Source organism: Oryza glaberrima, chromosome 3 (assembly GCF_000147395.1).
Source record: "Oryza glaberrima chromosome 3, OglaRS2, whole genome shotgun sequence".
Classification (NCBI taxonomy): Eukaryota; Viridiplantae; Streptophyta; class Magnoliopsida; order Poales; family Poaceae; genus Oryza; species Oryza glaberrima.
Genome location: NC_068328.1, coordinates 28926842 through 28996425, shown reverse-complemented (window position 1 = coordinate 28996425; position 69584 = coordinate 28926842). Strand labels below are relative to the sequence as shown.

The 69584-nt window shown below is 43.8% G+C and overlaps 8 protein-coding genes across 12 annotated transcripts; 2 read left to right on the top strand and 6 right to left on the bottom strand.

Annotated features, from left to right (window-relative positions):
- Positions 1-16233: 16233 nt before the first annotated feature.
- On the bottom strand, positions 16234-21006 carry LOC127765157 (COMPASS-like H3K4 histone methylase component WDR5A). Of its 3 annotated transcripts, none has more exons than XM_052289998.1 (3): positions 20270-21006; positions 17471-17828; positions 16234-16841 (listed from the first exon to the last, which is right to left on the bottom strand). In XM_052289998.1, exons 1-2 carry the CDS (start codon positions 20933-20935, stop codon positions 17520-17522), a joined length of 975 nt encoding a protein of 324 aa, XP_052145958.1. In that variant the 5' UTR covers positions 20936-21006; the 3' UTR covers positions 16234-16841; positions 17471-17519. The 3 variants fall into 3 exon arrangements, with proteins under 3 accessions (XP_052145958.1, XP_052145959.1, XP_052145957.1); XM_052289999.1 differs by having other exon boundaries at positions 16259-16841; positions 17520-17828; XM_052289997.1 differs by lacking the exon at positions 16234-16841 and having other exon boundaries at positions 17303-17828; positions 20270-21005.
- Positions 21007-22024: 1018 nt separating this feature from the next.
- LOC127769028 (lariat debranching enzyme) lies at positions 22025-26760 on the bottom strand. The gene is made up of 10 exons (XM_052294722.1): positions 26576-26760; positions 26336-26452; positions 25727-25884; positions 25042-25163; positions 24680-24873; positions 23792-23974; positions 23571-23689; positions 23319-23458; positions 22903-22983; positions 22025-22554 (listed from the first exon to the last, which is right to left on the bottom strand). The coding sequence occupies exons 1-10, from the start codon at positions 26579-26581 to the stop codon at positions 22451-22453; spliced, it is 1224 nt and encodes a 407-aa protein (XP_052150682.1). The 5' UTR covers positions 26582-26760; the 3' UTR covers positions 22025-22450.
- A 425-nt stretch (positions 26761-27185) lies between these two features.
- Positions 27186-27966, bottom strand: LOC127769030 (uncharacterized). The gene has a single exon (XM_052294723.1). The coding sequence runs from the start codon at positions 27719-27721 to the stop codon at positions 27371-27373; it is 351 nt and encodes a 116-aa protein (XP_052150683.1). The 5' UTR covers positions 27722-27966; the 3' UTR covers positions 27186-27370.
- Positions 27967-29518: 1552 nt separating this feature from the next.
- On the bottom strand, positions 29519-39474 carry LOC127766007 (FIP1[V]-like protein). Its single transcript, XM_052290996.1, has 9 exons — positions 38618-39474; positions 36888-37114; positions 36275-36404; positions 36113-36181; positions 35886-36029; positions 33850-33951; positions 33452-33717; positions 31438-33082; positions 29519-30399 (listed from the first exon to the last, which is right to left on the bottom strand). Exons 1-9 carry the CDS (start codon positions 39365-39367, stop codon positions 29830-29832), a joined length of 3903 nt encoding a protein of 1300 aa, XP_052146956.1. The 5' UTR covers positions 39368-39474; the 3' UTR covers positions 29519-29829.
- A 6679-nt stretch (positions 39475-46153) lies between these two features.
- Positions 46154-47668, bottom strand: LOC127768512 (uncharacterized). The gene is made up of 2 exons (XM_052294108.1): positions 46549-47668; positions 46154-46399 (listed from the first exon to the last, which is right to left on the bottom strand). The coding sequence occupies exons 1-2, from the start codon at positions 47509-47511 to the stop codon at positions 46385-46387; spliced, it is 978 nt and encodes a 325-aa protein (XP_052150068.1). The 5' UTR covers positions 47512-47668; the 3' UTR covers positions 46154-46384.
- A 1046-nt stretch (positions 47669-48714) lies between these two features.
- LOC127767812 (uncharacterized) lies at positions 48715-49757 on the top strand. Its single transcript, XM_052293261.1, has one exon. The coding sequence runs from the start codon at positions 48715-48717 to the stop codon at positions 49738-49740; it is 1026 nt and encodes a 341-aa protein (XP_052149221.1). The 3' UTR covers positions 49741-49757.
- Positions 49758-49835: 78 nt separating this feature from the next.
- LOC127767813 (uncharacterized) lies at positions 49836-51948 on the bottom strand. 3 transcript variants are annotated; one of them, XM_052293264.1, is made up of 9 exons: positions 51686-51853; positions 51506-51577; positions 51316-51390; positions 51102-51185; positions 50940-51009; positions 50752-50843; positions 50562-50603; positions 50364-50444; positions 49979-50214 (listed from the first exon to the last, which is right to left on the bottom strand). In XM_052293264.1, the coding sequence occupies exons 1-9, from the start codon at positions 51734-51736 to the stop codon at positions 50134-50136; spliced, it is 648 nt and encodes a 215-aa protein (XP_052149224.1). In that variant the 5' UTR covers positions 51737-51853; the 3' UTR covers positions 49979-50133. The 3 variants fall into 3 exon arrangements, with proteins under 3 accessions (XP_052149223.1, XP_052149222.1, XP_052149224.1); XM_052293263.1 differs by adding an exon at positions 51894-51948 and having other exon boundaries at positions 49836-50444; positions 50752-51009; positions 51686-51785; XM_052293262.1 differs by having other exon boundaries at positions 49836-50444; positions 50752-51009; positions 51686-51869.
- A 2395-nt stretch (positions 51949-54343) lies between these two features.
- On the top strand, positions 54344-56401 carry LOC127768325 (uncharacterized). The gene is made up of 2 exons (XM_052293879.1): positions 54344-54657; positions 56296-56401. Exons 1-2 carry the CDS (start codon positions 54412-54414, stop codon positions 56380-56382), a joined length of 333 nt encoding a protein of 110 aa, XP_052149839.1. The 5' UTR covers positions 54344-54411; the 3' UTR covers positions 56383-56401.
- The last annotated feature ends 13183 nt before the right edge of the window (positions 56402-69584 follow it).

Sequence of the window (69584 nt, the reverse complement as noted above, 5' to 3'; positions counted from 1 at the left end):
GTGTCCCTAAGAAAATAGTGTCTGATCGAGGTAGTCAGTTTACTTCACAGTTTTGGAAGAAGCTTCAAGAAGAGATGGGTTCTAAGCTGAACTTTAGCACTGCTTATCATCCGCAGACAGACGGACAAACCGAAAGGCTAAATCAGATTTTGGAGGACATGTTGAGAGCTTGTGCTTTAGACTTCGGTGGAAGTTGGGATAAGAATTTACCTTATGCGGAATTCTCGTATAACAACAGTTATCAAGCTAGTCTTCAGATGGCTCCTTACGAAGCGCTGTATGGTCGGAAGTGCCGCACTCCGCTTTTGTGGGATCAAACGGGAGAACGTCAGGTTTTTGGGACTGATATTCTAAGGGAAGCAGAAGAAAAGGTAAAAATCATTCAAGAAAGATTGCGTGTGGCCCAGTCCCGTCATAAGAGTTATGCCGACAGTCGTCGTAGAGATCTAAGTTTTGATGAAGGAGATTATGTGTACCTTCGTGTCACGCCTCTTCGAGGAGTTCATCGCTTCCACACTAAAGGAAAATTGGCACCGCGTTTCGTGGGACCTTACAAGATTGTCAGTAGAAGAGGAGAGGTCGCTTATCAGTTGGAGTTACCTCAATCTCTAACAGGAGTCCATAATGTGTTCCATGTGTCGCAATTGAAAAAGTGTTTAAGGGTACCAACTGAAGAAGCTAATCTTGAACAGATAGAAGTCCAAGAGGATCTGACCTATATTGAGAAACCGATCCGTATCTTGGAAACAGATGAGAGAAGAACCAGGAATCGAGTGATCCGTTTTTGTAAAGTTCAATGGAGTAATCACTCAGAAGAAGAATCAACTTGGGAACGAGAAGATGAATTGAAGTCAGCTCATCCGCATCTGTTTGCCAGTTCTTCCGAATCTCGAGGACGAGATTCTGTTTAAGGGGGGTAGGTTTGTCACACCCTAAAAATTTCAAATATATAAATTGTTGTTTAATTGGAATTATTAGAATTGATTTTAAAAGCCCAGAAGAGAAGATCTAATTTTAAATAATAAATTCCAATATAAAATGGGGCTAGATAAAATTTTATTAAATACTTTGCTTAATTCTATAATTCCTAGATTTTTCTGGGATTTATTTGAGCTAAGGAAGTATTTTTAATAAATGGAATTGCATTTCATGAATAATTTAAATGGAAAAAGGTTTTTAAAAGTCTCTTTTGGCTTTGGGCCGAAAGTCGGCCCAAAACCCTCTCTCTCTCTCCCCGGCCCAAGTTGGCCCAGTCTGCAGCGCCGCTCGCGCGCGCGTCCGCTCGCTGACAGGTGGGGCCCACCTGTCAGACTCGTCGTCTTCCTCGCGCCGCCGCCGCCCGAAACCCTAGCGCCGCGCCGCCGCCGTCTCTTTCCAAATCCGGCCGATCCTTTCCGTTTCCGGTGAAATCAATAGAGGGGAAATGATCTTCTCGATCTCCTCTACCTTTTCCCTTTTGGAACTTCGGCTAAAATCGTTTGGAAAGCGGAGGATTCGATCTCGAATCGGATCGGTCTCTCTCCTCCGAACCCTAGACTTTCCTTCTCGTCGCCGGCCGCCGTGGGCCTTCGCCGCCGTGTTCTTGCCCCTATAAAAGGATCCCCGGTGTCTCCGCTACCCGTCGCCACCCTCGCCTTCGCCTCTCGTCGTCCGTAGAGCCCTAGCGCCGTGAGTCCTCGCGCCGCCGTCGTCGCCGCCGCTCCAGCCGTGCGCCGCCGTCGCTCCAGTCGTCGCCGTCGCTCGGGAAGGCCGCCGTCGTGGTCGCCGTCGCGTCGCCGTCCTCGTCCGCCCCTCCGTCGTCGCTGTCGACCGCCGGAACTCCGTCGCCGTCGTCAAGCCGAAGGTTGCCGCCGTTTCTTCCTCATCGCCGACGTCGTCCGGTCATCGTCCGCCGTCGCTTTGGTCGCCGGTGAGTTCGCCGTGCCGTCCGCTACCCGTAGGTGCTCTCCGTTCGCGCCGCCGCGCCGTCGTTCGCCGGCGAGCTCACGCGGTTCGGTCGCCGCCGGAGATGACGTCATCGCCGACGTCATCGATGCCGTCCGCCGTGGTCCGGCCGTGGACCGGTCGATCTCGGCCGTTCGTTTTGGATGGATCGATCTCGGCCGTCCGTTCCCGTGAACCGTCGCCGTGCACCCGGTCCACCGCAAACCCTAGCCGCTGACGCAATAAATCCTCTTTTCCTTTTCAAAAATAATTCATTATTGCGTCATAATTCAATTAAAATCCATATAAGTGTTTTAATCCGATTTAATCTTTAAAAATTCATAACTAATTCATCTTAGCTCGGATTTAGTTGGTTCAAGTCTCTAAATTTTTCTAAAATTGAGATCTACATGTTAAAAATATCCACATGTACTGTTCATACTTGTTTATGTGCTGTTTTGGTGTTTTGCTCCTTTCTGTTTAGATTCCGACGTTTCCGGAGAGTCCGTTTTCGCAGGAGAAGAATTTGAAGAGTTCCAAGGCCAGCAAGGCAAGTCACACAGATCCCAAACAACCCCTTTGAGCATGTTGATCCCGTTTAAAGCTATTGTTTCTATTCAACTATTGCATTTATTTTCGAATGTCATTGGGTGGAATTAACCTATTGTTTGTTATAGCCCTTTTGTTCTTGATTACTTTATTCCTTGATACCTTGGGTTCTTATAAATTGACTAGTTGAGCTTTATATTGGTTCAGCTAGATATTAGATGTGATTGCTTAGCCATGCTTAGAAACTTTAGCACACTATTGGGATAACTTATGACTCACTATTATTTAATGATGGATTAATGATAACTCATGATGGTTAATCATGATTGGTTAATTAATTAATTTGCCAACTAAAACCTGTTAATGGTGGGTTGTGAGCACATGGTTTTGATGGTCGTGCTCATGACAATTAAGGACCGGTTCACGAGTTTCGGTTGTGAAACATTAACCGTGCCAACCACAAGCCAGCGTGGGCAACGGCTTTACCTTTTGTATAGCATAGTTCATTGCGGGGCACCAGACTGAGAAGTGGCGGAGATAAGCCCACGGGGGTCGCTGGGGAGTCCATGCCTTGTTTATAAGGGGGTGATTATGATCCAGGAACGGTGCACTGTGGTGGATTGTGTTGTGCGAGGGGTACTGTCACAGCTCCTTTCTGAGGTACCGTGGTGGTATCAAGGCGCATGGTGACATGTCGTGGGGCTGTGTCTTGTGGGTACAGTGGTACACCTCTGGTCAGAGTAAAACTATTCGAATAGCCGTGCCCGCGGTTATGGGCGGGTCAAGCAATGTCTTTCGTGATTAGTCTCATACCTCTCATCATAATAAAAGATACTATGACTGGTAATAATTTGATTAGCTCCTGGTTTGGAATGGAATATTCCTGGTTTGGAGATAGAACTGTGCAGCCGGGATTGGTTGTTCAGAATGGTTGGGCCTATGCAACAGGGTATGTTGTATAGCGTTGGATTAATATGGTTTAATTATTACTCAACTGTTTTACTAAATTCTGAAATGTTTATTAAATGCTGTTTATGCAAATGAAACCCTATTATGCCATCCTTTGTTATCCTGTGCACTTGCATATTTGCTGCGTGGCTTGCTGAGTATGTCATATACTCACCTTGCAATCATTCATCAGAGGAGGAGTTCTACAGTGATGCTGATGGTGTGGAGGATTAGGTGTAGCCCTGGTCAAGCTGCCTGTGGAGTGGAATCGTCTGCGCTGTTTATCTTATTTTCCGCTGCTTAGATCTTTATTGATTGAGAGGGACTATCTACCTCTGTAATGACATTTTATTCGCTTATTAATTAGAGTAATAACTGTACTCTATTATCAATTTGTTATTGTGTGCCTCGGCTGATTCCTGGACGAGGGTTCGCGCACATGTAAGCGTTTGGAATTTTGGATAGAAATTCCGGGCGTGACAATATCCCTCCTTCTCCGGGTTTCGAGCCGAGCCCGATGAGCCAGAGGATGAAGAGATTGAGGATCCTTTTGCCGGGTTGCCTTCCGACTTCGACTTCTTTGGATATGGCCATGGCTATGGCTATCCTCCTCCACCTCCTCCCGAGGATCCTCCTCAGGCGCCCTTCGCTTGAGTCGTCAGCTCATCGTCCTCTCTTTTTGGTGTCTTGATGCCAAAGGGGGAGACTATCTATCATGGCTTTAGGTTATCTATCTTGTCCTTAGAGTCGAGCACAGTTGGTTGTTATCTGTATGAGACTTTTGTGTTTTTTTATGTTAAGTTTAAAGCTTTATAAGTCTTTTGTTTAATTATGAATGCTTGTGATGTAATGGATCTTTTTATCTTTTAATGTGGTGCAATGCCTTATCCTCTTTATATGGTGCTTGTGATAAGATGTAATTATTCCTTTGCATGCGATGTGTTGGATGTAATGAGCATATGTGATATATTTTTCTCTTGTGAGCTTCAATGTGGATGCAATAATTTAGGGGGAGCTCTCCACTTGCTTTTATGCACACTCTTAGGGGGAGCTTCCACTAAAACTTTGTACCAAAAACCTTAAATTATATTCATTCTCTCTTGTGTTCTAATCGTATTGTCATCAATCACCAAAAAGGGGAGATTGAAAGTGCATCTAGGCCCCTAATGATTTTAGTGATTAATTACAATGCGATTAGAGAGGACTAACATTTTTATTTAAGCAAATGTGAATGTTGTTATGTCCTCAATGAGTTAGCGCAATGCATATCCCGCCGAATACGTTGATGTGATGTGATGCAGCAAATGAGCAAATGGTATTTTGTACGTTTTTGTTTCCTTGAGTTAATAGGAAAGCCGCACTATTAAGAGGGATGATGCATTGACATACGATGAGTGATCAAAGTGCTCAAAATCTATTTTTTAAAAAGGGTTTCTCCTCAGTTTGGTGTGTTCTGGATTTTTTCGGAGTTTTCCGAAACTCATTTTCGGACTTTCCGAAAACACAGAACCAGATTTTCGCTTCTGGAAATTTTCGGACTTTCCGAAAATGACTGCGAAGGCAAAAGTGGTTCTGTATATTTTTGGACTTGTCCGAAACTGATTTTCGGATTTTCCAAAAATCATTAGTAGAGTCAATTTCGCTTCTGTATATTTTCGGAATTGTCCGAAAGTTATTTTCGGACTTTTCCGAGAAATCCAGAACGATGTTGTTGGTACTGGAAATTTTCGGACTTGTCCGAAAAGTTTTCGAAATGTCTAAAAAATCCTTCGTTGACTTTGCTGTTGGTGCTGAGCTGGAATTTTCGGACATGTCCGAAAATCTTTCGGAATATCCGAAAATCTCAATTATTGTGCATAACGGGTAGAATCTGGGCTATGGCTATAAATAGCCCCCTCCCCTCACTTGTGAGGGCTGCTGGTTCCATTCCAATCATTTGTGCCCTTGGCTTGCTCTCTCTCTCTCTAGCACTTTTGAACCTTGCTTTCTTGTTTCCCCTCTCACCCGTGTTCGATTCGGATTTGGTGTGTGTGTGAGAGTTGTGGATTCGAATTTGTGTGAGTGCTTATTGTTGACTTCGTGAAGATTTGTGAGCACTTGCATCATCTCCGGGAGTTCTTTGCTTCATTTGTTACTCTTGGAGGTTGAGGACTCCTAGGCGGCTAGGTGTCACTCCCGAGCTACCGATCTACTTGTGGTTGGCCGGGAGAAGTTTGTGAAGGTCGTATCTCACCTCTAAAAGGGAAGAGATACCCTTAGTGGAAGGAGGAGGGTTAGGTAAGACCCGGCTCTTAGTGAGCTCCTCAACGGAGAGTAGAATCCCCTCAAGGATTCGAACTTCAACCTCGTGAGCTTCATCTTTTGTGACTTTACTTCCTCCCTCTCCACTAGCTTTGCTTGTTTGAGCCACTACAGGTCTAGTTGCTGTTGTGCTAGCATATTCTTGTTGTAGGCAACTAGATCTAGGACTTACTTTGCTGTTTGTGCTGACTCCGAAAATTTTCGAATATATCCAAAAATTTCGGAAATATCCAAAAATTACTGCTTCCGCTTTTAATTGAATTTTTGAATTAGCCTATTCACCCCCCCCCCCCCTCTAGGCCTAATTGACACTTTCAGTGTGTATATACTCCCTACGTTTCATACTACAAGTCGGTTGATTTTTTTTCTTAGTCAAACTTCTTTAAGCTTGACAAATTTATAAAAAAAAATATAGCAATATATAAAATATAAAATTGGTTTCACTAAATTTAGCATTGCATATATTTTGATAATATGTTTATTTTGTGTTAAAAACACTACCATATTTTTATATAAACTTGGCAAGCTTAATGAAATTTGACTAAGAAAAAAATCAAATGACTTATAATATAAAACGGGGAGTATATAAAAGGACGTGTCTATAATGAGACCGTTCTTTGTATGGTCATAACCAGCTTCCTCAATCTCATATCTAGTTACTACTAGTATACTTAAAAGTGTATGTATTTTTTCTTCTTATGGAATTTTCTCTTAGATTACTCATCCGATTTAAGATCCGATTACACCATTATGTTCATAACAATTAAACTTTATAACAAGATCTCACATGACTATATTTTTATGAAAAAATACAAATTAATTTTATAATATATCTAAATAACTTTTAGATTTCATTAAATTACTTCTTAATCATAAAAGTAATTTAATTAAGCCTGAAAGTAATTTAGCTATATTCAAAAGTAACTTGCTACGGCATTAAAAGAAATCTATACATTCATGTTGTGAGTTGTTTATTTTATAATCATTTTTAGTCAATGACATAATTTGTGCTGATTAAATTTAATTTCTATATAGAGTCATGTTTTTACCTTCATAACGGATTTACTTTTAATGCCGTGATAAAGTTACTCTCTTTTTGTTTTAAGTTACTTCTATAATATATGTAAATTACTTTTAGGCTTTATTGAATTTACTTTATGGGTTTAAGAAGTAATTTAGTGAAATCTAAAAGTAATTTAGATATATTATAGAAGTAATTTATAATTTTTCATCAAAATATAATCATGTGAGATCTTGTTATAAAGATTCAATTCTCACAAACACAACGGTGTAATTGGATCGTAGATCGGATGATTAGTTTAAGAAAAAAAATTAAGCCGGCGTAACGTAGAGCATCACATGGCTTCCGATCTGGATTCCTCTGGATGATGCCACGTGCGTGAATTGCCAGGCCATGTGTGGTTTAGACGGACGCATCAACGCTTATGGAATCGGACGGCCGATGAATGTGCCGCGCGATAGAGCGAAACAGAGAACACGTGCGAATTAGATTTTGCCTATATATATAAAATAAGAAAAACGCAGGATTCAAATTGGTATGCACTAGCGAGAACTTGTCGTCTTTACCATCCAGCTTACCGTGGATCTCTGCTCTTGCATTGCAAGTGGCAGTGTGGCTGGAGCTGACACGGCCCGTGACGATGACTCGATGAGTAGTAGTAGCAGTAGTGCTGAGTGCTCCCATGCATGGATTTAGCTTATCCCAACAAGATCGGAGGGAGCCAGGGAGGTTTACTGTATACTACTCCCTCTGTCCCAGATTTTGAGTTTTTGTTTGCAACGTTTGACTACTCGTCTTATTTAATTTTTTTTTTGTAAATATAAAAAATAAAAAGTTGTGCTTAAAATACTGTGGATAATAAAGTAAGTCACAAATAAAATAAATAATAATTTTAAAAAAATTTAAATAAGACGAGTAGTCAAACGTTACAAGAAAAACTCAAAATCCCTTATAAGACGGAGGGAGTAGCATGCACACACTCTCACTTGTTCATTCGCTGACACAGACAACCTAGATAAGCTTTCCCATCACGGCATCACCATACATGAACACGATGTGTGTAGATGGGTACTACTCCCAGTCCAGGGGGGAAGGATCCATGGCAGTATAGGGCCATCAGGCCACGTGTTAAACGTCGCCATTGTACGGACTGTTGTTCATAGTAAAACATGATGTAAGTAAGACCATCTTTATTACAAGCAAGCCAGATGATGTATACCGTCTAACTACTATAACATAACAGTACCGGTAAAACCTTTTTCCTTACCATTCCACGGGATATGTTTCGAAACAATATGATATCAAATGGGTATTAAACTTGGTATCCTCTCGGTATTAGCTGATACCTATTGGTATTAAAGCTAGTACTCATCGGCACCAACTGATAGCTAACGGTATCAGGTCTCATCGCCTACATCTGCTTCGGCGGCCACTTTCTGTTTGACTCGATCGTCACCGCACTCCTTTGTATCCAGGGGTCACTGGTAGAATTGACAACCAGGGGTCTATGTGGACAAACCTTATGGTGCTAAGCCTTCACAATCCGATGGAAGAGGCTAAGCTTGTAGAGAAAGCATCGGCTCATGTTTATCGGTGAGGTAAACTAGTGGCTATGTTCAGTGTACCTAATATCACATGAGGTAGAGGTGGTAGAGGTCCGATCCAAGGAGGCGGTTGGCACGAACGTGTTCCAGCTGGTTATGCAAACCAGCACTGGTGGTGGTTGGTCGCTCGCCATGATCGTCGTGGTGACGCTCGATTAGATGGTATTGTTGGGACATAAGTATAGTCATGTTAGGGAAGGGGAAGGGTGGCAAGGGTGTTGCCCTTGTGGAGGAGGCTGACACCAACATGACTATGATCTGAAGGGAGCACCAAGGATATCCACAGCCGCGATGGCAACAAATAGGAAGAGGTCCATGCAACAACATAGAACCAAAACACTCCTTTTAAAAACACATGGGCTTTATATTATTTGCATATAAGTCAATTTTATTTTTGCAAGATTTCTAGAATTTCCAGGTTACATAAGTGCTATAATCTAACCGAATAACATATGTTAAAACATAGCAATTATCTTGTTAGTGTGTCAATCGATAGATTCATGATGATGGCGGATCCACATCCCGTAACCCTGGACGATTGTCTGGGCTCATTGGCGGATGATAAGCTAAAATCCTACTCCCTCTGGTTTTATATTAATTGACGTTTTGGACAAGGTTGATGTTAAACTTTTATAAGACCATCGATAACTTTAAAAATATTTAGTTTAAAGAAACTAGAAAAACATATATATATTTGTCTTTTAAAACATTATAATAAAAGTAAAGATGTATTTATTTATCTATTATATTATTAAAGGAATAGAAAAAGGAGCCTCCACGTTCGCTCTCATGGTCTAGAAATTCTCACATTAATCGGAGCAAAAGAAAAGGCAGAGTCTATATGGAAATACGATTTAAAAATAGCTGAAATTAGGAATTAAAAAATAAGAAATATTAGAAGAGGAGACTAGAGTCCATATAGAAATACAATTTAGAAATAACTTAAATTCGAAATTAAAAAATAAGGAATATTAGAAGAGGTGACTAGAGTCCATATAGAAATACAATTAAGAAATAACTGAAATTCGGAATTAAAAATAAGAAATATTAGAAGTAGAGTATAGAGTTTATATAGAAATACAATTAGGAAATAATAGAAATTAGGAATTAAAAATAAGGAATATTAGAAGTAGAGTATAGAGTCCATATAGAAATACAATTAAGAAAAAAAAATAGAAATTCGAAATTAAAAAATAAGGAATATTAGAAGTAGAGTATAGAGTCCATGTAGAAATTCAAAACTAAATAAAATTCGGAATAAACATAATAAAATTAAAAGTAGAGTTTAGAGTCCGTATAAAAATACAATTTACAAATAACTAAAATTCAAAATTAAGAAAAACATGGGAAGAAGAGTTTAAATTCAATATAGGAATACAATTTAACAATTTAGAAATAACTGAAATTTGATATTAAAAATTAAAGAATATTGAAAGATGAGTTTAGAGTCCACATAGAAATACAATTAGAAATAATAAAAATTCAAAATTAAAAAAATAAATATTAAAAGACAAGTCTAGAGTCCATATAGGAATATATGTAATTTACAAATAACTAAAATTTAATATTAAAAATAATTAATAACTAACACGTATATAAAATATAATATGAATATTAAACATTAGTAGTTCAAAATTTAAAATTATGTTGTCATTGTAATATATTTTAATAATATAATGAGAAAACATATATGCTATTATGTGAGAGAAAATATTGATGCTAGCCGTGTAATTTACGCGGGCCACCATGCTAGTTATATATATTATAATAGAAAAATAAGGTCAAAGGTATATCTTGCAGAGCGTGTCATTGTCCAAAACGTCAGTTAAAATAAAACCGGAGGGAGTATATAATTAGAAAAAACTGAAATAGAATATTTATAGAAAATATTATCTCTAATTAAATTCTCGACGTTAACATCAGCAATTCAATGCAGCTAAGATGAAGAAAACGATCGGGACCCTGCTGGCGCTGCGTGAGTTACGTACGTCGTTGACTGGGGCGAGCCCAGACGGGAGGATCGTGTCGTGCAGCGCATCGGCCGCTGCGACGGGTTATCTCATCGCATCAGGTAACCACAATAGTTATCTATAGCCTCTCTACAAATGATTCATGTCAGCATATTTTTCTACTTAGAAGAGATTAAATGAAGAGAGAGAGTAAAGTTATCTACTAACCTAGAGATAGTCTATAGAAAAAAATAAGGCAATAGATTAGAGAGCTATAGATATCCATGTAGACATACTATTGAAGTGGTTTACTATTAATTTAGTCTATTACTGAGATGTACATATTTTATAGATAGTACCTTATTTTATCATTACGGGTGCTCTCAGTGACCTGATCGATTGATCGAGCAATTAATTGGTGATCTCGTCGCAGGCAGATGCAGTGACGACTGTACTGCATGCTTGGAGGAGTAAATTAAACTGTTTGGGTTGGACCCGGCTTTATTGCTATCTGTTCTTTGGCTAGAAAACTTGGCAAATAGTCTGAACGAATAGCAAAAATCCGTTTCATTGCTCATGATAATTAATGTGAAAGTTCTTTCTTCTTGCGATTATAAGAGCAAGTTTCGACTACTAACTCTAATTCATCTATAGCCAATCTAATAGCACAATAGTTACATACTACACTATTAATACCTGGTCCCACCTGTCATACACACACTGCGTCTTGGTGTCCGTGCTATAGCTAGCTACAAATATATAGCCCGCTGCTCTTCTCTCTCCTTATTTATCTCTTTAAAATATGTTTACAGCTGACTTATAGCTTGCTATTGTACCTGCTCTAAAAAAGACGTGCACGTCCACACACCACAAGAGTGCTGCCTGGATTTCTTTCATTCTTTGCACCGAGAAAATTGACATATTATGTTATAGCCGGAAATAGGTTTCGCTAGAATACCATCTTATAATTGAGATTCACGAAAACGCCACTCTTAAGTGAGAGCAATATACTAGAATGTCTTTTCTCCTATAGGTGATTTTTTTTTGCATGTTTTACATAGTGAATGGACGTAAATACCCTTGATTAGATGAAGTAGGATGGGGAGAGCGACCAGGAGATGACGCGCTGCCGTGCCCCCTCCCTGCTTCCTCCTTGGCAATGTGAGCAAGGAGTCTGTCCAACCTATCGGCTTCGATGCCAGTGCAGGTTAGGGAAGATGGCCCGGTGGCTCATGACGACGAGTGTGCCGGCCAGTCAGCCGATATGGCATCCTGAATCCGATATTGGTTAATTGTCTGTTGATGTCTTTCTCGTAACGGAAGTACTATCGGGAATGAAAAGAAATACTCTCTCCGTTCTAAAATAAAAGTCAACCTAGACACGGATGGGACACTTTATAATACAACTTAGTCCAGATTTGTTGTACTATGAAGTGTCCCATCCTTGCCTAGGTTTTTTTTTGGGACGGAGGGAGTAGCTGAGAGCAGGAACCATCTGCGGACGGTATAACGGCCGATGATATCATGCAAGCCTACTGGCCAAGCAACGGAACTGTATCTGTGGATTCCCCGGCTCCGGTCTCTCCTTCCTCCTACACACCATTGGCGTGTCGCCAACAACCGACTCCATGTATGCATGCTACTTGGAATTCTTTGCCATTGTCAAGGGCTTCTTTTCCTAGCGCAGCTAGGATAAGAGCCACCACGTCATCAACCGTTAGCCACCTACTTTGTGCATGGAATGCGATCCCAAGCAAGCACAAGAAAAATGGGAGATGGACGGCACAATGAAGGATAAAGATGAGGTGCTGTCTAGGCCGACGGTGGTGGCAGCTGTAGAGCGACTGGTCAGATATGAAGAGATGGGATCCATATAGGTATTTTGGTCAGCTCAGCAAGAAAAATTGCAAAGTTCATTAAGTTGAGAAGAAATAGCATTCTACCGTGTTGTTCCTATTTGAGAGTAGCATTTTATATAATCCTAATTGAGGATGGCATTTTGGCGAGAACCCTGTTTCTAACAATGGCATAATGTCAATTTTCTCCTTTACGAAACTGAAAGAATTAATGTTAATATAAGAATATTTTTGGTTTGCGAATTACGGGTTGTCATGAGCACATTTCTCAAGCCCATATGATTTCTCAGAAAACTTTTTACAGCAGCATTACTTAGAAAACCTTTTCAAATATAAATTCTCAACTTTCTAATATTTAAGTTATTCATTTGTGTCCACAAATAATGGTTATACATAAAGTCAGTTTCGTGCTCGTGCTCATCCATTAGCAGGAAACCATTGTTACAGGCAGTAAGAAGCTCGTACTCTGAATATTTTAAGGCCTTAATTAAGCTTTGCTATACCGTGGATGGAGATAGACTAGTCTTGCACAGCGTCTTGAGTACGATTAGATTAATTGTGAGAGCTCCTTCAGAACTAGACACATTTAAATACTACACGAAACATGATGTTAAGTTCATATCATAAATCTCTCTCGATGATTCGCGGTAGGACCTGTATCACAATTTTACCCTGCAACCATGTAGTTGAGATTCACAGTCCGTCCATCATATGCAATTCAAACGAGTGAGTATTTGAGAGGAGTCGAAAGAAGAAAAGGTAGAAAACTGATAATATACGTATAACATATAATTAATTGAAGTATCATTTATTTAAAGACGAAGGAAGTGCTTGTTTAGCACAGCTCCAGCTCTAGTTTCAGCTTCAGCTTCACCTCTCCTGTAGCTAGAGCTCAGCCAAACAATTTCAGCTCTACCTAAAATGAGAGCGGAACTGGGTTGAGCTCTCTTACAAAATAAACTAGAGACGTCTAACTTTACTCCAGATATAACTACTGAATCTAAAGTTAAATTTAGAAGTTAGAGCTCTACCACCCAAGCCGAATTAGTCAGCCGAGGGACCTGTACTGTCTCAGTCCGTTACTGCTAACGCTGTGCCCTGTGATGGGTACGCTCATGAAAACCGGGGAACAGGGCGCATGACCACGACAGGATGGGTCACTGTAGCTGCTGCTGGCTTGGTTGGCAATTTGGCATCCTCAGTCAAGGGCAGCCCACGAACAATCAATGTGATACAGAACGTCACACGGGGCCTACGAGATGTAATATGCGAGTGATGTAGGAGTAGTACTGCGTGGATCGTGATGGGTTAGATGCAGATGCCCGGGTTGTTTACTTTCGGCCCCATCGTTTCGCTTATTTATGAAATAAGCCAAATGAGATAATTCTAAACGAAAAATAATTTTGTGAATAAAACTTTTATATATGTATTCTTAGCATATAAAAGAAAATGCTGAAAAATAAACTTCGATGAAAAAATAACCTAAAATCAGTTTTAAATTTAAGGTTGAAAATTTAAATTTTGACTAATAAGCATAAGCGTAAAGATGAGATCCTTTGTTCCTCGTTGCACAGTGCAAACCCATACATATTTGCGATCCGTGCTCACGAATCAATTGGATCCATGCCATTAAAATTATACTGATTTTCAAATGAAAATCATTACTATTCATATATTTGTAACAAAACCACTGTTGTTTGTTTATAATCTAAGTGGCACCACTAACATAAGTATTTCTTATGTGTTACGAAAAATTGCACTCATCTTCTATCTATCTCTTCTTTCATCCTCTCTCCTTTCTCTTGGCCTCGTCCTCATTCCTCTCTAGCTCGAATCCCACCGCCAGCGATGCCTCCATGTTGATCCCCGACTGGGTCAACCCATTTAGGATATTTAACTTTTTGCCACTTTTAAGATGTGGCAATTAATTATTTGCCATTCGTTGTCTATGACACGTGGGTTCTCATGTATCTATATATGTGGGTACAGTGATAAATTCTTTATCACCACTCGTAAGAGTGGCAAATAATTAATTATTCCTCCACAAGACTGTTCTCGAGCTACGGCTTCTATCAATTTTTAATTTAAGAAAAAAAAAACTCTACCTCGTCTTTTCGACCGATAATAGACCCTAAAATTATTTTCCGTTGCTGTGGCCACGTATAAAATTGGCTTGTAAGCGAAACTGTAGTAATGCCTTTCATCAAGCATGCCCAAAATTACTGTGAGTTAAAATCAACACGGCAATTTACGCTAGTTGAGTGACATCAGTATCACTAATACATTACTGAAATTATGAAATAGATATGGCCGGTCCAGTTGGAGCCTACTTGGAGGATGTCAATAGGTCTCATGCAGCTAAAGGGGAAAAAGAACACTGCATTTCACATCTGATAGCTCGCCACTAGAGGATATTATAAATTTATAATGCCCCTGATTACAATATTATAATGCTAGATGATGCCGTGCAGTGTGCATTAGTGGACTATAACCTGAGCTTCACGCATCGGCCTATCGGCTAGGACATCAAAGATCAAACTGTTCTGAAACAGCAAATTGACAATGGAGAGCTGTGCAGATTCCAAAGTGAGAAGGCCAACTATGCTGTTCATTTCATGATCAAATGTCATGAGGCCTTGTATACCTTTCCTCTGAAACAGATCCAGATGACCGTGTGTTGTTGTCTGTTCAGGCTTCTTCAGAGGCAAATAGAAACAGTGGTAGTATATCTCATGAATATGCCCCTCAATGCAACTATGCAAGTGCCCAAGTTGCAAGCTAGGACAGCAAGTGAAGCATCAGAGATGCTTTAAGCAACTTACTACTGTACTTGCATTGGAACTGTCCTTTTTGAGATCATTAAAAAAAGTACTTATGTACTGCCAGTTGATTCCCATGCATATGGCCAAGAGCTTATTGGGAAAAGAAAAATGAATTTTGCCGAAACCTTGGGAGATCCTTCATAATTTTGTATTGACCCCTCATTGTATGAGAATTTGCGAAAAGAAATCGTTTAATGCAAATTTTTGGAGAAACATATCAGTATAATAGCTAAAGTATTCTAGTGTTTTTTTTAATCGCTATTGAAGACATGTTTTCTTCTATTTACCAACAAAAACTATACTAGATCTCTAAATCAATGAAATATTCAAGCTGGATTCTTCTTTAAAAAAACCTGCGAGATGTGGCAGATCAAATAAACTGGGAAACACAGATAAATAAATAAATAAATAAACATCCAATGGATGCGCACGAGTCCATAACATTGTGGCACATGGTGATAGATAACTAGTAATCGGTATTTTTAAGTAACAAAGGGTTGGCAGTGCTGATTACTCCATTAGTTTTGTATGTAGCACATGCATGGTTAGCTAAGAAATGCCAATCGCCGTTGCTTGCATGAACAAAAAGTATGCTTAAAAGACATGGAAAGCAATTAGCACCACCAATAAGCACCACGACAAACCCAAGAATGCCTCAGCAATATATGGCTGGATCCCTGATCTACAAGAATGGCACGTCAACAATAATCACATGCGGACAGCAGCATAAAAACACAGCAGCACGAAGGACCCATGATTAGACCTCCTACAAGGCAATGTTATAGAAACTAATGCCAAACAATAAAGGATTGACCTAACAAAGTTGGCCAGAGAGAGACCTCGATGTATAATGAATGTTGATCGAGGGTATAAGGATGTCAATAATTCAGTATAGCAGTAGTCCCATATCGTGTTTTTCTTGTACTCAGGTTGCTACTTACTCCCTCCGTTTCAGATTGTAAGACTTTCTAGCATTGCTCATATTCATTTAGAAGTTAATGAATCTAGACACATATATATGCCTAGATTCATTAACATCTATATAAATGTGGGCAATGCTAGAAAGTCTTACATTATGAAACGGAGGAAGTACTACACATATATTGAACTGAAACCAGGAGAGGTGAGTATTCAGAGCAAACAATCTCAACTTTACTGGAGACCAGTTCTATGACCATGCTCAACAACGTTTTCCACGTTGTTGTTTACTCGGGAGATCACCAGATAACACATGCAGGGCAGAGTCACGAGTGACCAAAGGAAATAGCTCAAAAAAAGAGAGAAGGAAATAGAATAGGGACCAAATGAAAGATGGCAATGCAAAGGCAGGATGAAAGTGATTTGAAGGTGACCAATAGCTTTCCAGCGTGTAAGTCTAGATGCAAAGCAGAAAATATTTTTTGAAGGGGCAGAAAGGACAGCTTTTGCTAGAGGGAGATGGACAGATCACATCTTATCTAGTTATCTGAAAGGCCCCATGCCTCCCTTACCCCCTATGGACCATTACCCAGTTGCTGTCAATAATAAGGCCAATCCATGCTTCAATGTCTCAAAAAATAATGGAGACGAGTCGTTCATTCCTAGGTGCCCAATGAAATGGCACAGAAAAGAAAGCAGCACTGTTGGTGTTCAGGAACAACCATACACAGCTTATCTGAATTCATGACACTGCTAATCCGCAAGCTGGCAAAGGAAGACACGGCAAGACAGTTTACTGAGTTAGTAATAGGAAGGCAGCATATTTTTATGTCCTTTTTACTACCATTATATGAAGTGGACGAAGTGCTGCTTTGTCTGAGGGCTACGTGATGTACTGATGTCTGAGCATGGTAAGATGGCAAGATCAATGTAGAAGGAAGTCCTTCAACCTGCCAGGAAAAATGAGGAAAAACCTGATTATTCACCAAACAAGTAGCCAAAGGCAGGATAATAATGTAAATTCATATATTTAGAAAACATTATGCATCTGTTTAACAGAAAGTGCTCAGGTATGCCCAATCCCAGATTCCCAGCAGATGGCCCATTGTTCTTTTAGTTCTTTTAGGGAATAGCTGCTCCATTATTCAGAGAGATGGTTCAGCCCAATTCCCAATGCTAGTCAAACAACTGTAAATCTTACGGTGCATGCTAGTCAACATGCAGGCCAAATAGAATGGTAGCATCATATATCATATGTAAGCCCAACTAAGGCTACTCAAAGTGCAAAGCAAAGCCCAAGTATCCAACAGGCAACAGCCCCAAAACATATACTCCTATGAACAATTGATTTTGCATTTTCATAGGCATAGTAACTTCACATAGAGGCAAATAACCTACAAAAGGGAGCAGATCAAGTTTAAGAATTCTTTATGTCCAGGCTTTGTTACAACCATCCCAATTCATTTAAGAGTTCACCAGAACACAACCCACGAAGCCAGGAGAAAAGCTGATAAAGCAGCATCCAATTACATTCCCCACCACACCAATCTATAATTAGTCTGGAAGCTAAGTAGCTTACCAACCATCATCAGTCAGGTTACATGACAGTCGAGACAATAAGAACTCACTTAGACTTCCATCTGATCTTCCTCCTTTTGGACCCATACTTTCACTGTCTTATCGCCGTCAAGTCCTCCCGATGCAATCATGTTTTCATTGGGGTGGCATGACACTGCAATGACTGTGTCAGTATGACCTTCCAATTTCTGCAAAATCTTTCTTGACTGAAGATCCCATATGTAGACACACTTGTCCTCCGAGCCACTGACAATATACTTGCCATTGGTGATTGAAAATGCTGCTGGAATGCAGTATTTTGTGTTCACATGGCCAGTATATGTCTTAAGAAATTTCCCAGCTGAGAAATTCCAGAGCCTCTGCATAAATAAACATTATGTGAGAACTGCTCTTGTGACACAAAGTACACGTAAGTAGGCTGTAGACACCTGAACATACACCAAAAATTCAATACTGATGTCAAGTAAAAAAACCTCCAACAGGCAGCAGCTTTAAAGTATCAGTGCACTACATAAATCCATTCAGTTGTACAGAAAATGGTTTGGTGAGGTTGGGATTGTTGTCACAGAATCACTACATAATATTCAGTTGTACACAAAGGACTCTGCTGAGTTAGGTAGCGCATAGGATATAATTGTACACAGCCAAGGCCCAAGAGCAATGTGCTTTGCTAAATGGCACTACAATTTAACCTCTTAAAACAATGTGGAGATATTATTTTTAGGATCTGCTGGGTGTAGTACCCTTGCTGATAGGCCAACTCCAATTTCTTGAGAAATGGTACCAAGAATTGTCTCCAGCATTGATGGAGGTTGATAGGATTGCTGGAAGGACCTAATATACTGTAAAGCATTTAACAAATTAAAACACCAAGTGGACCAAGCGGGGAACTAAAGACATAGATAATTGGATATGTTCAGTATGATAACTGATAAATTGCTCCAACCATGATCAAACACTGGGACTTGATCTTCAAGGGAGGCTCCCAAATAAATAAGCACCAGAAAAAAATTAACTACATGAAATATTTTCTTTTATTATGCAGGAAGATGTTGAACATCGTATTTAAGAAACAACCATGTTTCAGTATAGATACACAGTGGTACATAAGAATAACAATAATTCCAATTCACCGTAACTGTAAGATGGCTAATATTATCAAAGTACCTGTATAAGTGTCAAATTTGAGAATGTACCAAGCAAGCATTTATACTTGTCTTTTACAATATTGCAGCACAGAACAAAATATTGATTAGATAAAATAATCACAATTTGTCTATTGCATACTGAAGCATTCTGGCCATCCTAACGTCATGGTAAGAGCTCAATACCCAATCTCTACGTCATCCATCATGAGGAAACCCATATAGTTATTGTACACACTTATAATTCAATATATAAAAAATACCCCTCCTGAGCTTTATGATCCCTCAAGTTAACTAAATATTTTCATTTGGCCTCTTATTAATTGCTTGTTTCAAACACAGAAAAACTTTAATAAGCTACTCATTAATGCCCCAGTTCTCACCTTACTCTGAAAACAACCAGCGAAACTATATTCCTAAAGATAAACCCATCTAGCGCTTCCTTAACCAGCACAAAATTGTTTAGTTGCGAAAGCAAGTGGATTTCTAGGTTTCCAGGTTCACTAGCACTACCTCAAGATTGCACACAACACTAACAACATTGCAGTTTGAAAAACTACTGAAAAGTCATATTTTCTCTAACGACACACTAGTCTACTAAAGCATAGCAAGTATAGTAACTATATAGAGATAACATGCATCTACACAACTGCAAGATCATGTGTGCATGTTGTGGCAGTGAGGCTGTTAAATACTTAAATCTATTGAGTTAATCCTTCTGTCTCCTTCTTGAGAGATGCCCTTGTAGCATTACAAGTTCACAAGGACATTTCATTTCCATATGACCAACTTTTTCCAAGAGCTAGGATGTAGGGATTCAACATGGCAACATGGTCTCAAGTTCAGATAACCTCGGTGGTACCTAAGGGATCCCAAAAAGCATCATATATTTCCTAGGCTAGACATAGCATAAAGGGGTTTAAATGTTGGGCATCAATGTGACTGATATTAGCAGAAAGCATAAGTGGTTCGACAGAAAGGCATTGATAAGATCAGAAGTATCATCTTGAACCCCACCAAGTCAGCACCGACAAAGGTACACCCAGTGTAAATAGTGAACGATGATTCATATAAATACACCTAAGGTCTTCAATTACAGCACACTCACTTTGAAAATTCGCCAATTGCACACCGCTATCAACCCCAGAGTTCCAACATGTGAACACATTGTCCCTGTAATTGCTAATTAAGCTTGGGCCACCTTGCAAATGGATATAATCTTAATTTCCGAAAATTAAAATTTAAGCATACTCCATAAGCCTTGCAACAGAAAAGGAGATTAAGATGAGAATTACCATCTTCACCTCCAACAATACAGACATGACACCAACAAGGGTAGCTGACATAACTAGTAAACACAGATCCTATAATTACCCCCATAATGCCTTCATTGGCAGCATCCTCACTGGACAACCTGGCAACACTAAGCCCTTAGTTTCCAGTCAATCTACTCTGGCACCATGTACCGCACTGGCTGCGATCTACGACGAAATAATTGCTCTAGCATTGCAATCCTAGGACAGCTAATAGTTTTAAGTTTCGCATTCTAACGAAGCACATAATAAATACATTCACAAAATCACATACTAGCAAATACAAATTTCCACATATGCTGCATTGCTGCAAGTTGAGGGAGAAGTTTTGAAGAAACTCACCAGCTTGCTATCAAGAGTGGCGGCAAGCACGAACTTCCCATTGGGCGAGAACTTGGCGAAGGAGACCGGCGGGCTCTCGTCGTCGATGAGGGTCTTGATGCAGTGGCCGGTGGCGGAGTCCCAAATGCGGCAGAGGCCGTCGTAGCTCCCGGAGACGATCATGGCGCCGTCGCGGTTGAAGTCGACGGAGGTGACGGGCTCGGAGTGCGCAGGGAGCACGCGGAGGCACCTCCCGGACCTGACCTCCCAGACGCGGACGGTCTCGTCGAAGGAGCCCGAGGCGAGCATGTTGCCGTGGGGGCTGAAGGCGAGGCAGAAGGCGTAGTTGGTGTGGCCGGAGAGCGTCTTCATGAGGCGGGGCTCGCCGCCGCCGCCGCCGCCGCCGCCGTCGCCGAGGTCCCAGATGCGGACGGTGCGGTCGTCGGAGGCGGAGGCGATGAGGCGGCCGTCGGGGGAGAAGGCGAGGTCGGAGACGCCCTCGCCGTGGCCCGCGAGCTCGGCGACGGGGCTGGCGAGGTCGGAGGTGCTCCAGACGCGGAGGAGCTTGTCGGCGGAGGCCGACGCGAGGAGGCGGCCGTCGGGGGAGAACTTGACGGCGGACACGGCGCGGCGGTGGCCCGCCAGCGTCGCGCGCAGGGCGTACCCCGGGTTGTCCTCCGCCGCCATTGCCCCGCGCCGCGCCAACCGGAGACGGGGAAGGGAACAAGGGTTTGGGGTTTTGGAAATTTCTTGGGAAAGAAAAAAAATCCCTCGTCTCCGTCTCCCTCTCCTCTCCTCTCCTCCGTGACGGCGCTGTGGTGGTGTAGTGGGCCAAGTCGATGGGCCATGCATTTACTAATTACAGTTGGGCTTTTGACTGTCCGACATAAGTCATATACAATCCTGGATGTGTGTTCAGGTTGTTCATAGGATTGTTTTTTTTTTTTTTTTACGGAGGTAGTATCTTCTCGAGAACAAGGGAATTTTTTCCCCCAACTCCTACTACAAAGCTGAATTTCTGAAATACTGCTCCCTTCGTAGTTCGTACCAAAATGTATAGCAACATAGGATGTTCAAATTCATGGTTTTAAGATGGATAGGATGAGATAGGTTGCTATACATTAGCTCCGTTCCAAAATAAACGCAGCCATGAGTTTTCGTGTTCAATTTTGATCATCAGTCTTATTTAATTTTTTTTATGATTAGTATTTTTATTGTTATTAGATTATAAAACATGAATAACACTTTATGCATGACTTGTGTTTTTTACTTTTTTTAAAAAAAAATGAAATATGACGGACGATTAAAATTGGACACAGAAACTTATAACTGTGTTTATTTTAGGATGGGGGGAGTATTTTGGAATGAGGTAGCATAATATTTATATATAATTTATGCAACTCTGTAAGGCCTCAGCATGTGTGGTGGTTGTTGATGTGAGGTGTGTTATGTACTTGTGTTGTCAGTGCAAAAACATAAGGGACCCCATGGATAGCAACACGAATGATTCTTTGAAGCTAAACTGTGATGGGGCATTTTCACAAGCAAAAGCGGGTGGATTGGGCATAGCTAGGTATTGGGAGAGTTTCCCAGGAGACATTGTACAAGTAGGCAGAGGATGTCTCCGGCATGTTTCTAGTGCCTTTCAGGCTGAACCCATAACGTGCGAGTATGGAGTTGAGGCGGCGGTACAGCTAGGTATTGGCCTATTGGGAGAGTTTACCTGGAAACTGACGCGCAATGGTAAAACAAGCAGTGATTTCTACCAATTATGATCTCTCCAATTGTGGCGGCTTGGCACTTGGAACTGAAACAGTTGTTGGAGACAAAATTTGTCAGTTTTTCAGGTTAGCCATATGCCTAGAGAATGTAACAGAGTAGCTCATGTGTTAGCTCAGCTTGGATCTGTTTGCTCAGTTCAGTCTGAACCAGTACTGGTTGATATTCCAGTTTGTACCCGTCGTTTCGTTGCCGAAGATACCTCGGATCATGAATAATGAGTTTTCTGGTTCAAAAAAAAAAGGATTCATCACCTAGCCTGCAAATCAAGTTAATACACACAATGAAAGATCATTCGTCTACACATCCCATTCAATTCTTCTACACGTAAGCAGCGTAAATTGTACTGTCTACAGGTCAGTTTCCCTAGCTCGTTCCGTTCCCTACAGAGCTAATGCCATGTACTTTCAGGCTTTCAGTTCTTCAGTCATCATCGTCCGCCGGATCATCTTCATCGTCAGGGAGCTCTATGTCGTCACTATCAAGTGCTTGTCCTGTCTGGGAGCTTGACTCATTTCTACTAACCCCTGTCAACAAAAGGTTGAATGCTCAGGAACTACCACTAAGCATATATATGAGAAAGATTTGGGTGGTATATATCATATTTTTCGCTAAGTATAACCAATGTATAATCAATAACAGAACAATTATGTTTGAGTAAGGATAAGTCAGAGTATCGATTGTCTGCTTAAAGAAATATTCATAATTCATATAAAAACATAACTAGCTTAAACCCTGCTGAACCAACCATTGTACATACACCATAGCCAAAGTTTTGCCAGTTCTAGGCTCCACGCTTACCAAATCCAGAGTTGTATATAAGCAGAAATGATAGTCAAGTATAACCATAAGCATTTATTAGAAAAATTACATACCATAAGAATTTGATGAGTCCAGAAGATACAGGAGATTTAGAAGCTGCAGAAAAGACTCAGTTTGTGGATTCCTACAATGAACTGTGTAACACAGGAGAACAGCTTAAAACACATTCAGAAGATCGACAAGAAATGTGAATCCAAGTTGGGTCAGGTTTAAGTAAAACATGTTTTCCTTGCAAAAAAAAAAAAAGAAAGTAAAAACCCTTTTTTTAAGAGTAATCAGATAGACTGCTAGCAAATGGTTGGAATTGTTGTTCTAGTAGTTTACAACGTTCTCTACAAAAGCAACTGAATGAATGAAATGAACTGCAATGTAACACAAAACTAATGGAGTAATGCTCAATTTGACCTACAAACTCCTTTTGAGAGAAGTGGCATATTTCTGAAGTTAGAATGTGAATATCAAAGCTCACCTGTTATGGAGGGATTGGATGCTTGACAAGAAGGATCATAAGATGCAGCAGTCTGGACAAAATCAATAGGTTTAGCCCCTCTGGCATTTAACTTGTTCCTAACCCATTGCAAGTCATCTTGAGTGTCAACCTGTTCATCCCTGTAAAACAAGACAATTGAAAAACTCTGGATTTATTTTTTTAAAAAAAATATTTTCAGAACTCTGTTTGCATGCTAACGAGCAAAGACGTTATACGCAGTTAAGCACTGACAGCATTGTAAATGGCATCCGAGTTAAGGGGAAAACATTGTTGAATTTCCGTGTTATTGCAAGCCATTCTTCATCATACTGGATCTCATGTGGTCCTGGACCGGATGGAATGTCTATTACCTAAAATGGATTGGCAAGCCCTCAGAAACAAATGTGTACAGCAAAATGCAAAATTTAATTACAAGGATAAGAAATAATCCTGAATCAGGTAATAAAGGGCACCTGGAGAAAGCCCCGCCGAGGAAGACATTTATCAAGTGCAAGAAACTTAGTTGTAGGCCCACCTTCTCCATGTTGGATAACAGCTGGAAACTTACAATGAAGATGAGCTGAAAACCAGTATGGCGGTTTTAGTTTATTCAGTAGTCTTGCTGCTGGTTCGCTGCCTAGTGTTCTCTTGTTGACCTGAAATAATAAATAAAATCACTAATAGACTGATGCACATACAATCCTGAAAGTTATGTGCTAAGGAAGCATAAAACTTATGTTGTGTAAAAAGTGGGGTTAAACATGCATGGAGTATAATAAGCCAACAGCCTCACAATAATAGTCAGGCTACCGCTAAACATGTCAGCATACAATGAGGATTGACTTTCCCCATAGGGATGTTTTTATAGGCCCAGGGGAAAAGCGAACATGAAGATTGGACTCAGGACTCAGGAGCAGATCTCTGGCTAGAATGAGAGCAAGGTGGAAGTCAGTCGGAGAGCAGAGTGAAAGTCAGAGACAGAAAGCAGAAGTTGTAGTCAGTGTCAGAACAGGAGGTGGCTTGGAATAGAATCAACAAATGTAATCTCATTGCACCATGCCTATTAAGAAGTGTCTTGAAACTGTGGAACCATTATTTGAATGAACAGTGGACCAAGTTGATCTGACCAGCCTATGAAATCATTGTTTTTTTTTTCCAATTGATCTATGAAGCCATTGTTAATATCATTAGTTTAATTTGAAAATACAATACGCAGTATTGTAGCTCAAAAAGATTACTCTCTTGAAGCGTTTTCATACGGTTGGTGCTGGTGACCATTGTCATAGTTATATCTTAGCTATGGAAAAATACTGTTTCCATGTCTAGAGTCTTTAAAAATGTTGTGTAACCGATGGTATTACCTCTTCTTCAAAGAATCTTTTCTCCCGAATAAGCTTCTGCCAGTTTCCGTACTCAGTAATGCCCAGAGGCCAATCATGTGACATGAATATATCTAGAGGCTCCTTCACATGCATTAACTTGAGAACATCATAATGCCTTACATGGTACACTGACCTTATAGTGTTTTCATTGTATGGGGGCCTCTCATAGTGTCCTGCATAAGAAGCAATAAGTTTAAAATACTCTATTCAGAGTTTATTGGTGTTTACTTTTGCAGTTTAGGACGTTTTTTCATTAGGCTTCCACTTTTTAAACAATATGTTCTAGATATAAAAGTTGAAAAATATTACAAGGTATCCCAAGAAAATATGAATAAACTTGCCTAAGTGATAATGTTGTTGCTTATATATTCCTGATAGTCCACCAACTCGAATGTTTCCAAACTTAACAACACCAGCGAACCCCAAAAAGTAGATGTTGGGTGCTGCCCATCCTCCATAATACCTATTAGATGTTTGACCACAAAAAAAGTAGCAAAGTTACATTTTTAAAATTAGCAACAATGATACTCCCTCTATTTATAAATGTATGACGATGTTGACTTTTGGACATGAAATTTGACCATTCATCTTATTAAAAGTCAACAATGTCATATATTTAAGATGGAGGTGGCACATCAATAGTATGAACAATGACAGTCAAATATATTGTGTAACTCAATAAAGGCAATAACGAGGATACTTTATCCCCTTCATATATATATTTCTAAACAAAACAGTGATTTCATCATCCAAAAGAAAGTTTTAATTTCAAAACAATTTCATTCAACAATGAACTTCATGCCATTCCTAGCGATCATTGGACATGAATAATCCCAATTAGAAATTTAAAACCAAAATATAAAATACACTATGGAAAAGCGTACAATACACACCGACCAATTTCTTCAATGCCAGTTATAATTATGTGTCATCAAGTGGATGCGAATGTACACTAGGGCCAGAGCAAAGAGAAACCACATTTTTGTATTGCAAGAGGTCCATCAAGCATATATGAAGAAGACTCACAGTTCCCACAAATAATTGGATGCTTCGTGGTTTCCACCTATGAAGATTGTTGGGTATGGGGCAACAGCTTGTCCCGAGTAGTACTTCCAAAATGATTTCATTTCACGAAACCTTGGTTTGACATTAAGACACTGTAAATCATTCTCGTTCCTAACAGCCTGCATCAAAAGGTGAGGTATGTTAACATGTAGCAGAGTACTGCCGAACATTGGTAGAGCGTGATCAGAAAATGAGCGGGGATTAGCTAATAGCCATTCTGGTACTTATTCATAGTAAATATTGGAAACACAAGTGCTTCATCTTACAGACTTGGTTTAGCTTATCTTCATATGCATTGGAGTAGCCGAGTAGCAGTATGAATATCGACATTTTATTTGATTACAAGAGAATTAACACTACTTCGCCACTCCTATCAGTCGAAGTAAACCACCAACTAAACAAACAACTACTACTCCCAAATTCCAACCAGCTGCGGGGACACCAAATGCTATTTTCAACATACACACGAGACCGCTGAACCTTTTTCCCGCATGAATCGCATCAATTCCGCAAAACCTCCCAATTAAGGAAAAGAACCGCAGCAAAACGTAGAGCGCACGGCCTGCTCACCTGGAAGTCGCCGCAGCAGAGGAGGAGGTCGATCTTGACGCCCTCGGCCTTCTCGAGCTCGCGCAGCGTGTCGTAGACCTTGTCCAGCTCCCCGTGCATGCACCCCTCCACCGCGATCTGCAACAGGTCACCCACCGAGGCATTACGTCGAGCACATGGTCGGCAAGGCCAGAGAGAAGCCCACCCTCCCAACCAAAACGGCAAAAGGACAGAGGAGAAGAGGCGCCCCCCTTGACTCACCTTCATGGTGATGACCGCGCGAGCTGGCGGCGGCGCAGGCGGCGAGCGGCGGGAGCAGCCGACGAGAGGCTGAGCGACTCGAAGCTCCGGGGAGGAGAAGGGCACGGCCGCGCCGTCGCGGAGAATCTTGGGAATCGACGAGACGGACCAGGCCGAGGACCTTGCGGCTTGCGGTTTGCGGTTCCCTCGTACTATGGGCCGCAGTTTTAGTAAGGTCTCGTATTCGTGGGCCTACATTCCGGCCCGTACAGTGTATAGGGTGGGATTTTAGTTAAATTTTGGCCCATACTAATGAGCCCTAATTTGGGGCCTGAATGCTTTGTGGGCTAAGCACTGCTCTTTCAGTGACAAGAAGCCCATTAGCCGCTATTTGCCTGAATGTATTCGCCTCTCTCTCTCTCTGTGTTTTTTTTTGGCGAGGGACGAGTTCGTTAGCTCGAGCGATTCTTAAGCCAGAGGATTGGACAGGAGGAGCCAACACCAAGGCTGTAAAATCGTCGACGAACTCATGTACAAGCGTCTCTTGTGGATTACAGTTTACAGATCCAAGCACTTGTGAAGAACAAGATAGCACATGAACGAAAAAAAAAAGAAGAGGAATGAGAAGAAGAAAAGGAAATCGATTATACATCCATGTACAAGCTAACATGCAGATGCAGGAACAGAGCGGCAATATCATAGCAAACAAAAGAAAAAAGAAAAAAAAAGGTGCATGTGCTTGGCACTAGCAGCAGTAGCACTACCTATGTACATGTGGGATAATATGCAATTATCGCAAAGAGCTAATTTAGATGTTCAAGAAGACCAGCAGCTGAGCCGGACCGCCTCCTCGAACCTACGCTCCAGCGACGCCGCCTCCTCCGGCTCACCCTCGCCGGCGACGCCATCTCCACCGCCACCGCCACGCCTGGTCACCTCCTTCGCCGCGGCGGCCTGCGGCGTCGGCGTCGGCGCCGCCTCCCTCCGCCGTGCCAGGAGGGACAGCGCGCTTCTCAGGCTGACCCGGACGCGACCGCCGGCCGCGCCGCCATTACTCCCCTCCTCCTCCGCCTCCTTCCTCCGGCTGGCCGGCGCCGCCTCCGCCGCAGAGGCGGGCCTGTGCAGCTGGTGGTAGCTCAGGAACAGCATCGATGCGGTCGGGGCCATCGCTCTCTCTCGCTTCGGATCCTCGGGGCCGTGCGGCGGCAGAATCGCAGGTGGTTTTCGGTGCTGTTGGTTTGGTTTGTTGCGGACGAACGGCGAGCGAGACGACGCTGGCTAGGCGCGCGCGGCGGTATTTATTTATGCAGCCGAGGCGAGGAGGCGCCGAATCCGTGACAAAATAGCGAACGGATTACGGTGGGTGCGGGCTGTTTTGGGGGAAAACCAGTGGGCTATCTGCAAATATTGGGCGTGGTTGGTGTCACTGACTCACTACTCGCTGTTACTTCAAGTGCAGTCATAAGTTCGCGTTTTACTTTAATCGTCTATCTTATTTAAAAAAATTTAAAAAAAAATTTAAAAACATAAGACACGTATAAAATATTATTCATGTTTATCATCTCATAATAACAAAAATACGAATTATAAAAAAATTTTAAATAAGATGGATGACTAAAGTTGGATAAAAAACTCATGGTTACACTTAAAATGAGACGGACAGAGTACTCACTACTTGCAATTTTGCGAATCCGTGGGAAGGGGGCCCAGTAGACTGGGTGAGCCGGCGCAACGTTTTCGGCTCTTCCTGGAGGCTGCCGAATCGCTGGTTTTCTTTTTCCCATAGTATTCTTTGCGAATTTTTCGCCTGTGAGATTGGGGGTGCAAGTAACTGTGTAAGCAAGTTGAAAAAACAAAGGATGCTGCGTGAGCCGTTTTCCAAGGTGGATAAGGTTTGTACAGTTGTAAACGGGGGCCAGTGCCGTTCTTACGGCGGCACGTGCCACCACACGCCCGGCAGAATGCCTGAGCGCGCCTGACGTACGTGTAATTCGGTCCTAAATTTAACTTGTGGTGCGTGCGTGAGAGGGCCCCCGCACACGGGGAGGAGCGCGCCGCGCTCGTGGGAGGTCAGCTCCGGCGTGTGCCGAGCCCGCGCGCGCATGAGGACCGCGCGGATGAGGCGGAATCCCGTGGCCGGATGCGGCCGAAACCACGACGGTGACCGTCGCAGTGGCGATTGGCCCCGTTGCGCTTGCACGCAGTTGCGCGAAAGCGTCCGCGGGAGCAAAGGATTGGTTGCGCTCGCTATCGCCTGAAACCCCGAACAGAAATGACAGAACCGAGGCTTATCACAGGGATCTTGTTTGGTTTCTATTGGCCTATACTAATTTGGCAAACTTAAGCTTGGCCATCCTCCTGTAATTATGTACTAGTGGTGTGTTAATTTTGCAATCTTCAGCTTAAGTTTATGCTTATGCAAGTAGTACTCGACAAAGAAGCATTCATTTCCGCATAGAACATGGGTCTAATTCATAAACGAATTTGGATGATCGAAGTCAAATCAATCTGGGTTATCGTCATAAGCAAAATTCCACTAGACAAGCAACCCTACTGTCCACTACCTAAGATGTATACATTATTGATCCGTCCAAATGTTCAGTATACCATGCAGCTCTACACTAGCTCTCTTGCAGTCTTGCTGCATACTATGAACTAACTTTATGCACGTCAACGTAGGTTCATCAAAATGTACAAGAACATACTATGGCACACAGTAGGTAGTCATCCCAGGTCGTAAAGATCTACCTCGCAGTCAGATGCCATGCTTCCATGCACAAGAAGCGGTAACTTGGTATAGCTTCTGCAACATCAGATGGCAACAGGAATCATACAATAATCAAGTGCCTCCAGATCACCAGCAGTTCATCATAAGAAAAAGATTGCTTGCATGGGGCACCCCTGCTTCTTCAAATGCAGCTCCTGGAACCCACGAAATTGTTGTCGAAGCACCAGTCCTACCAAGTCAGGGAACTCCAATCAGCTGCTTTCCATAAAAGGCTTGGAGCCATCTGATTTTGGTGGCACACTGGCACCGGCGCCACATTTGGACCACCGGAATCATTAGGGGAAATGAATGGGTAAAAAAAGTACAGTATCCAGTTCCCCAACCAAAAATCAAACATTTCTGTAAGTTAACACATACATGTATAAATTAAACAGCAAAATCATACATGGATTCCACTTCCAGTTGTAACAGAACAAACATGGTGTGAAGTGTGCAATCCGTCATGATATTCCGCAGGTAATTCCTTCGAGTGACCGTCAGCTCAAAGCTAGCTCCCAGTCCCAGTCCACCTCCTCTTGCGGGCTGGCCGCTCTGGCTTGACTTCCAAATCAGCAGAAGCAGATTCGATTTGCGGAGGTTGCACTTCAGTATCCACCTTTTTGCTTTGCGGTGCATCCTTCTCACCAGGCATGGGAAGTTTGAAACGCTCACTTCGTCTCTTGAGCCTCTCAACAGTGTCTAGATGTCGATCACGCTCTTCGGCGTTCTTCTCAGATGTTTGGCCATTATCGCCACCGCTCTTGAGTTCTGAATTGCCAGCTGCAGCTGCTTCAGATTTACCTAACTCATCAGCAGTAGGAGCTTGAACATCTGATTTGATGGAAGAAAATGTTGGTGCATTTTCATTATCGATACTACTATAGTCTATCTCTTTGTGGCTCGTCCACCGCTCCAACTTAGAGCGACCCCTTCTTGAATCCTCATGGTTTTCATCATCTGACATGGGATCTTCTTCCGCTTGTTTCACAAATGATTCACGTTGTGGATTCTGGCCCTTTTTGGAGGACACAGTATGATCCCTACTATTTTCTTGCTCGCTCACTCCTTTCACATCGACCTATACAGCATTATATTTGCATTTGTATCGAGTGAGTGACTAATCCAAGGAGTTCTAGAAATAGCTGAAACATAAGCCCACATGCAGCAAGGTGATTTCCCAAAATGCTTTGCCATATTTTCTCATTGCAAGGCGTAGGCAATATGTCATACAGATTTTACTTTATTTTGTGTTCCCTTTTAGAAAACATTGCCATGCACCATGCTGGCGTTCAACCAGTAATATAAAGCTAAAGCAGACCAAAAATATAACCAGGCTCAACTTGCCATAATGCCATATGCACTAATGAGAAAACATAGGTACCCACTACTCAGATATAAGAAATCTAACACAGTTTGCAAAATAAGATAAAAGTACTCTGCAAAACAATTAGGAGACAGATTTAGTAACTTGCTTGGATAAGCTCATAACATATTCTTTTGTTGGAAAATGTTGTGTACTTCTGTGCTCCCTTTGCAAAAAAGTGCACTGAAATGTGCATTGAAAATATCTAAAACTGTCCCATGCTAACAAGATAGTATCCTACAGATTTCAACCGAAATGTCAGGACACACAAATAAGTGATTACCAAAGTGTAGACATGCACTGTTCATATGAATTCCTTGTTTTTTCCATCCCGTGTATCAGATTTTGAGTTGAAATTTTGCATGGTGATGCATGCAATCATGTTTACAGACTTAGTTGAAATTTTTTGTAAACATCTGAGTGCACTTATGTGCGAAGGGAGCACAGGTTCTCGTATGAACATATCACTAAAGATGTGATCATGTAACTGTTATCTTGGAAGAACCAGGATAGGCGGTATAGAAGGAAAAACCCTAATCAATAAGCATCCAAGCTTGACACACTATCAAAAACTTGTAGTATGTTGCACTCGATCATTTGTAACAACAGTAGGTAAAATATCTGCACAGCTCAAAACCAAAGGCTGCAGCAATCAATTTAAAACTATGGCATTCTAGTTTTCTGGTATCTAATCAATTGAACCTCTAATGCATGTATACCTTCCTGAAGTTATAGTCAGCAAGGATTTCATACCTTCCCACCACGATGACTTTCATGGTCTTCACGTCTCCTCTTGCTCGATTTGGGAAGATCATGTTCATTAATATCAGAACTTCTGCCCTTTCTTGTGCTTTCCCGGTATCTATCTCTACTCGCTTGGCGAGCACCAGAATTGCTCGATAGACGGTTACCGTCATGAGTATTATTTGGTTTTTCTTGCCTGGTGTTCCTCTCACTGTTATTTGGATTTTCATCACGTGGATGTACATCAGAACGGCCTCTATTTTGCATGTTATTTTCTTCTGCTCCTTGATCTCTCCTCAAAGGGTCGTTTTGTCTGCTGCGCTCTTGCGCTTCTTTGCTTAATCCGGCAGATCTTGATTCATCCTGTTTCCTACCGCTAGTGACTAATTTATCATCCAAAATCCGTCCACCCCGACCAGATCCCCTTCCTTCATCTCTCTGAAGGGTCACAGTGTTGTCATGCTTAGGCCTGTGCCTGTCCTCTCTTTCTCTCTGTCGCCAGTTATCCTCTTTATGCTTTGTATGATAACGATCATCAGCCTTCTCCCTCATCCTAGCATTGTCATCTCTTCTTTTCTGATCAATTCCATCATCCCGCTCTCTCTTCCTTCTGTTTGGGTCATCCCTTCCTCTATAACCATGCTGTCCATGAACTATGTCTTCATTCTCAGGTTTCATTCTCCTCATGTTCTCTTCATCCTTCTTTCTCTTCATATGAGAATCATCTATATTTTCACGACGATTCAGAACAACATCACCACGCTCTCTTGGTCTAGAGCCCCTCCAGTCACCATCATCCAACCGCTTCCTTGCATGAGGATCTTCAATCCTATCATTCCGATCAACAGGTGGCCTCATCTTATTTCTATTCCTTGCACCAACTTCAGCATTGTGTTCGAGCCTCACATCTTCCTCTTTTGCTCGTCTGTTGTGAACACTTTCTTCTCTCCTCTGCCAAATTTCTGTATCTCTTACCCTATCATAACTTCTGCCACGCATGTCCCTGTCTCTGTTTGCATAAGGGTGGTGGGTATCATCCCTACTCCTGGAGGCCAAATGTGATCTTTCCACATCTGGTTTGATGTCTCGAAGGTACTCATCCTTCCGACGAGAATTGCGGTCTTCTCCATCATGATGCCTTCTTGCATCATTTATTCGCCTGGACCGCCTATCTTGCAGAACTTCTTCACCAGATTCAAGACGTTTTTGATTATCTTTGCTGCTACCAGACCTCCCTCTACTATTATCACTATTCCGTGTCCTCAATTCATCCTGATCGCTGCTATTGTGTCCAGTGGGCTGCTCTGCCCTAGAAATTAGTTTCTGTTTTTTACCAGAATGAGACAAGTTATCACCATCAGTTGTAGTTGTCTCACTAACCGTGTGAGGATCTGAGATAACATCATCACCATCCACTTCAGCACTATCAACCAAAGCAAGACTGCCATCATTACCATCAAAGTGATCTGCACTCAGTTTATCTGCAGCTTCATCAGCAGCAGCAGGTGACCCTTCAGGACCATCCTTGGATTCTGAGCCCTCATCAGGGTTTTTCTCTCTCTGAGAATCATTGTTTCTCTTTAATGATGTTGTTTGGCGGGGTAATATTTCATTGGAACTTTCAACTTCTCGGGCAGAGCTTCCTTTCGATGACCTTCAAAGAACCAATTTGGAAGCAGCATTACAAATATAGCTTTAACAAAAAACGAAGGATTTGAATGAAGTAATGAAAAACATTCAAGAAAAATGAAGTGCAAGTGAAGTAGACTGAATCAGAAAAAATATGAAAAATTGGTAGTGGATAGGTGTAGAAAAATGAACAGAATTCCCCAAGATGGAAAAGAAACTGATGTGATGCTGCAATATCTTCACATTTATAGCAACATGGGACCATTACATCATGGGAGGACAATCAACAAGTCCGATATGGCATAAATAGGATCATGCAAACAAAGACTAAATAAACTTAGTTCATGTTAATAAGTTATCTAGTATATCTAAAGGTCTGCAGATATTGGCATACCTTACTCCACGAGGAGAACCCCTTGTTCTGTAGCTGGGAGAGGAGCGGCCATTGACATCTGTAGCATTATCACCTTCAGATGAAACAGGCAACCGTTTCTTATGTTCTTCCTTCCCCAGAGCAGAAGAACTATTCATCTCAGATGTGTATGGTCTTCCTTCCTCAGCCCCATGGGTCCTTTTATCACCTCGTTGAGAATCCTTCTCAGTTTGGTCCACTGTACTATCATCAACTAGTGGATCATCTGATTGTCCCTGACACACAATCTGAAATGGAAAGCAAGGTACTCGTTAGAACTGAAAAGGCACAAAATACTACTCGACTGACAGGCAACAAAAGGCAGAGTTGATCCATATGAGCAGAAACTTGAACACAGGTCGAATCAAAAAAATACTTACCTCTATAACAGAGTCTGATTCACGCATTCGAGGTAAGCGGGTATCAATAGATGGAAGGCGTTCTCCATAGCCAGTTTCAACCTGTATAGGCCTCCCTGTCATCTGACAAGAGAACTCTAACATCAGTATAGAATCTATACAGATGAGCATGGGAAAATAAGGAAAGCTGGCCCTGCGTGTGTTGTAATTGTCCACATGAAACTTGCATGTCTCATAACAGACTGCTAGAGTCATCTTGCACTAAAATTAGATAGTACTTCCAATGACTTCAACTTGCACATAGTCAGAGTCCCCATAGGCGATCTGAACCTCCACCATGTGCCCTCAAGGCAAGGTCAGTGTCACGCCCCGACCCTAACACCCAGACCTAGCTGCCTAGGGGTTGAGATCACCCTGCACCTAGTCAAGGCATGGTCAATCCACAGCTCAATAGGTGGACTCAGACCACATCCTACGAGGGACCAGGTGGTAGGTGAACACATGCCAAGACAAAGTCTAGGCCCACTCATCAGCAACAACAACAACAACAACAACAACAAATCTATAGCTACCTGGTTACTAATTAGCATTATAGTCAGTATACAAGACCAAGAAGCTTAAATACCCCCCAATCCCAAGGGGAGCTTGTTTCTACCGAATGACATCGAATAATCCTGATCCAACACTCTTAGCAATTGGTGATTTGGTGAACCCTACAGGACAGCCTCACACCTAAGGGCAGAGAAAATTAACGATTTGCTACTCGATTTGTTGGGCATTGGTAAAATGACACTGTCTAGATTGCCATTGTTCAAATACCACCCATTTCATTGCCACCTCTATAAAATGACATTTATTAGGGTTTTAGCCATTCATAATTTCTCAGGTTAATCCCTCTCCCTTTATCTGCCATCACTCCAGGAGCAGGAGTTTGCTCGCCACCAAGGGGGAGAAGCCTGCTGGTCAGCCACGTGTGCCAGGGCTCGGCACACCACCTCGCCTGAGTTCCACCCTCGGCCATCTGCAGTGGCGCACTGCGCACCACAGAAGCAGGCGGTGCCGGAGGGCTTACGAGTGAGCGCAGGCAGTGGCGCCAGCACAGCAATGGTCACGCAGCTTCTCCTTCTCTTCTTCCTCTTACAGGTGGAGCTCGGGGTAGATGGGGAGAAGGGGGTACTTAGGGGGTAGGGGTGCGCTAAGCCCCAACGGCTGCAAAGGTTCTGTCTATGCTAACAGGCCACGACAGAGAGGATGGGTCAATCGACCAATGATCTAATCGATATGTGGGAAGGGGTCAGGGGATTTTGGTCTTTTCCTGTGCCAAATTAGTGGAAGATAGGAGAAAAGAAATTAAAATTTGGCTCAAACCCTCCAAAGTTGCAAATTAACAAGGAGGCAATATAGAGGGTGGCCTTTTATCAAAGCTCAACAAATTGAGTGGCATATCATCAATTTTCTCCCTAGGGGCAGCCCTCCTGACCCAAGTCAAGGCCTCAAGGGGCACACTAACAGGTGTTGGCTACTAGCATTAGATGCCCAAACATATATAAATCTTTGTAGCTCCCTCTTTTCATAGACACCAACCCTTTAACTTCGATGCGTACCCCTATTTATTGATTGAATCCATGTGGCTACCAAACTAGCATGACCATGATTGCAAATTTTCCAATATCTCGTGCTACTTGTTGTCGAGATTTAGTTATACAACAGTACTAAAAATTAGAGGATGTCAATACCAAATCCATACAAAGAGTGGACAACAGCTTTGACCTATATGGAATTTGAAAGTTTAGCGTGATTGAACCAATGCTCCAAGTGGTGGTCAAAAAGGGAATAACTTAAACCTATAGATTGGATAACTATCAATCTCACACAGCTATTGAAAAGAAGCACATGATTGAGTGTGTGGAACATCCTTTCATAATGTACACGTGCACTGATGTGTGAGTGCTGACATTTGCAAAATCATGGCATGGGGTGCGCACTGTGCACGAGCAAGAAAAAACATGAAAAGCAAGAACCAGCTACATAGATGTCAAAGAGAGTGGGTTTAGTACCACAGGTGGACGCATGCTTGTAGGAACTCTTCCTTGGGTATTGAAGTCCGTGTGCCCATTATCAGTTTTATTACGACTATCAGCAGAAATGTCATGATGACCAGTAGCAGCAGCTAGCTCCGGCGGCAGATCTGGATCATAGTCCTGAATGGAAACCAGTTAAAGATAGTTCATCAAAAGAATAAATAGCACAGAATTGATATTTTCGAAGTGGGACTATTGGAAACCTGTTCTGATCGCCCGCTCTCATACACGCGTATTCTAGATTGCATTGTGGACTCCAATCGTAGTTGATCCTAGTGATAAATCATGCCAATTGTTTACAAATGAAAAACAGAATAACACTAATAGTCTAATACATGCCAACAAATGATAAAATATGCACTCACCAGCTGCTTGCAGTAGTCTTTCCACTTCTCGTCATCAAGCCCAAAATTAAAGAAGTCTGAAATATCAGCACCAGGGTATTTCCATGGCTTCTCCTCGAATGTTGTATCAACGTCAATATCAAATATAGTCCTGAGTTAAGCAAATTGTCCTTATGAGTAGAAAACAATTAGATATGAAATAGAATTTATTGTACAGATGTATTGATAGATCAGAAGGAATATCCCATCCCAACCTTTCTGCGTCGTTGAGGATTTTCCAAAATACATACTAACAAATTGCCAGAGAACATTACAATAATACTAACATCTATCTGATTTGCTTTATAGAATGCTTGTATATAATGATTCTCAATAAAAGGTAAAGCTGTATATCACTGTTTCTTTCTCCTCGTAGTTTTAAGTAAAGCTCAGGATACTCAGTAACCTAAGGGTTCGTATTTGAGTGAATATTAGTGATTTCAGGCAGCAGGTCAATAAGCCCTTTACAATAAGAGAGATGTATTGACAATAAGATAGACAGTCATTCACAACAGCAACAGAATTCCTGATAAGGGAGAACGAACCATTCAACATACATGACTATCATTATTAACATGTCTACCAGTTAGCTTACTTGTGCGGAGGAAGCGTGAAATCTAGTCCACCAAAACCACGACCTGAACCTCCCCATGGGGGCATTCCATAGCCAAAACCTTTATTCATGCCCCTACCAGCACCAGGTCTCCAGTCACCTCTTCCTCGACCAGCAAAAGGTCCCGGTGGTCCAGGAGGGCGGAACTGACCAGTAGCAGTAGGAGCCCCACCTAATGGAGCCCCTAGTGTAGCACCAGGGCGCACATACTGCACGAGGAAGACAAGAAATAATAGAAACATTAGAAAAAGACTTAACAACTAAATAAAAATAAATCAATAATGGTGAGCAATCCTTGATGTCGCGGACAACTTTTCAAGCAGTAAAATCTTCCATTTAACAACAGGAAAACCACAAGAACATATGATAAATTATAAACACAACCTAAACATGTAATCAATTTAGACTTCCATGAGGTTCATTGCTGCAAGCTTTGGACATAATTTACAAAAAATCCACATGCAAAAAGAATTATTTTAGCCCATATGATAGATTGCTTTAAGCAGTTAACCACAAGATAAATGGCACATGTAGTGCAGAGATTTGTACTACTTTGGTTCTAACAAATCTCACATGCAAACACTGTGGAAACTCAAATCTTCCTAAAGTTCAAACAAACTAATATTAATTATTTCTTAGACAACCGAAAACTAGTATATGATCCAAATGCCCAAATCATTATAATGTAGTCATATCGCTCAGCAGGGAGCCAGGGAGTGATATAAATTCAGGCTGATTCATATTAGAAGAAAAATCCCTAGTGATAGCATGTCCTAACACATTAGCAACCAGCACAATAGCTACAAATGTGCATGAATCACACTCCCATCATACAGTTATATGATCATACATAGCCTAACCACTGAAAATGATCAGAAATTATAAGAAGCCTGGTATGGGATTGCTGAAATAGCCAATTATCCCACCAAATATCATATTTGTGTTGGTAGAAAGGGAAGGAAAACACGCCCATTTGTGATTGATCGTTACTTTGCCCCCCAAGACTTCTACTGTCATGTTTAATATAGACAAACTTAACTTGGACTATAGAAACCTACAGCCGAGGTGATTATGATCCGAGTGTGCATGGCCAAGGTTTATCCTAACCCTGTGTATGTAAAGAACAGACAGACTGAAGCTTAGATTTGATGCTATTTGAGCTAAATTATATCAACTATTATGTCCCTGTATCTCTTATTTGCAACAGTAATATTGGTAATTCAAACAGTTGCAGTCTTTCCCACTATCCCCTAGCTTGAAATGACGACACTGTTATTAACATCAATTGGCTTCATCCATGCCATATCTGCGTCTGAAATGAAGTTACTGACTTGGAACTTCACAACCAATCATCATCGCAACCATCTTGACAGCAACTCCCCCTACTTGACAGAGAACTATAACTCCAGCATGGAGATGGCACATTAAGAAGTCTAGAATCTTTGAACTAGCTATATGGAAGCATTGAATAGTAGATGCAAAAATCATTGTATTTCTCCTTTTCTTCCTTTATATGTTAATAATGCATTTACAGTTTACATTGTCGAGCAGTAGGCAGGAAAGCAAAAGAAAATCTAAAAAGGACACTTAACTTGGTAAGATATTTACACAGTACAACATAAAACGTAGTGAATTGCAACCGGGTTTACGCCGTCGCCCTCTGCGGGGGTGGCCCGAGCGCATCGTACGGCTTCTTGGCCCAAAGAACTGACCTTGAACATGGAATGGTGCTGCGGGTGGAACCCCTGGCCGCCGCCACTGTACCCAATCCTCCCACCGGGGGCCGCCGCAGCCTTCCCAGGCTCACCGCCCTCCTTCCGCTCCCCTTCCGCCCCAGCCGCTGCGGCGTCCTCCCCCCAATCCTGCTCCTCCATCCCAGGGATAGGGCCATCGGCCACGATGACGAGGTCTTCGCCGTCCTCGTCGTCGCCCTCGTCCTCCCCGAGCCGCCGGCGACCGTCCGTCTCGTTGAGCACGATCTGGATATCGTCCTCGCTGTCACTATCCCACTCCTCGCTCCCCGCCGCCGCCGCCGACGCGGCCGCAGACGACGAGAGCCCCGGGATAGCCGCCCCAGCGTCGCCCGCTACACCCCCCATGAGCGGATCGGCCTCCTCCGCCACGACGGGGGCCGGCTTCGCAGCAGCCGCAGCAGCCTCGCGCTTCGGGGGTGGCTGCGCGGCGCCGCCATCCTCCTCCTCGTCGGCCCAGTCCCCGGTCGGGTCGACACCAACCACGGGGTCGCTCCCGCCCAGGAGCCAGTCGTCGTCCTCCTCCTCATCCGCAGCAGCAGCCGCCTTGGTCGAGGCAGGGGTCGGTGTAGGGTTAGGGTTTGGTGCGGGCGGAACGGGGGCTAGGGTTTCGGCGGCTGCGGCGGCGGGAGGGGCGGGATTCGACGGCGCCGGGGGGGCGTGGACGAGGATGTCGGTGTAGAGGCCCCCGAACTCGTCGTCGTCCTCCATGGCGGCGGCGAGATCGGGGGAGGAGGAAGGCGGCGGCGAGATTGGGGAGGAGGAGAGTGGGAGGGAGGGGCGGAGGGACGGGTCGCCAAGCCAAGCTCGTTTCGGAGCTGGAGCGGCCTATTAGAAGGGCCTCTCGGCTTGCTGGGTTCTTCTTTTCCTCTATTTGTTTACAATTACAATTTACCGGCGAGATATTATTGTTCTTTTACCCACCACCAAGACCAGTATCAAGCACGCTTAATTGTCCACTTTTCATCAGTCACTGATATTAAAATGACTACTTACACCGCATCATTTTATTTTAACACATGGCTTGTTTGATAGAGCTCTCATTCCTAATTTTAGCTTAAGGAGTTGGGTCTGGAGTATAGTTGTGGAGCTGCCTAAACCTAACTCCATCTTTCTAATTCATTTTTTGATAGAGCTCTATCCAGCTCCGCTTCTATATTTTTTTGAGCTGAAACTATTTGGCTGAGCTCTAGAGCCAGAGCTGGAGCTGTACCAAACATGCCCATAGTACAAGGTTATATTTGACAAAGTTATGACAAATGGCCTGTTTGGCATAGCTCCAGCTCCAGCTTCACCCCTCCTGAAGCTGGAGCTCAGCCAAACAGTTTCAGTTCCACCTAAAATGGGAGCGGAGCTGGGTGGAGCTCTTTCACAAAATGAACTGGAGTTGTGGAGCTAGATTTAGACAGCTCCATAACTCCACTCCAGACCCAGCTCCTAAAGCTAAATTTAGGAGTTGGAGCTGTACCAAACAGGCCCAAAGCTATAGATCTTATGTCCTACTGGAATTAAAATTTGTAAGATAAACTATAGTGATTTAAACTTTTATATTTCATCTAAACGAAAACTAAGGCTGTGTTTGTTTGGGTAATATTGAGGGAGAAAACACATCGTTTTCCGCGCGCACGCTTCCCAAACTACTAAACGGTGCGTTTTTTGCAAAAATTTTCTATAGGAAAGTTGCTTTAAAAAATCATATTAACCCATTTTTAAAATTTAAAATAATTAATACTCAATTAAACATGAGCTAATGGCTCACCTCGTTTTGCGTATCTTCCCAATCTCCTCAATAACCTTCTCCTCAAACTCACCCTAATAATACATTCAAATGTTATCAACGTTAATGCAGGTCCAGAATTATGGATTTGTGAAACTTATGAATACTTCAAAAAAATCTATTAGGATCTAAAGTTGTGACAAGCGCTTGTAATAATGTGATTATAGTACATGGTTTAATCGAGATTATGAGCGTGTTCGGGTTGCACTTGTTATCTCGTGAGGTTTTCGTGTCAGGTGTCGTTTGGATTTTGGAACGTGGGACCTTTTTATCGGTTCTTATGGAAAGTGAGAAGGTTCATGTGAAAATGATAGGGCCTTGATTTAGATGATGCTGATGTTTGGAACGCGTGCTTATAGTACTATTTTTTTTGCTTTTAAAAAACATATATTGGCGTCGTAGAAATTTCCATTGAGGCATTGACTGCCACTTAGTTTGGGATTTTCCATCGACTATATGAGTTTGTGGCACATGAAGAGTAAGCTGATGCTTGCAATTTTCAACCATTTCACCCCAAAAAACGTCGAAACCAATCGAAGCTAAACGATCTTCTTTGTGTCATACTAGTACAATTTCCAAGCCAGGCGGTTTACTTCTCAACAAGGCCTTAGTTTTATATAGTCACAAAGTTCAACAACTGAAGCAGCCATCTTTACTGAAAAGGACCGATGAGACTACAACGTGTAAGCTGCCCGTTGTTCTTCACAATTATTTAGTTGGCAGCATGGCTTTACCATTATCACCATCACAAATCAAATGATGCATATAAAACTGCAGATTTTAGCTCAGTACAAAAAAACATTACTCCTGGAATGCACAGATCCAGTTTTACACTGAGCTCAATGTCTAGGATAGCAGAGCAGAACAGTGGAAAGAACAGCAAACCCATCGAAAGTTTTACACGTTGCCAGTCCAAAAAAAATTTGGAAGGTGATTTGTCCCTCTGGTCTGTATGTCATACAGGCTCAACATATGATTCACAATTTCACATACACTGCATAAGAGAATTATTGGGTCTTCCAGTTCCAGCATGGCACTGTGGCAAAGATGATCCAGCAGACCAGAACAAGAAAACCACAAGAACATATGCGCCACTAAAAATGTGCTACAGCATCTTAGCAGACTGAAAGTAAAATATGGAGGCTCATCCCTACATTACTTCTTTTGCTTCTTCCCTGGCTTCAGCTTGATAACTTCATCAATGTACAATATGCCTTTCCCTTTGTATACCTCTGGAGGCTTACAGTTCCGAACAGCGCCCGCAAAGTTGTGCACCCGATTCTTGTCGATACCAGTACAGCAAATTAAGTTGGGTTTGAAGCAGAAGACACGAACAGCAGGTGGAGCAGTGAACTGCACCTCATGGCTGTAACCAAGTTTCAGAAACAACTCACGGCCTTCACGCTCTGTCCTTGCTTTGAAGCCAACTCCGACAAGCTTCAGAAACCTGAAAACCTTGGCCTCCATTCCAACAAGAGAAGAGGTATATCCAACAGAGAAAAGCTTGTTTCCTAGTCACCTTAACAGAAAGAAAAATTGAAGGTTAATCAGAAAAGTGAGCACGCCACCAGTATTTAGAATTCAATGTACTATATACAGGAGTTTAGGTGGATCAAATCTTTACATAACACTGGGATATATTGAATAGCATATGAGTAAGAACACCAAAAAGTCATGTCCCAGTATCTCAAATATGATGAAAGGTGCCACTCTGGTGGTCTTTGCAAAATAAAGAGAAGAGGAACCTGAAAGAGGCCACACTCAATTCCTGAACAATGAAGACGGTGACAAGTAGCACTCTCCAAAGCAGTGTCTTGTATCAAACAGATAATAGAAAAAACATATATTCCAGATTAGATAACAACATGTCCTAAATCTTCAAAACACCTAAAACCCTCTTATGATCGAAGGTGTGAAACAAATCACAATAGCTGTATACTCCCTCCGTCCCATAAAAACTCAACCGATGAGGGGATGTGACTCCTCCTAGTACAACGAATCTGGCCAACCCTCTGTCCAGATTCTCTAGCAGGGGTCGCATCCCCTCCTAGGCTGAGTTTTTCTTGGGACAAAGGGAGTATGTTGTGAATTAAGGATAGGGGTCACCACGGTGACTCAATTACTAATTTGGACATGGACAAAGTCACACTGATGGCTTGGTGAGTAGTAGTGAGGCACAGATACACGATATAGTGTTTTTGGTCCAAACTAGAATCGTTATAGCAGCTGCAGAAATTTTACTTTGATGACTGGAAAGCTAAGCAAAATTCCTATTAAGGCGCCATACAGCGATTTTTGTTTGGTACTACAAACTGAATCATTCTAACCTTGCAAAAAGGAAAAAAAAATCAAAACCATTGTAAAATGGGAATCATACACCTGTCTGACTCACGATTCAATAATCTACGATGTCATTTCCCATATCATCTTAGACTACAAACACCCCTCCTAAGCAATGTACTTAGTATCATACTAGCGGCAGAATGTTAATGCATCACTCCCCTAGTTGGATCTTTTAGGCCTTGTTCGGTTGCTTGAGAATTAATCCCCAAGGGGAACCTATCCAGGAAGGGGTTGGGTGAATCCCTTCCATATCACCCAATCCCTGTGGGGTTTGAATCCCTTTCCTGTTTTTAATCCCTATCATAAAACCATGTGCTTGTTTTGGCAGGGATTTCACACAAAGTAGCATGTTGGGATTCCAAATCCCGCTACTTTGCCATACTGAATCTAGACCCAAAAAACTCCTACTCCTTCCTTCCTGCACTGCAATAATAAGAAATGAGTATTCAGTCTGCTGAATCAAAGCACAAACGGTAGCTTTGATTCAGACAGCAAAAGGCACATTCTGATAGCATCAAATTGATATTAGTATTTGGTTTATGTTGATATCTCCGAATCAAGCTCGAAAAATCCATTTGTGAACCGAGCTAGCTAGCTTAGCTTGCATTTCCGTACTCCGATCCAGCCAAAGAAACAATACTAGTGAATCCGAATTCGAATTCGTGCATTCATGGTGATACAAGTTTGGGATCTACTATCTATCTGATGCGATGACAAGAAGATAGAGGTGCTAGGCTATAAGAATCCGAACAAGGTTGAGACAAAACTCGTCAGTCGTCGAAGGCAGCGGCGGCGGCGGATGAGGGGTCGGCGAGGTGGGCAAAGCGGGCGGCGGAGGCGGATGAAGCTAGCTACATCAAAAATGCACACCATGTTGACGGTGGATGAGGAGGAGCCCTTGCAGTCGGAGACGGAGACAGACCAAGAACCGAGGATCAAAGACCCAAAAACCCTAGGTAGGACAGGGAGAAGAGAGGGGAAGGAAGAGATACTCACCGGTGAGAAGGTGGCCAGCGGAGGGGGCGGTCGCCGGAGGAGAGAGCACCGCCGCCGGGGAGAGCTCCGCGTCGCTGTCGCGCCGTCGACTCCCAGTCGCGTCTGCGTCGCCGCCGCCGCTTTCCCCTACGCGCTCCTCGTCTCCTCCGCGCGAGGGTTTTTTTAGCGGTTTCTTTCCCGGCCCAGGACGGGGTCGGCCTGGATTGGAATAAGTTCACCTAACGTCCCTCAACTTTTACGTCGAGTCTGCCCGAGGTCCCCAATACGCAAAACCATAAACCTCTGCCCCTCAACTATCAAAAAAATCCCGAGGCAGTATTGACCAAAATTTTTACCCTTTTTGCTGACGTGGCATACGGCGGGATCCACATGTCCCCTACCTCCTCGCGCGCACCAACGATCCACCGCTCGCCGTGGCCATGCTCTCCTAGCATGGCGCCGACCTCCACCCGTCCTGCATCCTCCTCACCCTCCTCCCAGCGCTCTTCCCCACCTTCCCTGCGCACAACCGCCACACGCTCTCCGCCGTCGCCTCCATGCCCATGAGACCGCGGGGAGATGTGCAAGATGGCGCGTGCGGTGCGGCGGGCCAACAAGCTATGGTGACACACCATGGAAGCCGCGGTGAAGGAGGTGCTGACGCCAACGCAAGACAAAGAGTTCCTAAAGAAAAAAGAAAAAGAAAAAGAGAAGATGAGAAGAGATTATGCTGACATGTGGAACCCACCGTATGCCACGTCAACGAAACAGGGAAAAAATGGGTCAATATTGCATCGGGATCTTTTTTGCACGATTTGTAATAGTTGAGGGATAGAGATTTCTGGTATTGTGAATTGAGGACCTCAGACAGACTAAATGTAAAGTTGAGGGACGTTAGGTGAACTTATTCCGTCTTGATTCAATCCGCGATGGGCTTAACCGAATGCACATTTTTATGTGGGCCGGGTTTCACTCCGCGTCTGTCCAATCCACAGGAATTGCAGCCCAATCCAGCTCGTTCTCAGGACAACCAAATAAGGACCTAGAGGGGCAGTTTCTGAAGCAAAACCTGCAAGATGTGTAGACGAAGTTCCCAGTTTGAATGCTTTTGTAGACTACCGGTACTACGGAACTTGTTGTAAACATGAGGAATGTTGTCTGTGCCGTGGTGTTTCAGTCACGACGAATAGGTCAAATTGTGGGTTTGTTTTGGTTACTACCTGGATAGAAGAAGCCTAACATGATGCCTCCTTGTGACTTGCCTAAAAGGTGTTTGATTGGAGGCCTGATAAATTGAGTAGCTCCAACGCATCATTAGCATGAGTCCGGCGTGCGAATTCGGACGCCTGAGATCCAGGCGAAACTGCTCAACTTTTTAATCACAAGAGAGTTCTGCCGACATCTTCTTGAAAAGCAAGGTAGAAGGGGATAAAAATTTCACAGCTAGCAAACCCCCATTCCACAAAGCTCCATGACTACGTCTTAGATTTCTCTATCCTGTGCACCGATGGATCTGACGGCGGCGTTGGCTTGCCGCGCACGCGCTCAACTATCTTGCAAGGATGTAGCATCACCGAAACAATTATCGGCGTCTTTTCACTTATACTTATGCTTCTCAGCCAAAATTTAAATTTTTAATCTTAATTTAAAGTTGATTTTAGAGTTTTTTCATCAAAATTTATTTTCCAGCTATTGCTTTTAAATCACTAAATACACGCATATGAAAATTTTATTTATAAATTAATTTTCGTTTACAAATATATTGTTTGGTTTATTCCACGAATAAGTAAAACGATGGGGCCGATCGCGGGAGGCTTGCCCGGTCAGGCAAAAGCTACGACAATATCAGTTAAGTCTCGGGCGTGCAACTTTCTCAGGCACATGCTAATCAAGCAACCAACCCAACACGGCCAAACACGCATGTTTCAATCAGTGACACCCCCTGACCCGGTGACCCCTGTGACACCATCAGAGCTCTCTAACTCACTTTCGCAACCAACTAGCCATGAAAAACATTGACAGAGGCAAATAAACAACATTAACCTTGGGGGCATCACTACCCGGGGAAAAAAAAACTTGGGGCAGATCCTCCGCTCGATGGAGGAATAGTTTATCTTTCAATGCAAAGTTGCCAAAATAGCACTGACTGCAAATCTCTAATGCAAAGAGCCAAAGCCTATATCACAAAGCAGACAGAGTAAAGAACATATAATTCCAGACAAAACAGACTGTACGGTTGGAACCATTGGATTGTCAAACAGTTAATCGTGCTATTTAGTTATTTTGAGCATACAAGAAGAGAGATCTTTTAGTTAATAGAACAAAATTATACCACCAACCTAACTGAACCAGAACAAACTGATCACGACAAATGTCAGCAAATGAAGAAGACAAGGATACAAGGATTTAATAGAACTAGATAAATTAATTACTCTGAAGTGCTTCAAACAAAGGGGGAAGCGCGCACAGGTTACGACAATCTAAAGGGCCTTAACATGCTCTCTTGAAGAATTAAAGCAGAGCCTACAAGTAAGATTCGCCAATACAAAGACACGGAAAAATGAGAATATGATCCCTAACAAGTGAGTATTCTAGCTAGCTAAACACCACTCCTTTCTCATCTTCCTACGTCTCTACCGCATCTTTTCCTGCCAAGATAGAACAAGAAGGTTAGATCGATGACAATGATGTAGTACCATGTTGCTTGCTTGCTGCAAAGGGAAAGAATAATAATTTTGAATACCAGAGTTAAAACAGAATTAAGCGTTTGGTAGCAACTTCATTAGTAGAGAATTACCTGGACGCGACTGCTACCAGTCCCCAGATGATCTCGTTGCATCTTCCTTGGTCGAACTGTAAGCACACTGGCTTCACCGCGATCCCTCTTATTGGGTGGAATAAGCTGGCACAGATTATGCTTCTTGATGTGCTTGAATATATCAGACCCCATTATGGATGGAGAACCAGCATGCCGCCAACGAGGAAGGGGCCAAGCTGACACAAACTTGCAAGTCACCATGTCAACGCTGAAGGCATATAGGCTCCTGTCCTTCTCATCCTCCGCATAGAACTCACCCATCAAGAGATAAACGACACCATCGTCCTCAGTGCTCAGCATGGGATGGGTCGGCGAAGTGTTCGTCGGCAGCCCTGACCTCCTGAACCCCTCCTGCTCCCACAATCTCCCAACACGGATGCTACCGACCTTGCGCCACTGCCCTGAGCTCGGCATCATCAACTCCCACATGGACAGCAGCATGTTGTATCCGGGCAAGGTGTTGTACCCCTCGATGGACACGAATCTGATCGAGTTGCCAACGCAGCGGATATCGCGATATTGCGACGGCGGAGCAGTGAGATAGAGCGAGTCGAAATCCACATAGCAACCGGTGGGTAGTGCAATGTAACGGAATTGCACGTCGTCGTTGGTATTAGAGATGAGATCGTGGCAGCTGCAGGAGAGGATGCCTTGTCCAAGATCCACCCAGTAAGATGAACCTTGGAACGAGAAGGTTTGATGAGCATTGAACTTCTTTGGCTTCTCGGAGGGGAAGATTGGCCTTCTGGTTCCCCAGCAATGGCGGTCGAATGGTGCCGATGACGGCAGCAGGCAGAGGACTTGCGGTAGATACCCGTCGTCATCTGCATCCGCGTCCATGTCCATTGCAAAGAGGACAAGGAGGTAGCCGTCGCCATCGGGTTGCCGGAGAGGGAGCGGGGTCACAGAAGGGCGGAACCTCATCGGGACGGTGGGGAACATCTTGAGCGAGGCGTTGTCCGTGGCGGCGTCGCAGACGAGGTAGGAGTTGTCGCCGCGCGTGCCGGGAAGGCAGGAGGAGAGCACGAGGAACCCGGCGTCGGCGAGCAGGACGCCGCCGAGGAACCCGCGGCGGCCCTCCTCCTCGTCGTCGTCCGGGTCGCCGTCGAGGCGGATGGACAGGCGGGAGGGCCGGGGGGGATCGGCGACGAGCGCGAGCAGCTTCAGGCCGTCGTCGTCGAACGGCGACAGCTCGTCGTCACGGCGCAGGCACTCGACGTCCGCGCGGAGCGTGACGTAGGCCGTCGTCTCGCACCTGATGGCTGCCCACCCCGGGTTCTCCTCCTCCCCGTCCGGTTCGTGGAGACGGACGACGGGATCCAGCACCACCCAGGGTGGCAAAGAGCGCGCCTCCGCCGCCGCCGCCATGGCCGGTCTGTGTTTTCGCTTCTTTCTGTTTTTCCCTCTTCTCCGAGTCGGAGGCGGTGGCGTTGAGGAGGGGATCGATTTCATTTTTTTATTTTTTGGCGCGGATCGTATGTCCATCGGACGGTGGATCTGCGACTGCAAGAAGCCCACGGCCACGTGTATTTCTATTTCACGAGCGCCCGTGAATCCACCTCAGCTTCGGAATTGGTTTAGAGCCTACAAATTCGATTTCGTTAAAAATAGAGAGAGTATAAAATTTGCTAAAATAATGGAGTAGTTACGACTTACGAGAACGAATTTGTAGGCTCAAAAGACATTACGTCTTTGTCCGAAACCGAGCGTAGATCAGCCATGGCGGCGGCGGCGGCGGCTGCGCGCTCTTTGCCACCTTGGGTGGTGCTGGATCGCAACGCCTTTCTCCACAAACCGGACGACGAGGAGGAGGAGGACCCGGGGTGGGCAACCATCAGGTGCGAGACGACGGCCTACGTCACGCTCCGCGCGAACGTCGAGGGCCTGCGCCCCGTCGACGAGCTAGCGCCGTTCGGCGACGGCCTGAAGCTGCTCGCGCTCGTCGCCGATCCCCCCCGGCCCTCCCGCCTGTCCATCCGCCTCGACGGCGACCCGGACGAGGAGGACCGCCGCGGCTTCCGCAGCAGCGTCCTGCTCGCCGACGCCGGGTTCATCGTGCTCTCCTCCTGCCTCCCCGACACGCGCGGCCACAAATCCTACCTCGTCTGCGACGTCGCCGCGGCGGACAATGCCGCCTCGCTCAAGATGCTCCCGACTCTTCCGATGAGGTTTCTCCCGTCTGTGACCTACTGCCCGCTCCCCGTCCGGCAACAACCCGACGCCGATGGCGGCGGCTACCTCCTTGCCATCTTTGCAATGGACATGGACGCCGATGCAGAGGCTGACGGGTATCTACCGCAAGTCCTCTGCCTGCTGCCGTCATCGGCACCATTCGACCGCCGTCGCTGGGGAACCAGAAGGCCAATCTTCCCCTCCGAGAAGCCAAAGAGTTTCACCGCTCATCAAACCTTCTCGTTCCAAGGCTCTGCTTACTGGGTGGATCTTGGACAAGACATCCTCTTCTGCAGCTGCCATGATCTCATGTCTGGTACCAACAACATCAACAACGACGACGACGACGACGACGATTTGCAATTTGGTTACATCCAATTACCCGATGGTTGCTACGTTGGTTTCGACTCGCTCTATCTCACTCATCTGCCGTCACAGTATCGTGATATCCGTTGCATCAGTCACTCCATCAGATTCGTCTCCATCGAGGGATACAACACCGATCCTCCATACGACATGCTATTATCCATGTGGGATTTGACGCCGAGCTCAAGGCAGTGGCACAAGGTTGGTAGTATCCATGTTGGGAGCTTGTGGGAGCAGGAGGGGTTCAGGAGATCAGGGTTGCCGACGAACACGTCGCCGACCCAGCCCATGTTGAGCAGCGAGGAGGACGGCGTCGTGTATCTCATGGCGGGTGATTTCTACGAGGAGGATGAGAAGCACAGGAGCCTGCACGTCTTCAGCGTTGACATGACGACTTGCGAGTTTGCGTCGGCTTGGCGCCTTCCTCCTTGGCGCCATTCGGGTCCTCCATCCCTGATAGGGTCTGATATATTCAAGCACCTCAAGATGGATAATCTCTGTCAGCTTGTTCCACCCAATACGAGGGCCAAGGTGCTCCCTCGTCCACCAAAGAGGGATCGAGGTGAAGGCAATGTGATTACAGTTCGACCAAGGAAGGTGCAACGAGTTCATCATCAAGGGGAAAATGTCTAAACTTTTTTAGGGAAAATGTCACCTAAATTTTCGTGTAAGCATCAATATTTTTTGTACATGTATGGCAAGATAAAGATCAACAACGTTTTCCACGGAGAGGGGTTACTCGGACTTTTTTTCAAAGTGTATTTACATGGATAACAGTGGAGACAGGTTATTTGAGATTGTTTTGTAGTTAAAATCAAATCAAAGAACTCTATAACACTACAAAAGAAGTGACGCACGTTTTCACTCGTAAAATTCTCTAATTGATAAATTCCCATTGAGCTAATCGCCCTCGTGTTACTGGGATCGATAGAAAACAAGCATTCACTGATTCACAATACCAGCGCGTCGTACAGTCCATTTAGCAATGCCCTTCTTGCAAGTTGCAAGTGACACTCTAGATGCAAATCATTTGGCTCCAAGAACTTCTTGAATAAGCCTCTCAGTGAGCTCCCTCGGGAGTCCTCGAACGCTATCCATTGTGCCGATCTATGCAACATAGGAAGAAATCTCAAAATCAGAGCAATGGATTCGATATTATTGTTGTTCAGACGTTGCAGTGACACTGTCCAGTACAGATTGGCCGTTCTAAGAGTAGTAATACTAGCAATGGTGGTTGTTTCGAAAGAATTGCTCACTAGCTGCTTGATGAATGGCAGCACCGAAGGATGTGTCAGCTTAAGGCCTCCAGCCACGCAGGTCATGTGTCCTTCCTTCACCTAATTGAATTAAGAAGTACTAGTACATAAGATTGCATTACCGAGCAGCAACAAAACAGGCTTCCACGGTGGGTGAAAATATATGTCCAAATACTTTTGCAAGGTTCAGAAGATTACCACACTTTTGATGAAATCCTCTGGTATGTGGTGAAAATAAATCTGCAGAAACCAAAACATGCACCGATTTGATGATTTGGTATAGTTCATTTCAGTTGAACTCAAAACAAACTCGAGATCAAATTCGCAGCCGTCATCACTATGTGCATAACCACATAACTAAAAGCTCAGATTATGAATGTGCAGCTACCTCAGGTATATCCCATCCTCCTTTGGAAGCTCCATTGCTTAGGTTAGTCACAAGAACATAGTTCACTGCGAATGCTTTATCACCCGAATACCCTACCAATAGCAGCGAAACACACAGCCAAAACTTTTTAGCTAAATACAACAAATTTACTGGTACAATTCCTAAGCAGAGATTTGAGATAGATATACCCTTGATGAACTCCCTGGCTTCTTCCTGGCCTTTTGGCCTCTCCCTTATCATCCCTTTGCTCACCATGACCTGATTGATCAATTCACCAAATTAATTAGTCAAACGAACTCCGTTCAAATATAAAACTCAAGTTGTTTATGACTGAAACTGATGGCCGGTACCTGGTCAGAGGTGATCAGAATGGTAGGCTGATCTCTCTCTTGAGCAGAGTCTTCCCCATGCAACTTCAGTTTGATGGCCTCTGCCTGCAGTTCATCAGGAATACAAATTTAGCTGCTCTGGTTGCTTGACTTGCTTCACCTCGACTGAACACAGCATCTAGCATCTTAAAAATTCTTAATTAATTATACTGTTCGGTGTAATTAGCAGCTGAACCTTAGCTTCAGCGAGGGCCTTGACAAGCTCCTCTGGCTTCTCCCTCCTGATGGCCCTCTCATCGATGTCAGCGCACTGAACAGTTAACCAGAACCAAACACCCTTAATTCGTGAGGGATTAATTACAGGGTAATAGCGAGATTAATAATGAGAGAGCTCCAAGATGATATAGCTAATCAAATCAGCTAACCATGACGGTGAACTCGTATCCCATGTCCGCCAGTATCTCGCGGCGCGCCGGCGACGACGATCCGAGCACGACCTGCCGGCGAAAGGATCAGTAATCAATTGAACAGTGGCTATGGCTAATTGGCTAGTGAATCAATTCGGATGAATGGATCATAAGCAGGAAAGGGAGGGAGACACGCACCTTGAAAGGCGAGGAGTTCTTGGCCATGGAAGACGCCATGGCTGAACTCATCGCAGAGCTATAGGACTCTGAATTTCTGAAACGCCTGCATGATCGGAGGCTACAAATTCTAACCGAATTAAGTACTTGTTGCTTCCTTGCATCCCAAGTAGTATCCCAATCAAGAGATTATAATAGCATATCATGAGGGGATTAGGGTTGATCTCACCACGTAAAAGCTGGTTGGTTTCTGTTTGACCGTAGCGTTGACCGGAGTGCGTTGAGACTTGGGAGACTGGGAGAGTGAAGCGCGGCGAGATTGTGTAGAAGCTTCTCTCTGTCCACGTGTCTGTGCTTTGGGGGAAATAGGCCAAAGGCCCAGTTTGTCTTGGCCCATTGGGCTTCTCCTCGAGCCCGAGGAGATCTCACAGCGTGGTGACGTGGCGTTTCGAGCCGAGCGCTTGTGGGCCCAGGCGTACGATCTTTCATACACGGGGTCGGGTTCAGGCGGACTCAGCTTCGGTGACTTAGCTAAGGCAAGTCACAGCGTGAAATACGATGCATCTCGCATGTTTAAAACGAATCCAACGGAGATAGCGCTTGGACCCGCACGTAGGAAAAAAAAAATCTCCGTTTCAGCCTAACAGGAAGCCCGCACGCGCTTAGCCTCGCCCTCAAGTCCGCGTACGCCGGCGCTTCACCTCGCTCTCGTCCGGCCGCCGCCGCGACCGGGGACGCATGGAGGCGGCCAGCCGCCGGGCCTGACAGCGCGGTGGTGCAGGCGGGCGGCCGCACAGCCCGAGCCCGGCGTGTGGAGGAGGCCGTGCTGCTCCTGCGGCGCCACACGTCCCGATTTTGGCGGCCTCAACTCCACGATGGATATCAGATCGCTCAAAGCAACAACCCCATTCTGGCATTCTCATTTCATGCACAAAATTGCTCTCTTTGGATTTGTCAACCAAAACACAATCCATCCCTGTTGTATCAAGAAATGAAGGAGACATACGGGCTTGTTTGCAACGCATGAATTCATACTAGGAATTTTGCAGGAATCTCGCATAAAAACAGCTCCAAAGATGTCCTACCCACTATTGATCAGGGTGACCATGCACGGGAACTACTGACCATGAAATTTCACGATAGCACTACAGCAACGACGGCACTCCATTCAGCATCTTCAGAGAGAGAGATTCAGAGCAACATTGCTGCATAGGACAACTGATCATAACAAGACATGGAACCTCCCACCTAGCATGAACTAAAAATTTACAGCGGAGATAGCGAAAAGGAGGAAATGGCAGCACAACTCATGTCCAGTATAAACCAGACAATACCATAAGTCCATTCCAGACTTTAAACCTGAACAAATCATGGACCTGGGCAACATCTCAAACATCTCAAAATTTTTTAGAAAACATCATCAGAAGTTACTGATTCGTTCATTCATTCAAATTACAACATATATGAGTCATACAATCAAATCAATCTCAATCAAGATTACAGAATCAATTTGCTTTTAATCTCACAAAGCCAAACAATAACAATTCACTTTCAATCAGGACTCTGCATCATCCCAGACGGCAGGGCATTTCCACAAACACCTCGCGGGCACAGGAAAAGGTGTGGCGTTCTCCACGAACTCAACCACCAGTGACTCCTACCCTGGACGAAGCCGGGCGGTGGTGTCACCTCTCGCCGGCGACGAAGTGGGTGGCCGACTAGTGCGGGCTCTGGATGCGGGCTCGGATGCTGAAATCCATCGTGGAGTCGAGGCCGCCGAAATCGGGACGTGCGGCGCGGCAGGAGCAGCGCGGCCTCCTCCACGCGCCGGACTCGGGCTGCGCGGCTGCCCGCCTGCACCACCGCGCCGTCAGGCCCGGTGGCCGGCCGCCTCCACGCGCCCCCGGTCACAGCGGCAGGGCAGGGTGGCCTGGCACCTCTCCGGTCACAGCGACGCGCCTCCCAGCTGACTCGCGGCGGCGGCCGGACGAGGGCGAGGTGAAGCGCCGGCGTACGCGGACCTGAGGGCGAGGCGAAGTTGAGTCCGTCTCAGGCTGCGCCGGCGTACGCGAACGAGGGCGAGGCTAAGCGCGTCCTATGCGCGTGCGGGCTTCCTGTTAGGCCGAAACGAAGATTTTTTTTACCTGCGTGCGGGACCAAGTGCCATCTCCATTAGATTTGTTTTGGACGGCCGAGATGCATGGTATGTCACGCTGTGACTTGTCTTAGCTAAGTCACCGAAGCTGAGTCCGGTTCAGGCGTGCACCTAGCCGTAGCCATAACCATAGCCAGCTACTCGTCCTGCACCTTTCGTGCCGCGTACGTATAACTCGTCAGGCACCTGGGCACTGGACCCCACCTGTCAATGGCACTGCCCTTCACAAAAGCACATCTTCTTTTCGCCCAAGAGACGTCCATGTTTTGTCCTTGCAATTTGCTGGGCCCACCAGGCCAGTCTCAGCGGCCGGAGAATCCGGAGCCCCACCGGGCCGACATGTCAGTGACACAAGCGGATGCCGTGGTCCCACTGTCAGAGAAGCACCCCGCCTCTCTCCTCCTCACGCCCCGCGCGCCTCCAAGCCTTCTCTTTCTTTCCAAGGCAACCCGCGCCGCGCAGTATAAAGCAAGCGCAGCGCCACCATTGCCAAGAACACGAAAAGCTTTTGGTTAGTGGAGCACTAGTAGTCTTCGTCTGAGAGAGAGAGAGAGAAGTTTGGGGGGTAGGTGTTGTTGGGGGAGTCGTCGAGATGGAGAAAGAGGGCGGAGTGAAGGCGGCGGCGGAGGCGGAGGCGGAGGGGGAGATCGTGGCGGCGCCGGCGGAGAAGGTGGCGTGCTTCAAGAAGACGGCGGGGGAGGAGGCGGACGCGACGTTCATGGAGCGCGTCAAGGACTACTATAACCAGCTCAAGGAGAGCTCCGCCGAGAAGCACTGGATCTGCATCAAGGACAAGTTCCGCGCCGCCGGCGAGTACGTCTCACAGAAGAGCAGCTCGGTAATTCCTCCCCGCTCAACCCTCTCCTCCTCCCTCCTCTGCAAACTTTTGCTTGGATCCAACCTGTGATGCATCTTGCATGGTGTTTTCGCTTCTGAGTTTTTCCCTGTGTGTTTTGTCCGCGCGTGTAGGTAGTGTAGTACTCGTGCTTCGTCTTGGATTCTTGGTGGTTCGCTGGTGTTTCTCGGTGTCTTGGCGGCGCTTGTAGTCCTAGTGCTTCCTCTTGGTGGTTCGCTTCTGAGTTTCTCACTGTTTTGGCCGCCGCGTGTAATACGAGTTCATCTTGGTGGTTGGTTCATGTCGTTTTTTTTCTTTTTCTGTGTAGTTCTGTGCGTTTAATTCATCTCGTGCGTGGTTAGAATGTTCGATCGGTGGGAATGTAATCGATCGCTTAGGTTACCGTTCGTTTTTTTGGTGAATAGATCATGTCGAAGACGAGATTAGCATGCAAGTTCTAGTGCCAAAGCGGTTCTGTTAATTTGACAAGCATTTGATCGTTTCATAGCAATGCGAGTTCGTGCTGTTCGGCATCAAGCCTTGTAGGTGTTTAGGGGGAACAGTCTTGTCTGCGAATAGGTTCTTGTCTCTCCATTTTAATCATTGGCGGCTTCAATGTTGTATGATTTGAGACGGAGAAGCATTTGGGGGGTTTTCCCCCTTCGATCCTGATGCTTCTTTTTTGTTGAATCGGTGGCTGCTTAAGCGAACATCAGGATTAGGATCTCTCTTTTGCTAGAAATTGTGGAGTTCTCTTCGCTACGCGTACTCTGTTCTGCTTGCTATTAGTACTGCCAAGTCTCTGTTTATGTAGAAACTCCACTAGTGCTTGAGGTTTAACAAGCGTTGTGAGTTCGATTCTTGCCTTTCATTATGTTTAAGGGAAAACCTGCGTGAATGGGTTCTTGTGTTTGCGATTTGAATCGTCATTTGTGGTCGGGTTCACTGTTATTCGATTTGCGACGTAGAGATCAGAGATGCAGAGGCATTCGTTTTTTTTCCCTGTGGATTTGTGATGCTTTTTTTTTTTGTTCTCTATTCATTTGGTGGTGGCTATTAACCTGTGCGTACATCAGGATCTGTTTGTTGCTAGCAATCTTGTTGAAATAGTGGCAAATTATAGATTATGTTGCAAATGGTCTGCGTATTCTAGATTGCCAATGTAAAAAAGTTGTTAATGCTCAATTTACCCCGTATGTTTCTTAGCTACATGGAACCTGTCCTGCTCAATTTTATCCTGTCAAGTCTCTCTTTCTGCATATACTTCTACCAGCGATAAAATTTCTGCACTGTTTTGCCTTTGTGCTGAAATATTTGCAAATGATTGTGCGATCTCTATCTTGATATATGCAAGGTTCAGCTGTATCTGCTGGTGTGATGTCTCCTAAACATTTGCCATGGACAATCATTTGTCTGCAGTAGTGTATCCTAGCATCTGCATTTCAAATTAGCAACGCACTCTAAATTGCAATCGGGTTCTCCAGTTGCAACGAATAGCATTTGTCATGTACTCTCTGTTCTTGGCAGACTGAAGTTAATTGGACTTCTTTTTATGCTGTTATGTTGATAGCTAATTACAACATGCTGTTGCCTCTGATGGATCTCGTGGGCTAATCTGCTGTTTCCTGTGATGTGATTCAGGTGTTCGGCAAGAAGAAGGTCGAGCCCGTGGTCAAGGATGCTGCAGTTCCAGGGGAGGCGAGTTCGGTGACAGTCGAGTCTCAGTGAGGGGGGGGGGGGGGGGGGGGGGGGGCTCGCTTCTGATCAGTACCAACTTTGATGAGACAAGTGTAAATCCTCTTAGGTGCTCAACGGTGGAACTTGAGTTGTGAGGTCTTATCGATCAGCGAGTAGTTTTTTTGCTATGTCATCTTGTTCGTAGATTCTAGTAGGAAGAGTAGTTTGGACATGGTTGGCTGAGTGGTTACTACTGCTGTGATCTCCGGATGTTTCTACCTGAAATAATATGTGAACCTTGAATCTGCTTGGTAGCATCTATGATCAATCTGCAGTGCAGCTGGTTAAATTCGTGCCGCTGCTATTCTGATATAGACATATAGTTATATGAGTTCTTGTGTTGAGCATGGGGATGATATACCCACTGGATTTCATCTTGGTTTTCTGAATGCAAGGGTCAATTAGCACTGGTTCATTGTGAATGCAAATCTGTGCTATGTGCATGCAAAGATCAATTAGCATTGGTTAATTGGCTCCGGTCAGGTCCTTCCTCATATCCACAGGGAAAGGAAAATGTTCCAGTTGTTGGAATTAATGAATGGGCCTTAGCCCACTCGAAGATTAATTTTTTGGAAAATCATAAAAGTCCACCTCATGGGATGGCATGCATTTGGAGTTTAGTACCACCTTGCTTATTCTAGGAGAGGGGGACCTCCTTAAAAGGGAGGATGCCCTCCTAGCCACTTGAAGCATGTGTGGTGAAGAGAAGAGGGGAATCGCGCGCGCTCGCTCGCCTCGCCGGGCTGAGCCGGCGGCACGCGTGCACGACGTACGCGTCGAATGGTCCAAAAATTTGGCTCCTCACCCTTGCGCAGATGCAGCCTCTTTTTGCAGTTTTTGTTTTGCTGCAAATTCGGATTCGTTTTTGTTTTGGAAACGTTCCGAAAAATCCGGTGCGTGCAAACGGCGAGGAGTCCGGATAAGTTACGCGCGACTTATCCGGTTCGGTTACGCGCAGTAGAGATCGTGCGGGCGCCCTGATCAAGCGACCCTTCTCTATATAAACTGACCCGCCGTCTTCACGCAATATACGCGAAATCAATCTAGGGTTTGCCTCCTACTCTGTACTGCGCCGTCGCTCGTAGACTACTCCATCCCGCTCGCCGGCGTGTACCGGCGATCGGGAGAGCAGGTCTCCGGAACCTCTGCCTTCGACGTCCTGCACCGGGAGAAGGCGGCGATAGGGTTTTTGGGAAGCGCTTCGCGCGACTGCTCCCTGTTCGTTCACGACGGCTCGCCTTCCTCTTCGCTCGCGTGTTTCGTGCCTTCGTAGACGCCTGCTAAAAGTTCCGACCAAGCAGCCGGTCTTTCCGTCACCTCGGTACGTGTTCAATATGTTGCGCATATTTGATCTGTTCATGTTATACTGTGTTGTTTACATGTGTAGATCTAATGATGCGTTCATGCTAGTTTTCATCAGTAATGTCATGATTTATTTATGGAATAGATTAAATCATTATATGCCTATAATCTCAACAATCCAAAAACCTTATTGTAGGCACTGTGATTTTACTATGGCTGGTTTTGCCGATGCACTGAGGCCGGATAAATTCACCGGTGTGCATTTTAAGAGATGGCAGATCAGGGTCACTCTGTGGCTGACAGCTATGAAATGCTTCTGGGTGAGTACTGGCAAACCTGAAGGAGTTCTTATTGCTGAACAGCAGAAGCAATTCGAGGAAGCCACTACTCTCTTTGTGGGATGCATTCTTAGCGTTCTTGGCGATCGTCTTGTCGAGGTGTATATGCATATGACCGACGCCAAGGAGTTGTGGGATGCACTGAATACTAAATTCGGTGCTACTGATGCTAGCAATGATCTGTATATCATGGAGCAGTTTCATGACTATAAGATGGCTGACAACCGTTCTGTAGTCGAACAGGCTCATGAGATACAAACCATGGCTAAGGAACTCGAACTCTTTAAGTGTGTCTTACCCGACAAATTTGTGGCCGGGTGCATTATTGCGAAATTACCTCCATCTTGGAGAAGTTTCGGTACTGCACTCAAACACAAGAGACAGGAATACTCCGTTGAGGGGTTGATAGCGTCTCTTGATGTTGAGGAGAAAGCTCGGGAAAAAGATGCCACGTCTAAGGGCGATGGTGGGCAGTCCAGTGCCAATGTTGTGCACAAGGCCCAGAACAAGAGCAAGGGGAAATACAAAGCTCAGCAGACCACCAACTTCAAGAAGCAGAAGAAGAACAACAACAATCCTAATCAGGATGAGAGGACTTGCTTTGTGTGTGGCCAAGTTGGTCATCTGGCTAGGAAGTGTCCACAGTGCAAGGGGATGAAGGCATCTGCAGGGCAGACTTCTAAGTCTGCTAATGTGACTATTGGCAACACTGGAGATGGAAGCGGGTATGGTAATTTACCTACTGTTTATTCAGTTAATCAGTCTACTAATTGGTGGGTTGATACTGGGGCCAATGTACATGTTTGTGCTGACATCTCATTGTTTTCTTCTTATCAGGTCGCACGGGGTTCCACCGTCCTAATGGGGAATGGGTCACATGCTTCTGTTCATGGTGTTGGCACGGTAGATCTGAAGTTTACTTCGGGAAAGATCGTACAGCTGAAGAACGTGCAGCATGTCCTTCTATCGACAGGAATCTTGTTAGTGGCTCCCGTCTGACTAGAGACGGATTTAAGTTGGTTTTTGAGTCTAATAAAGTAGTCGTGTCTAAACATGGATATTTTATTGGTAAAGGTTATGAGTGCGGAGGCCTGTTCCGTTTTTCCCTTTCTGATTTTTTCAATAAGTCTGTGAACCATATTTGTGGCAGTGTGGATGATGAGGCTAATGTTTGGCACTCACGTTTATGTCATATTAATTTTGGCTTGATGTCTCGGCTTTCCAGCATGTGTTTAATTCCTAAGTTTTCCATTGTCAAAGGTTCTAAGTGCCATAGTTATGTGTAATCGAAGCAACCTCGCAAGCCTCACAAGGCTGCCGAGGAGAGAAACTTGGCACCACTAGAACCCCTACATTCAGATTTTTGTGAAATGAATGGGGTGTTGACGAAGGGTGGAAAACGATATTTCATGACGTTGATTGATGATGCTACTAGATTTTGCTATGTGTACTTGTTGAAAACGAAAGACGAGGCTCTAGACTATTTTAAAATTTATAAGGCAGAAGTTGAAAATCAATTTGACAGAAAGATAAAAAGGCTTAGGTCTGATCGTGGTGGAGAGTTTTTCTCGAACGAGTTTGACTTATTCTGTGAGGAACATGGCATCATACATGAGAGGACGCCTCCCTATTCTCCCGAGTCTAATGGGATTGCTGAAAGGAAGAACCGCACACTGACTGACTTGGTGAATGCCATGTTGGACACCGCGGGACTGCCTAAGGCATGGTGGGGGGAGGCATTGTTGACCTCAAATCATGTGTTAAACAGAGTTCCTAACAGAAATAAGGACAAAACACCATATGAGATATGGATTGGGAGAAAACCATCACTTTCTTATTTGCGCACATGGGGGTGCTTGGCGAAAGTCAATGTACCAATAACGAAGAAGCACAAACTTGGACCTAAGACTGTGGACTGTGTCTTTCTGGGATATGCTCATCATAGCATTGCCTATAGATTTTTAATAGTTAAATCCGAGGTATCGGACATGCATGTTGGTACAATTATGGAGTCTCGTGATGCTACCTTCTTTGAGAGCTTTTTCCCAATGAAGGATACACATAGTGGTTCGAACCAACCCTCTGAAATAATTCCCAGTTCAATCACACCACCAGAACAAACTGAACATACACATGAACATGTCTCTGAGAAGGATGTCAGTGAAGCTCCTCGAAGGAGTAAGAGACAAAGGACGGCTAAGTCTTTTGGTGATGATTTCACTGTGTACCTCGTGGATGACACTCCTAAGTCAATTTCAGAAGCATATGCATCTCCTGATGCAGACTATTGGAAGGAGGCTGTCCGTAGTGAAATGGATTCCATTATCGCTAACGGGACTTGGGAGGTGACAGAGCGACCCTATGGGTGTAAACCTGTGGGGTGCAAGTGGGTGTTCAAGAAGAAGCTTAGGCCTGACGGTACTATTGAAAAGTACAAGGCTCGGCTTGTTGCTAAGGGCTATACTCAGAATGAAGGCGAAGATTTCTTTGATACTTACTCACCTGTTGCTAGATTGACCACAGTTCGTGTGCTACTTTCCCTAGCAACCTCACATGGTCTTCTCGTTCATCAAATGGACGTTAAGACAGCTTTTCTTAATGGAGAGCTGGATGAGGAGATCTATATGGATCAACCTGATGGGTTTGTAGTTGAAGGTCAAGAAGGCAAAGTGTGAAAATTGTTGAAATCTTTGTATGGTCTGAAACAAGCTCCTAAGCAATGGCATGAGAAATTTGACAAAACATTGACATCTGCAGGCTTTGCAGTAAATGAGGCAGATAAATGTGTGTACTATCGCCATGGTGGGGGTGAGGGAGTTATTTTGTGCTTGTATGTTGACGACATACTGATATTTGGGACAAACCTTGAGGTGATAAATGAGGTTAAATCATTCTTGTCTTAAAATTTTGATATGAAGGATTTGGGAATAGCTGATGTTATCTTAAATATTAAGCTAATTAGAGGTGAGAATAGGATTACACTCTTGCAGTCCCATTATGTGGAGAAGATTTTGAATCGCTTTGGCTACATTGATAGTAAGCCTTCTCCAACACCTTATGATCCTAGCTTGTTGCTTCGCAAGAACAAGAGAATTGCTAGGAATCAACTGGAATACTCCCAAATCATTGGCTCGTTGATGTACCTGGCTAGTGCAACTAGGCCTGATATCTCCTTTGCTGTGAGCAAGTTGAACCGATTTACCTCTAATCCGGGAGATGATCACTGGCGTGCGCTTGAGCGAGTAATGCGCTATCTAAAAGGTACTGTGGAATTGGGGCTTCACTATACTGGGTATCCTGAGGTACTGGAGGGTTATAGTGATTCTAACTGGATCTCTGATGTGAATGAGATCAAAGCCACTAGTGGATATATCTTCACACTGGGTGGTGGTGCTGTTTCATGAAGGTCTTGCAAACAGACCATTTTGACGAGGTCAACCATGGAAGCAGAGCTGACGGCACTGGATACTGCTACTGTTGAGGCAGAATGGCTGCGTGATCTATTAATAGATCTGCCTATTGTTGAAAAACCGGTGCCGGCTATCCTTATGAACTGTGACAATCAAACGGTAATTGTCAAAGTGAATAGTTCTAAGGATATCTAGACATGTGAAAAGACGATTGAAGTCTGTCAGAAAATTAAGAAACTCCGGAGTTATAACGTTGGATTACATCCAAACAGCGAGAAACCTGGTAGATCCCTTCACGAAGGGACTATCACGAAATGTGATAGACAATGCATCGAAGGAGATGGGTTTGAGACCTATGTGAGTTATACTATGGTGGTAACCCAGTCTATGTGATCGGAGATCCCGTGAATTAGATCTTGGGAAGAACAAACCATTAATAAACTAGAGGAGAGTACCAATATATACCCTCTCCAAGTGAAGATGCATGTACTCTCGTGAGCTGCAAGACAGGTTGGCTATGCCTTAATGAGTTCTGTTGGCTTTAATTAGCGAAGATGTTGTCCTGCAGAGCATTCTTGAAAGAACTCACCTTTGTGAGCTTGACTGTTGGTCGCAGTCTATGAAGATTTTGGGTGAATCTTCTAGGAAGCTTACTAAAGACCTAGGAGTATGACTTATACGCTCCACCCGAGGGGTAGTCTACAGACGGTCTAGTACCAGATAAGACTTTGAGTGAAACTTGCTTGCACAAGACTTGCAATTCAAGGCGTAGTCCATTGTTCAAGTTGTGAGTAAGTGTAGCTTGGAGTTCTAGGTGGATGTTCAACCTTAATCGGTCTCCATCGAACCGCTGGTATATAAATAGTACATTGGAAAAGGCAAATCTCAGTGGGATTTTGAGATTTGGTGGGGGATTGTTGGAATTAATGAATGGGCCTTAGCCCACTCGAAGATTAATTCTTTGTAAAATCACAAAAGCCCACCTCATGGGATGGCATGCATGTGGAGTTTAGTACCACCTTGCTTATTCTAGGAGAGGGGGACCTCCTTAAAAGGGAGGATGCCCTCCTAGCCACTTGAAGCATGTGTGGTGGAGAGAAGAGGGGAAACACACGCGCGTGCGCGCTCGCTCGCCTCGCCAGGCCGGGCCGGCGGCGCACGTGCACGATGTACGCGTCGAATGGTCCGAAAATTTGGCTCCTCACCCTTGCGCAGATGCAGCCTCTTTTTGCAGTTTTTGTTTTGCTGCAAATTCGGATTCGTTTTTGTTTTGGAAACGTTCCGAAAAATCCGGTGCGTGCAAACGGCGTGGAGTCCGGATAAGTTACGCGCGACTTATCCGGTTCGGTTACGCGCAGTAGAGATCGTGCGGGCGCCCTGATCAAGCGACCCTTCTCTATATAAACCGACCCACCGTCTTCACGCAATATACGCGAAATTAATCTAGGATTTGCCTCCTACTCTGTACTGCGCCGTCGCTCGTAGACTACTCCATCCCGCTCGCCGGCGTGCACCGGCGATCGGGAGAGCAGGTCTCCGGAACCTCTGCCTTCGACGTCCTGCACCGGGAGAAGGCGGCGATAAGGTTTTTGGAAGCGCTTCGCGCGACTGCTCCCTATTCGTTCACGACGGCTCGCCTTCCTCTTCGCTCGCGTGTTTCGTGCCTTCGTAGACGCCTGCTTAAAGTTCCGACCAAGCAGCCGGTCTTTCCGTCACCTCGGTACGTGTTCAATATGTTGCGCATATTTGATCTGTTCATGTTATACTGTGTAGTTTACATGTGTAGATCTAATGATGCGTTCATGCTAGTTTTCATCAGTAATATCATGATTTATTTATGAAATAGATTAAATCATTATATGCATATAATCTCAACACCAGTTAGTGCTTACATCGTAGTAGTATTCAAACCACAGCCTTTGCCATCAAGCTTTTGCAGATGCTTGGGGGGGGGGGGGGGTTAAATTCACTGTATTTGCTGATTTTTCTTGGTTCACCATGAATTGTTGGGATTTTCCTCAAAAAGAATCGGTAGTATTTCCATCAGGTACCGGAGTTATCACCACTCAAAATATTTAGGGGAATATTATGATTCATGAGAATTTATAAAACCTTGAAATTTTCTCCGTTCCGTGTGCTTCATCTTCCTCTCCCTCTCCGCGAGCCCCTTGATTAGGTTTCAGGTTTACGGGATAGTGCCGTCACGGGTAAGATAGAGACATTGCTGGGGCTGTGGTGGCATTGCCTCGCGAGAGAGGAAGAGGGCAATGGATCAGACTCCTTTTAACATTTTTAGGTAATATTACCAAAGATATACATACATTTAGTTTATTTTGATAAACACATAAGAAATCCTGCTAAAATTTTGACAGTATTATCATCAACTTACCAAAATTTAGTAAGGTTTATTTTGTCTACAATCTAAATGACCCCTCTATCTTTAAATTCCGATGAACTATGGATTTACATGTCAGCTATAAAAACACGGTAATTTGTAATTTAGAAGTCTAAAATGGTGCGACGCTGAAATGCGGGAGAGATTTGCACAGTGGGCCGGATACTAGGTTAGGCCGGCTCGGCCCAAGCCTGAACACACTGCGAGGCCCAAAGCCATCTCGAACATTCCGGGTGTTTCCTCCCTTCCCGTGTGCTATCCCCTCCGCTCCGCGGCTTCCTCCCGCGGTTTCCCTTCCTCCAAGAAAGAAAAACCGGCGTCGTCGCTCGCTCGTCCAAGAAAACCACGACCTCCTTCCTCTTTCCACCATCCACGATCCAATCCATTCGGTCGCCGTCATCCCCCTCGTCCTCCTCTCCTGACAGATCACTTCCTCAAGGTAAGAGAATCAACCCACTCGGCCACTCCCCATGTCGGATTAGGAGGCCTGCGGTCAGAGCTGATGCTGCAGCAGCCTCTGCCCTCTTCGTGTAGGGTTAGGGACTTAGGGTAGTAGTATGATGCGAGCCGGCCGGAGCAAGCGCGAGCGCGGGCTCCTGCGTGACGGATCGATATCCCTGTTTCTGTTTCACTTGCGTGGTTTGTTGTTCTGAGGTTTGCTCGCTAGTTGTTCGTTGAAATTCCTGTGAGGTGGTGCAGCTAGCAGAACGTTCAGTTTGGGGACTGGTGCTGTGTTTGGTTTGGCGTTTGTAGCTTGTCACGTACCTTAGCGTTTAGCAGCTTACTAGCTTAGTATGAGATTTTCACTGCCTTAATTAAGAATTGTTAAATTATGATCTGATCGCACCCAGGCCTCTTGAAGGCTATAGTTCTGGAAACATGATTGTATAGATAAATATGAAAACCTACGTAGAAGCTGTTTTTTTTTTTCAACTGATTTTTGTAACTGGTTTTATATGCACAATGGTTTGGTGCAACTGAGAAATATAACTGAACACTCATGAGATATTGAGATATAAAATTTGACATTGAACTTATTTTGTGCTTCTGCCTGCCCTACAAAATTGTTTCTAAACTCTGAAGGTTGCATACTGAGTAGCGCTGTTTAACTTTGGCATTCTCCTTTTTGACACATGTTGTTGTAGACATATTATTTTAGAGCTAGAAAATTTATTATGTTGCTGCCGTTGTTGTTTTGTTCTTGCTATATGCTGTTCTTCAACCTCAACCATACCGCTTTACATGTTGAAAGTTTGATTTGTTCATTTCCTATGTTATGTTAAACATTTGGTGGAAATTTCATTATGTTTAACCTTCTACCTGGGTTAAGTGACAGAAGATGTCGAACCAATAGTTACTCCCTATCTCTCTTTTTATAGTTCTGAGTTACTTATTTTTAGTTCCGAATGCAGACTCATGAGTCATGATTTGATCTCTGTTTCTGCACTCTCTCAGTTTGATGGAATTCCGAATTTGTTTATGTTCTGGCTTATGTAACTATACCACCTGTTGATGGTTCTGGTAGCTAAATTTTATTCAAGTTGCATTTCATTGTGATATGACGAAAGCGTTCCTCAAGGTGTTGGTTTCTGGCTGAAAATATGCAGATGTTGGTTCTGGATCTTGTTATGTTGATCTTTTTCCTAAGAATCCACACATCAGCTTTACTTTGCTGGTTGCTTTGGTTTATTTCAGACTTCGGATGGAATCCACTAAGACACAATCTCAAGGTTCTGCCTCTTCTGTTCCAAAGAACCCAGCCATGTCCTCTTGTCGGAAGAAGAAGTCTGACGACGCTACGTTCCTCGAAGATCTGAAAGACCATATCGACGAGTTCATCCATGCCTCCATGGATGAGCACAAGCATTGCTTCAAAAACACCATCCAGAAGGTCAGTTGTGCTAACACTCAGATACTCGGCTCGTTACTCTTTCTGCATTTTAGACTTGTTTGACAATCAAGCGTTTCTTGCGCTCTATACCTCGCATCGCAGATGTTTGGGATGTCAAAGGTTGTCGCAGAGCGTTCCGCTGAAGCAAAAGTAGCTGAAGTCGAGAGCGCTTTGCCTCTTCAGACCAGTGTCTCGCAGTAGGATGCCATGGCTGATGGCAGCTTCTTTGCCTTCTGGTGCCTGTGTTCCGTCCTGTGGAGCTTAACAATCAGTAATACTTGTAATAGCAGTGAATCTGGAGTCTACTGCTTTATGTTTCCTTGTATTTTGCTGTTTTTTTCATATATTTTGAGAACAAATCTTGAACAAAATGGGGTATAACTCAAAAGTCTCTACTTCAACAAGTGTCGAATTGCTTATCTGTTTTGCTCATGTAGCAGATTCCTAGTCTATCCCAAATTCCTAACCTTGTTTCTGGGGTCAACAAAGAATTCTGCCCAGAAGTTTCCTGGAGCTAATGATGAGTATGGGCCGAATCTCACGTGGGCCTGACCATCCCGTGTGGGCCCACTAACAGTGGGATACTGGGTGAGGTGTTTCTTTTTCATTTTTGAGCTGTACCCTGTAGCCTCTGCTACTGTCCAGCTTTATCACGCATTAGCCGAAAAGCCAAAGCTACTAGTGTAAACTACTCCATCCAGTTATAAATATTTGAAATTTATGGTAATATTTGGTTAAAATTCTGAAATCTTAACCAAATATTTATAACTGGAGAGAGTATGAAAAAACTTAGGTCTGTTTAGATAGGAGGGACTAATTTGAGGCCCTTAGGCTAATCTAAACAGTGAAAAATACCCGTATCAGTGAAAAAGAACTACTCGTTATACTGCTATCAGTGAAAAAGAACTACTCGTTATACCTCAAATTAGGCCCGTATTAATACCCGTATCAGTGAAAAAGAACTACTACTCGTTATACTGCTCATCTCCAGTGAATTTGCCTTGCTCGTTTCACTAATTAATACTGCAAAAAAGAAGTTTGAACACTGGTGATATTTCTGGCTTTCTGCATCCAAATTGCGGCTCTGAATTTTCCAGGTACCTTGAAGGCGACAGGTGCAACGGGTTTATTTAAATTTAAACGAACTGGCCGAAATAGACGTGATCTTGATGTAACTAATCAAGGTTTTTTGTTGGACCAGTCCATGTCGATTGTCAAATTCTGAACTCTCTACTTTATCATGCCTAGTCTTAATACGGGTATTAATTAACAATGCTGCGTTGTTACATCAAATAATCAGATGAAGGGCCTGTTCACTTTGATGCCATTTTCAACTTTACTAAAAATTTAGTAAAGTTGTCAAAAAAAAAATAGCTACATTTAGTTTGCTGCAAAATTTTAGTAACTATATAAAAAATCCTGTTAAACTTTGGTAAGTTGCCAAAATTTTGACATAGTTGCTAAAATTTTTTTATTGCCAAAATTTGATAAGGTTGAAAATGGCATCAAAGTAAGATAATCGCCAAAAAAAAAAAAAAAACTACTTAGGAGATGTTGTCAGGAAACAGGACCACGCTGTAGTACTCCTAGATGGACGGTCAAACAACACTCACCAGTTGCTGTGGGCAAATTAATGGATTTGTGTGGATTATACGTATATGTGACTTGGGATGCGTGTCACGTGTAGGCAGCCACCCTTTTCGGTTAGAGTAGGAAGCTGGAAGTTAATTATATATACAATCAATTCATCGTACCAAGAAATATTGAACGAGAAAATTGAATGCTGATCGATCGAGCTTTGAACGTCCGGTAAAAACAATTATAGCGGATTATACTTCGGTACTGATCGGTTAGCGGAGTTTCATATGAGATTGTTCAATTTCACATGAAATGGAAAAAAAAAATCTCGGATTTAAAGTAGAATGTTTCTAAGGCAATTAACATATCTTTCTTTCCTGCTGTGATTGTGTTGCGGAACTGATAGTTTCATACGGTATGAGCTGAAGAAAACAAGTCATTAGTCAACTCAATCGATTTCAAAGACACAGACGTGAAACAAAAAAAAAAGCAGAACAAAACAAGGATCTAACTAATTCTCTTTGAAAGAAATGATCTATCAAATTCCGTAGTCAACATGCCTGCATGATCAGTGTGGATCACGTCCACATCGCCACGTTCATGAAAACAGCCAATTTTGACAACAAATTTCAAACCGTTTTGTTGTGGCTTTTACTGGACAACACAAAGTTGGCAACTTGGATTTTACCTTGAATTCCCATCATATCAGACGAAAACACATGATTGAAGTAGTATTTAATTAAGTGATAACACTCACGGCTCCATCCACGAAACCATTTCATATGTTAGATGCTTTGAACAGATCAGGACATAACTGCAACAAATTAAGCTCATGTCAAGTTGCCTCAATGAGCTACCAGATACCAAAATCTGGCTATATGATGACCAGTTCACGCCACACACTTGAGTCTACTATACCTAATCTCTTTTGCTGATTAAGTGATTAGCGCCTCGTCTGAACTCTTGATAGATTTTATTAATCAACCACAATTTTAATTAATTAGTTAGCAAAAACACCGCACGATCTATGTTTGCTTGGTATGGATTATTCCATTAATCTAACTTCATTTTCACACGCGAATTGCACGTACTCCATCTGTAAGGAAAAAAAAGGCCTATATCTCAGTATAGGCCTTGACATAATTCAGTACTGGACTGGATTATATCACATCCCTTTTAGATTGATTTTTTTATAGAGATAGTACGGATCTTGGTTATACTCAAATTAATTTATTGTACAAACTTTTCTTAATACTCTAAACACAGTTATATATATTTGATGTATCTATAAGGTTTAATCTACACAATTATAAATTCAAGCCTAACCTAATTAATACTTAAATTTATATAGTTTTTTCTACTTCAATTCTTATGTTTGTCAAAAGGCCAAAAACCATGATTCGTTATCTGGATACTTCTTTTTGTCATTTTGTGTATGTACTGCCTGCATTGCCTGCATGGCTGTCGTACGTAGACACGTAGTCGTAGTCTTAAATACTGCGTGCGCACACACATACAAGCTGTGTTTAAGATCTAAACTTCAGTCTTTTTTTATCACATCAATCTGTCATACACACATAACTTTTCAATCACATCATCTTCAATTTCAATCAAAATTTAAACTTTGCGCTGAAATTAAACACAGCCACAGTACGTATACCCTGTATACTGTACTCTACAAATATATACTGCACGCCGTGCCAACGTGTCTACAGTACTTCTATACGCTCAAGTGTACCGTATCCGTATGCCTGCATAGCTGGAAACCAAGTGCTCACTCTTTTTTCTGTCTCTGCAGAAGAGAAATTAACTTTGGCGATAGCTTTTTTCTGAATCTTTCTCGGTACGCATCTTTGCTGGATCCGTACTTCACATGGTGTCCGGCACGTGCATGGCATGTGCAATTACCTCCCGTCCCATGCCACCACAGGCACACCCAGCTGGAGTAGCTTTTGTACGGTGTCCTGCACCATCAACTTGATCAGAACATAATCACATAGGAGTAGGTTGGATTATGATTTATGATGATCCCTATATAATTTATGTGTTAGCATTAACTTTGAGGATCAGCTTAACAGTACAGTTAGCCTTGATTAGGGTCATCACTCATCACTAACATATATGTATTATGTTAGGTCTTGACAAGGAGTAGTTTTTCTAGAACTCCTTGATAAGGAGTCACTCCGTACTTAAAAAAAACTAACCTAGATATGATATGATATTTTCTAGTACAATAAATCCGAACATAAATCTGCTAAGATTTATTATACTAGGATACG

Coding starts and splice junctions, on each gene's coding strand:
- LOC127765157 (XM_052289998.1), bottom strand. CDS start 20,935: ATGGCGGCGGAGGACAACCCGGGGTACGCCCTGCGCGCGACGCTGGCG. Junction 17,829..20,269: donor CCACTCTTGATAGCAAGCTG/GTGAGTTTCTTC, acceptor TTATTTATGCAG/AGGCTCTGGAATTTCTCAGC.
- LOC127769028 (XM_052294722.1), bottom strand. Junction 25,885..26,335: donor TCTGCTGCGGCGACTTCCAG/GTGAGCAGGCCG, acceptor CTTTTGATGCAG/GCTGTTAGGAACGAGAATGA. Junction 23,975..24,679: donor AAAGATTCTTTGAAGAAGAG/GTAATACCATCG, acceptor TTATTATTTCAG/GTCAACAAGAGAACACTAGG.
- LOC127769030 (XM_052294723.1), bottom strand. CDS start 27,721: ATGGCCCCGACCGCATCGATGCTGTTCCTGAGCTACCACCAGCTGCAC.
- LOC127766007 (XM_052290996.1), bottom strand. CDS start 39,367: ATGGAGGACGACGACGAGTTCGGGGGCCTCTACACCGACATCCTCGTC. Junction 36,405..36,887: donor TTCACGCTTCCTCCGCACAA/GTAAGCTAACTG, acceptor TGCTTAACTCAG/GACTATATTTGATATTGACG. Junction 33,718..33,849: donor AATCAGACTCTGTTATAGAG/GTAAGTATTTTT, acceptor TTTCCATTTCAG/ATTGTGTGTCAGGGACAATC.
- LOC127768512 (XM_052294108.1), bottom strand. CDS start 47,511: ATGTTCCCCACCGTCCCGATGAGGTTCCGCCCTTCTGTGACCCCGCTC.
- LOC127767812 (XM_052293261.1), top strand. CDS start 48,715: ATGCTCCCGACTCTTCCGATGAGGTTTCTCCCGTCTGTGACCTACTGC.
- LOC127767813 (XM_052293263.1), bottom strand. CDS start 51,736: ATGAGTTCAGCCATGGCGTCTTCCATGGCCAAGAACTCCTCGCCTTTC. Junction 51,186..51,315: donor AGGCCCTCGCTGAAGCTAAG/GTTCAGCTGCTA, acceptor GATGAACTGCAG/GCAGAGGCCATCAAACTGAA. Junction 50,445..50,561: donor AGGATTTCATCAAAAGTGTG/GTAATCTTCTGA, acceptor TAATTCAATTAG/GTGAAGGAAGGACACATGAC.
- LOC127768325 (XM_052293879.1), top strand. CDS start 54,412: ATGGAGAAAGAGGGCGGAGTGAAGGCGGCGGCGGAGGCGGAGGCGGAG. Junction 54,658..56,295: donor TCTCACAGAAGAGCAGCTCG/GTAATTCCTCCC, acceptor GATGTGATTCAG/GTGTTCGGCAAGAAGAAGGT.